We start from the raw sequence: 72089 nt of genomic DNA, 5'->3' as shown, positions 1-72089 counted from the left end.
AGTGAATGGTTTTGCTTACTAAAGACAGTTTTCAGATACACAGGTAAACAAGGCTATGATGGTTCTGTTGCAGTATCACCAAGGTCCAAAATACAGGATTTAGTTGCATTTCAATGTCATTTGAGGAGACAATGCTTGGCTGGTTTAACGTCCATTCTTCCCGCCGATCTGAGCCCCGTATAGATATTCAAAAGTTTATGGTAAGAGTGCAGTTATTTATTTATTTATTTTGTTGTGGTTGCAAATATACCTTATGAAATACGTTGAATTCCCCTTGAATATGTACAATAGTAAATGCATGTTTAGAAGCTTAATAGTCAGTATTAATAATTGGTTTAAATGGGTGTGAAGTGATGGAAATGGTGTTTGAAATTGGTGTAGGTACTGTAGGACTGCAGAGCAGGTTAAAAGACTTAAAGGTTTTAAAAAACAGTGCAGCTTGTTATCCTTACTGTTTTTCTAATTTGCTTAAATAGGCATAACATGTATTAACGTACAAGCTAGTGCTATGTTAAACTTCATTTATTTGGCCTCCTTATGTTGGAAAAAAAAAAACAATGTCAAATATATACGTAGCATCTCCGAGTGGTTTCGATGCTTGTTTTGTGCTATAAATTATTATACAAGTTCTCAAAAATTCGCAGGAGAATGAATCCGGTTTACAGCTTTTATTTGTGTCGATTAGTTCGAGTGTTTGTTTTTCACTGTTCTTAGTGTTCAGACTCGTTGGTAACGAGAGTAATTTAAAAAAAAAAAAACACGAGAATTACTATATATATTATTAGATATATATATATATATATATATATATATATATATATATATATATATGTGTGTGTGTGTGTGTGTGTGTGTGTTTCTGTGTGTCGTTGGGTTCACTGTACATCGATGGCTTATTAAGAAACCACTCTCCTCAAGTCATAATAAAAATAATTAAGTTGTAAACAGTGAAAAGGTTTTTTGATTTCTGGTTACTAACAAAGTTAGGCCAAATCCAAGATTAGAGCAGAGGGAGTTGATGGTAAAAACATGACCTAATCTCAGCCTGAAGTTTATGAATGGTGCATGTCTTCACCCCCTCAGCTAGTTCTAGACAAGGCCTTGTTGGGCAGTATGGATAATGTAACAGTAGAGCCTGCTATCTAACTCATCGTTTATATATGCGTGGGAGGTAAGAACAGCCTCTTCCCTGTATTCAGGGCAAGCCTAATTCCATGTGCCTGTTTCAACAGGAGCATCATAAAAACAGCAGCCGTGGGAAGCTTGTACATTTTCAGGTCCCAACAGTTTGTTTCAACACAAGGGATCAAAAATGCACTGCAGTTCACTTTAGTTTACATTATACTATTTACTGTAAATTATACTTAGACAGAAAAAAGAGGGAATTTGGAGCTAAATGACACAAACATGTTTCAGGGACATCAATATTAAGCAGTGCTGGAAATACGACTCCTGTTGCATAGCAGTTTCCCCCATTCTAGGTTTTAAAATGAGCCTGATTAGCCACAGTGTATATGTAACCAGCGCAGGTATGTCTCATTAAACACATAGTCAAACCATGAATGTATCAAGCTGCTATGCAATGGGAGGCCTATTTCCATCTGTTACGATAATATACTGTGTCAGAGAAGAAGCTCTGCACATGGGGCACAGGTGTGTGAGAGAGTTTGGTGGTTGGCTGCCATCTTGGTAAAGAAGTGGGAACCAAGATGGTCATCCTTGCACAGATGCATGGTTTAATTGTTTAATTGTTTTGTTAGTGGAATGTGGCCAGGTGACACCCCATAGAAAGGAACAAAGGAGTGTTGTTGGGAGAGAGTGCTGGAGAAAGGGAGCTGGAGCAGAGAAAAAGTAAGTGAGAAAGGAAAGCACCCTGATAGCTGTAGCTTGGGTATGGTGTTCTGTTTATTTTGAAGAGTCTTGTAGGTTTTTGTTTTGATTTGTTTTATTTGTAAATAAAAGTGCGCTATGGCGCTTTAAACTGAAGTTCTGTGTTTGGGGTTTGCCATTTCTGCCGCTGACCAGCCTTGACTACCCGCCACTATGCCATGTATACTAGAGTGGTTGATAAACACAGCCATCAACAGATGTAAGGTCAAAGTGTCACTTAACATTCTCTGGAATGAGGAAATGAAAGTCAGTAGTTTAACATTCTACAATTGACCTAATAAGAGACAGTCATAACGAGATATTTGTAAAACTGGAACCAGAACCACCTAGCATGACTCTGTGTACATGTATGTACATCTGTTAAAATGTATATAAGAAAAATATAATCATTTTTGGGGGTCAAGGTGGGTTTAATTCAGTCTTTCATGCCTTTCACCTCTGAGTTTGCCTGTGAAATTCAATTCTGTTTCAAGTTACATGTGAATTAAGTCTGGGGGTGTTCTCTTAGCCCCCAGTGATTAGTTCACAAAAGAAAACCACCAGAGCTTGCTGTCTCTACTTGAGAGAAGCCCAGGACTAATAGAGGGGTTCAGGTCAACTGAGTTGTGCTCACAGGGCTGGGATTAAATGCTACTGTGGTTCCTTATGGAACCATGCTTACTATAGTCAGTGCCATTCCTCTCACCATTTAATGAGCAATGAATTCACAAGCACCAGATTATATATATATTTTTTTTACTCTGAAGGAACTACTAAAAAGAAGAACCTGATTTGAATTTTTAAAAGATATCAGTCGTGCCAATTAACTTATGAAATAAGTGCTTAGTTAAAAAAAAAAAAAAAACACAAATATCCAAATCCTTGAAAAGTTCTTAATCCTCAATTAGGCCAGATCCGTTCGTCATTATATATTAGAATCTGATGTCTTTTCCTTCTGATTCCCATGCTTCCAACATGTCCAAACAAATGTATGCTTCATTCAGTCACATACAGACCCACAGTCATGGGAAAGGGTTGTGCTATTGTTATTCAGGATGCAAGAGAAAACGTGAACGCTCTCAGCAATCCTCCTGACAGGTTCTTATTTATTTTCTGTTTGTCTGCTTGCGTGTATATGCACAGTATAAGGGGTTTCTTTTTTTACCGTATTGACCTTTCAAATGCGTCTAGAATGGAGGCATTTCGATTCTACAGTCTACACTGATATACAGTAGAAATGTACTTTAAGTTACAAACACAATCAGGAATGGAGGGTGTTCATAACTTTGACATGTCTAACTCTGAAACTTGTGTTATTTTGAATGGTTTGATGTGTTTGCACTGTATTCATAAAAAGGTCTTTGACACAAGGAATAATAAGCAAACAACAAATAAGCTAGGAGAGCTGTGAGTAACTGGTAATATTCCCAGTCTGATCTTTATATATTTTACAGAAGCAAGGAGCCCTGCTTCCGGTTTCATCCGTTTTTTTTGGTCGACTGGTCAGTTTGTAAGTGTGCTGCCTGTCCATAGCTGGCAGGCTCTACCGTACATGACTGTTAAAAGCTAAAGATAATACACACCTGAAATTATTTTCTTAAATATATGAGCAGCTAAAGTCCAAGCTGATGTAATTATGAAGTGCCTCTGTTTACCCCATAACTTTTACGTAAATGAGTCAATGCAGATATACAGTAGGTCATTATGGAAATTACATTAAAGAGTGCACATATGCCTGGCCCACAACTATATTTTAAAAGTGCATGGATGTCTGAGTGTATGAACTGTATCGCATTCTCTACTCACATGAAATCAGGTGATTTTGCCCATCTTTATTATAATAGTTCATGGTCTCTGAAGCACTCATGGTTTTCGTTTCTCATTTTTTGATATAGGAATAGAATTTTGTCCGCCATACTCAAAAGTGCATAGAGCTAACACAGTAATTCCCCTTTATCTAATGTAAGAACATAAGAACATAAGAAAGTTTACAAACGAGAGGAGGCCATTCGGCCCATCTTGCTCGTTTGGTTGTTAGTAGCTTATTGATCCCAAAATCTCATCAAGCAGCTTCTTGAAGGATCCCAGGGTGTCAGCTTCAACAACATTACTGGGGAGTTGATTCCAGACCCTCACAATTCTCTGTGTAAAAAAGTGTCTCCTATTTTCTGTTCTGAATGCCCCTTTTTGTCTCCTATTTATATATATATATTTATTTATATATATGTAATGTGTATAACCATCATTTTGTAGGTCTAACATTTCCCTGTATAATATTATAGTAAACCTGTGTTTACATTTTAATGGTAGTTTCTTTCAAAGCAACTAATGATCTACATTTTCTGATTGCTCCTTCACAGTATTTCACTTCCACTGCATCTCCACATTCTACAGTGCTATTAGCAAGAGTAAACTTGACCTTTCTGAGTGCTTATTATGCAGTCCATTGAGACCAGAGTAAAAGCTAAGTGGTTGCAGGTTTGGTGAGTGTACAGTATCCGTTTTCTTGATGGGGTTTATATTTTAACCCTGTAGCAGATGGATAGTTTGGTAATGATACCGTATTGAACCTATTTGCTTTGCTCTCACGCCTTTCGTTCCTATCAGCAGTAATCCCTGGTGGCTGTCTTTCTGCTCTTTCCTCGCTCTCATAACCTCCCTTGGGAGATTCGTTTAATAAAAACAACCCCCTGCTTCTGAGCTCAGCTCGGTAGAATATGGATTTAGACTTCTTGACCCCCCTCACAAGATTTCAACTTTGTCCACTCACGTGCCTCAATGGTGTAGAGCTCTATCATGATTACACTGTCTCTCAGCACTGATCACCGCACTGTGCCGGGTCAAAATGGTGCTTTCAGACATCCCCAGAAAACACCCATCATGCTCTGAGGCAAATGGCGTTTTTTTTTTTTTTTTTTGTGTACATAGAGCAATGTACAGTGAAGCATTGTTTGCTTTATTGTTAAATAAATGATAAGGTATTAAAATCTACTTATTATTAGCAATTTCTTCTCTAACTGAATACACTGCTGAGCTGAGCAGTGAGTGAAAATTGACAGAGTTCTGGAATCACAGCTCAATTCTTCCATGCATACCGCTTTACATATAGTATACCCTCAATTAGAGAGCATGATTTATCTCCATAGTAATTGAACTGTTGTTTGTGCATGAAAAGACAGTTAGACAAAACCAGCTGTCAAGGAATGTTTATGATTGATGAATTAGGACTCTGAGGACTTGGTGAATATATAGTACAGCATACTGAATATAAATCATGAACACAGTAGTATACATTTATGAAAAAACAATCCACCTGTGCTCTTTCCTCAGCAGTAACTGCAAACTAATCCCAGACCAGCTGGTCACCAACCAGCAACAACAAATCCTCGAGGTCCACTTCCTGCCTCCCTCCCTCCTAGAGACCATACAGATTGTCAAGGAAGTTAGTCTGCCTGCTGGTACAATTGAGACAGGAAAGCTGTGGTATCAATGCCGCCGTTTTGTTTCCTATTCTGACAGCCAGTGTCAGGATGTGAACTCCTCACTCTCGCCTGCCAAGGCCCAGTGCTCGTCAACTGAGCATGAGTGCCAGATACAAAAGAAACATGTCCTTATAACTGCACTGCTTCCTCACCGCTTTACATGTGCTTATTCATTTATTGCCAGAATGGAAAGCTTCTCATACAAAGCATATTTCAATCAATTCAAGGCAACTAAATTATACCAGTCTAATGCAATTTGGTTTGCTAAATTATGTCACAAAAAAAAAAAAAAAAAACTTTACACACACTCCTTGCATATTTTTGTAGGATAAATAAACACATTTACATATCATTTCTTATAATAACTTGCAGCTGATTATGGAACCATGTTACTCCACTAATTCTTTATTGCTGGAAAGGCAGGAGAAAATACATTTTGCTAGGAACGGTTAGCAGACAGTACTGATACCATTGCACTCTGCAGCAGTAATAAAAATATAGTGATCAAGAAAACTAATGCCAATGTAGGCTTCTGCCCTTGGCTTCTCTTTTAGAGATGGTCACCATTTGAGCAGAATACAGTTTTGTAACTATGTTACTATAATTTCTCTTTTATCAGCACTGACAGGTAAATGTGAACTTTAAAAAAGTGCTAATCTTACTGTTTGACTCGTTGCTGGAATCCTATTTCATCTGAGTTTCCTGTCTTTCTGGCTGTTCTCACATTCAAGGTTGCAAGTCCCAGTGATTGAGAGCTTTAAAGCACCTATAGATTGTTAACATGAAACAAGTCATTGTAGCATGGTGAGGCGAAGCAGTCCCTGACCCCAACCTGCAGGAGCTACAGGATCAGTGATCCTCCCAGTGGGGTCACAAGCCAGGATCAGCAATTTGAAGCACATGAGCACTGCATGCACTCTTCTGACTACACCCTGAACATCATGTGGCCTTGCCTTTAGCAAGCGCAGGCATCCCAGCAAGAATATTTTAAGAAAACAAACGCCATTTGTTTTGTTTACCATGAGTGTGCTATAATATGGACCAGTGTACATTTATAAATCAATGTGTATGGCTATCAAGATATGTACTGCAAACCACATGGAATGGAAGCGTGAGGGAATTACAGTCTAATTCTTCTTGAGGGAGTGTCTAGTTCTGATCTCGTGGAGGTGTCTAGCTTCTCCCAGACAGGTTCTGACATGCACAACCCCTGTAATGAAGCTGCAGACAGGAACTGCTTCAGTCTGCAGGAAGGTTTCGTTACATTACAACAACAATATCAGTGAAAATGCAGGCTCCTTTGTTGTGTATTTTTTTGCTAAGGCAGACTTTTCCCTTTTCTTACTGAAACCCAAGGATCTGGGTTCATAAAAACATATCAATAAAACTGAATAGGCTGGGCTGGAAAATCATAACAAGCAAAGAGGAAATGGTATAGACTAACTATCCTTCTAAGACTGCATGTTGTACATTGATAAGCAACAAGTGTGATTTGTATAACATTTGGTCTGTATTAAAATAGTGCAGAGCAGACTATATGTCACAAGGCATTTAAAAGGTAATTCATGCTATGAATGTACAATACCTACGCACTGTGTACTTGGATTGTTCTATATTTTGACACGATTATTCCATTATCGTAATATACTTTTGAGCTTATATATTTTAAAATAATAACACACATAGCTTTTTTTTATTCCTGTTGAATATTCTCATAGTTTTCAAAGTGTACTTTATATTATATATATAATCGATTAATCACACCTGTGGGCTTTGATCGATTAAAAAAACAATTGATTGATTAATCTTGTCTACCTGAGGCAGTAGCAAAAAAGGTGCATGAAAAATAAATCTTGAAAAATGGCAGCAGGTACTTTTAAAGACCTTGGAAAGGGCAACTGGAAGGTATATCCCAATATTACAATGTACCAGAATGGAGAAACAAATGCATTTGCTCATCTGTGTTTTCCTTTACGGCAGTACTACACGTTTATCCTATCATCTTAGTCGCAAGTAAGCTGATTTCTCTTTTTATTCAATGTATTTCTTTCAAGTAGTATTACAAAATTAACAGCTATATGGTACTTTTTCTTCAGCTAATTAAAATAAAATTGCACATAATAAATTCAGTTTCTCTTCAGCTAATCTATTAATCTGAAACTTGAAAGTTTACAGTATAGCAAAAACTGATCTGTTAAATACAGAATTCTAGGTTGTAGTTTAACTGCTAATTTACAGTAATAACCTATATACGCACTTGGTGTATTTTTTTATTTTTATTTTAAACAGCGCATTTAGCTGAAGGAAATGCAAACGGGCAGTACAGTTAAAAAAAAAAAAAAGAGAGTCAGATTATGCCACTAAAAGTGATTACTTGTAATTGTCTTTCAATACAATTTCATATCAATAGGAAACAGGTGTGATTGTTTTGAGTGTTTTTGCAGTGGCGAAATCAGGCGACGAATTGCGTTAGGCCGTAGTGCGATGCTGAGCATGCACCAAATCTGGAAGAGCAAAGACATCAGCCTCACAACCAAATGCAAAATGGTCCATGCTATTGTGTTCCCCATATCAATGTATGGGTGTGAAAGCTGGACCCTTAAAAAAGCAGACCGAAAGAGGATTGATGCTTTCGAGCTATGGTGCTGGAGAAGACTGTTACGGATACCATGGACAGCAAGGGTCACCAATAAAGAGGTTCTGGAGCGCATCAAGCCAGAAATTTCGCTTGAGGGAAAGATCACCAGACCCAGGCTCACTTATTTTGGTAACATGGTGCGATCAGATTCATTGGAGAAAGCAATGATGCTTGGAATAGTCAGTGGAACAAGAAGACGAGGCCGCCAAAGAACGCGGTGGCTTGACGCAATCAAAACGGACACTGGATTAGGCATAGAACAGCTGAAAGGGAAAGTCCAAGACCAGAAAGCGTGGCGAGAGATGGTCTATAGAATCGCCGAGAGTCGGATTCGACTGACCGGATAACATCATCATCAAGCATGTGTTGGAAAATCCTTTATTCAACAGGTGTACCACTGCTGCAGGGTAATGACGACTACCTTGGTAATAATAATATGTAATAATATGTATGTTTCATAATGCACATTCTTCATATTGAAAATTAATCCAGAAGGAGTTAGTGAATTGGACCAAAAATTTTCTTTTAATTGTATTTAGAATTCTGAATTCAGAAGTTACATTTCTTGCTGTTACTATTATGTAGTTGGAATTAATTGAGAATGCTGTGGCAAAAGAAAAGAACATGTCAAGATTTCAGGACTTTTATTTCTGACAAACAGCCTTTGCTGCAAATAATAATAAGCACTTTGGTAGTACAATGTAAAGTGATTATACATTAAACATACACTGAGTGTACAAAACATTAGGAACAACTGCTCTTTCCATGAAATAGACTGACAAGGTGAATCCAGGTGAAAGCTATGATCCCTTATTGATGTAAAATCCATTTCAATCAGTGTAGATGAAGGGGAGACAGGTTAAAGAAGGATTTTTAAGCCTTGACACAGTTGAGACATGGATTGTGTATGTGTGCCATTCAGAGGGTAAATGGGCAAGACAAAAGATTTAAGTGCCTTTGAATGGGGTATGGTAGTAGGTGCCAGGCGCGCTTGTTTGAGTGTGTCAAGAACTGCAACGCTGCTGTTTTTTTTTACGCTCAACAGTTTCCCGTGTGTATCAAGGATGGTCCAGCACCCAAAGGACATCCAGCCTGTGGTCAAAAACTGCTCATTGATGAAAGAGGCCAAAGGAGGCTGACATGAATTGTGCAGAACAACAGACGGGCTACAGTTAGTCAACTGACAGTCCAGTACAACATTGGTGCCAAAAGACACATAAAAGAAATCACAACTCGTCGTACCTTGACACAGATGGGGTATGGCAGCCGACGACCTAACAGAGTTACATTTCTTTCAGCAAAACACAAGAAACTGCGGTTGCAGTGGGCTAGGGAATGAAAACACTGGACACTGGAAGATTGGAAAAACATTGCCTGGTCTGACGAATCCTGGTTCTTGCTGTTTCACGCTGATGAGAGCACTAGGGTATGGTGAAAACCACATGAGTACATGCATCCATCATGCCACGTGTCAACATTGCAGGCTGGTAGTGGTGGTGTGATCCCTTCATGGCAGCAGTGTATCCATCTGCTAATGGATTTTTTCAGCAGGATAATGCCCCATGCCACAAGGCTAGGATTGTCCAGGAATGGTTCCACGAACATGACAGTGAATTCATCTCAATCCAATTGAGCATCTGTGGGATGAGATGGAACGAGCTATTCGGAGTAGAGATTCACTACCAGCCAACTTGATACAACTGTGGGAAGCACTGGAGTCAACATGGGCCTTCATCCCTGTGGAACGCTTTCAACACCTTGTAGAGCCATGCCCAGACGAATTTAGGCTATTCTGAGGGCAAAAGCGGGTGTAACTCAATATTAGGAAGGTGTTCCTAATGTTTTGTACAATCATTGTAAATAGTATGCAACAGATTATAAACAGTATTTAATATCTAAATAATTTACACTGTAATATTTATTTTGTAAGCACTTTTTTGTGCATCTAAAGTATAGTTTAGAAAGCAGTAGAATGTGATTCTCATCTGTTCAATTACGTTTGTTTTGTTTTTACAGTTTACTTTTGCAGTCTCTAGACAAATGTTTTTGCTTTGAAGGTTCAAATCAAGTCCCTTTTATGCAGTTCATCCTTTTCACCTCTGTTGAGGGTTTATCTATAAGTAAGAAGTTGTTTTGGGGTTATTAAAGCAAAGCAGACCTGTGTAAGACACTTTGTACATTTAATTCCATCAAAGATTTAAACCCATATATGAGTGGCTGAGAACATAGCTTTGGAAACAGAATTGAACTATGATAAGAGTTAAAGATGACGGCTTTTGCTTTCTGGTCAGCAAACTATCAGGGGTGATAGTTGTTTTCTGTTCCTTAAAAGATTCTAATCTTTTTAAAACAAGAAGGAGCCACTATTATTCCAACAGAAAAAAGTGCCTGTTAAGGATTGCCTAAGCCTGATGACAACACAGTTCATAAACTGTCAATCTAGTTTTGCCCTGATAGGGCTCTAATAGGACTCCACTGTCTTGTACACTTGAAAACATAGCAGGCTAGCACTAAACCACATCCCTGAAGAAACTGTCTCTAATTCTATGTAAACCTGTGTGAAACCAGCCTAGAGGCTTTGAAGCTGTGCAGTTTTGCATTGTTTATAAATCCTCTAGTACAAGGGGCCTAAATTATACCTAAGAAAGAACTGTGTTAAAAAAAAAAAAAGTCATTCTCACTAACCTCACAATCACTCATATGTAGCTATGATATGCCAAACAGACAACCGTGTCGATTTTATGTGAGTAGACCTTTGTTAATGATATTTGAAAAAATGCCCAGCAGGTATGGTGCATTCATCTATTAGATTTTGAACTGAGGTATCTACAGTAAACACCCCAGGGTACTGATCTTATCTAGTCTGGCAGTAACTAAACTCAGTATGAAGTCTCTTGGCACTTCTTAAATCCCTTTTGTAGTGGTGCCAAAGGTTTGATGGTTGGCTTCAGGTGTATTGAAAACAGTGAAATATTTTAAGCCTTTGTCTTGGTGAACATTTGGACTCTCAGATTCAAAAACAAAACCAAAAAAAAAAACATTTTATATCTGTATTATGCTAGAAATACTGTGTCCAGTCTTGATTAGTTGCTCTTACACAAATAACTGTCCAGTTTTACAGCCAAGAAGTTATGAAGCACGCAACGGCAGTTAAACATGTTGTATTAGTCATGATAAAGACTGTCAGTGTTAACGTTCATTTTCATAAAGATCAACACTTAGATAGTATACATGTCAGTGCTGTGAGAGGTCAAACAGTGCTGCTCTTTCATGATCTGTGAGAGAGAAGAAACAACATGCCTTCCAATGACAGGAAGTAAATCCATCCGTTTGGATTTTACATGTCTTAGAGGGTTACAATAAAATGCTGCTGATAATAGGGAAGACAAAGAGATTAAGCGAATCCATTATAACGTATAATATCGACTCTATTTGCTATAAAAATTGCTCTTCGAAAAGGTTGATGGTTATAAATTTCAAAGGGAAAGTTATCATTTGCTAAGTAAATCTTTCAGTTATAAAATAGGCATAGTCATGCCACTTTATTCGTACCCATCACCCACCAACTCTGGTATGTGGGTTCACCCTCTGTACAGCTCCCCGGCAAAATGTACTTCTCGGATACGTCTTCAGTATCTTTGTGTTTTACAAATTCTGTGGATGCATTTCTTAGCAATAAAAAAGGAAACTGGTCACGTATTACTGGGGGAGGTAGTGGGGACAGGGACATACTGCCATATGTATGTTACATGTTATAATTTTGCATCTATCTAGAGAACAGTTTGTCCTATTTTGAAGAAACTTGGTAAGGACTTTATTATTACTTTTATTATTATTATTTATTTCTTAGCAGACAGCCTTATCCAGGGTGACTTAGAATTACAATTTATTTAGCCAAGAATTATAATTTATTTAACTTTACTTAGCTATTTATTGATTGTATCATAATCAGGTCACATCTAAGCTGTCTGTGTGCCACACTTATATTTATTTATACTATATACACTGTGTACAAAACATTAGGAACACCTTCCTAATATTGAGTTGCACCCCCTTTTGTCCTCAGAACAGCCTCAATTCGTCAGGACATGGACTCTACAAGGTGTCGAAAGCGTTCCACAGGGATGCTGGCCCATGTTGACTCCAATGCTTCCCACAGTTGTGTCAAGTTGCCTGGTAGTGGATCTCTACTCCGAATAGCTTGTTCCATTTCATCCTACAGATGCTCAATTGGATTGAGATTAATCCACTTTCATGTTCGTGGAACCATTCCTGGACAATCCTAGCCTTGTGGCATGAGGCATTATCCTGCTGAAAAAATCCATTAGCAGATGGATACACTGCTGCCATGAAGGGATGCATCTGATTGGCAATTATGTTCAGATATCCTGTGGCATTCAAAAGTTGCTCCACTTTTATCAAGGGGCCCAATGTGTGCCATGAAAACAGACCCCACACCATCATACCACCACCACCAGCCTACAATGTTGACACGCGGCATGATGGATGCATGTACTCATGTGGTTTTCTCCATACCCTAGTCCTCCCATCAGCGTGAAACAGCAGGAACCGGGATTCATCAGACCAGACAATGTCTTTCCAATCCTCCAGTGTCCAGTGTTTTTGTTCCTTAGCCCACTGCAACCGCAGTTTCTTGTGTTTTGCTGAAAGAAGTGGAACTCTTGTGTCAAGGTATGACGAGTTGTGCATTCTTTTATGGGTCTTTTTGGCACCAATTTTGTACTGGATTATTAGTTGACTAACTGTAGCCCGTCTGTTGCTCTGCACAATTCGTGTCAGTCTCCTTTGGCCTCTTTCATCAATGAGCCGTTTTCGACCACTGGCCTGCTGTTGGCTGGATATCCTTTGGGTGCTGGACCATGCTTGATACACACGGGAAACTGCTGAGCATGAAAAACCCAGCAGCGTTGCAGTTTTTGACATACTCAAACCGGCACGCCTGGCACCTACTACCATACCCCGTTCAAAGGCACTTAAATCTTTTGTCTTGCCCATTTACCCTCTGAATGGCATATATATATATATATATATATATATATATATATATATATATATATATATATATATATATATATATATATAACCAATAAATGTCTTGGAACCAAATAATACGTGCAATAAATACAATATAACACAGGTTATTCATGGTACTAGAATGTGGTGAATACAGTCTGTCTTGTCAATATGCATTATTATAAGCTATTGTGATGAAAATTTCTAAGAACTCTCTCTGGTTATTTATAGTATCACAATATGGGTGTGTATGGTATGAAGGTTGTCCATTCTATGTATCATACATATATGAGGGCCAGTTGCCTTTTTTCCAGGCCACCAGCTTAAGTAAATAGTTGTGTCTCCCACTTGCAGTAAAATAAATATGCAACATCTTAGGTTTGTTTCAGATACATTCAGACATTATACAGTTGAATCTGCCAATTATGACGTTGGTAAATAAAAAAATCAAAGAAACCAGCAATCAAATTCCAATAATGATAGTATTAAACCATTGTAAACAATTATATATTTTTGGAACCAAGTTTAAAATAGAAAAAAACAATGTCCCCAGGTTTGTAAATGCTTATTTTCACTTGGAGAAGGCTAGACAACATTCCATTGCTTTCCTTGCTTCTTCAGATAGTTCAGTTTGGTCTGGTACTTCATAGGCCCCAAAGGGATCATGATTAAAGACAGATGTTTTAGAAGACAAGCAGTTTGTGGTGACACAAAATCGAGCTAATACAAGCTGTCCAGTATAAGAGATGTCTAGTCTTTTCTAATTGTGTTACCTCATATTGTGTGGTGGTAAATAAGCACTTCCCTAGCCAGGCAGTCTGTAGTGATCCAGTCTGGTAGGTGAAATTGTTTCATTATTGTGTGTGAGTCACCAATGCTGAATGAATTAGTAATTTTTGACTTGGATACATTTTAAATAAATTAATAGAGAATTGTAAAAAGGCTTTAATTGGCGATTGGACAGAGGTTGCCTATTGTAAGTGAGTGTCTTTTGTAAAGCTGACATTCAAAATTCACAGAAAGAACTTCATACTACAACCAAACAACGGCCCACTGTACAGCCTCTTTCCATGGTTGCCTGTTAATGGGTCACTTGAGTTCACTGTAACAGTGATAGTGAATTCACTGTAAATTTGGGGTTTCAGCCCAAGTGTGCCCAGTGGATTCAGGCCTTGGCACAACAGGAATTTGAAAGCACTACTTTCTTAAGTTGGTTAAAATGCTCATGCCAGGCGCATGTAATCAGAAACTATGCGTGCCTGTTAAGGAGACCATCTCTGGCACACATCCTCTTTTGAAGTCACAGGGGTGCCTTTAACGTCTGAGTTATAAAGTCATAATGAGTGAAACAGACAGTACAAAGTGAATCTAAGCAACAAGAACAATACCTTAGTTAAGATAACGTAATATTTCATACCCACACCAAGTTGCTCTTTTAAATAATTCTTATTATAAAACAGATTGTAAAATTCCTGTTGTACTTTTATTTGAATGAAAAACACATTCTTCCAAGTTTTTTAAAAATGTAGTATGTATGCACTTGTGAAGAAAATGGCATTTTGAGAAACTCTAATTTAACTCTTTCAAAAGCATTGGGAAAAGGCATCATAATCTATACAATATGAGTACATTATCCCTGAACAAATTTATCTCAGCAGCTGAAGAAAAGTACCGTTAAACTAAAAAATATGCTAAACATCAATATAAATTCACACACAGTACTGCCATTGATATCTTAAAATGGGATTCTTGAGAATAACTAGGAGAGCCTTGTGTTGAGTTAATATTTTATTATGTAGGCATTAGTCTCGTAGCTGTGTTATTCAGTGTTTGCCTGAAGGTTAATCATTTTGGCTAGGCTGATGTGGGAAGATTTAAGCAATAGCATGAAGGTAACAAGTCCTTCTTGCTTTCTAATCCTTTTACCTGTCCAGCGGGGAAACATACCATCTATGAAAAATGAACTTCTGTTTTGCCTGAAGGTAATGGAAGATAATCTCACATTTCAAGATCTAACAAGTGTGAAAGTGTACAGTGCTTCAACAGCAGTTAAATTATGTATGTTATTTCAAGCTATTTTTTTTTTTTTGTATTTGCAAGCAGAAACCAGACTTGCTTTGGGGCTAGTGTTTTGTGGAGAGAAGTAAGGCTCAAAAAGGTTTCAAAGTTTACTTGCTATCTAGAGGGGTGAAGGCTTTATAAAAAAGAAAGTTGTACATGAAAGAGGTGGGATTTGGGATTTACAGTGAACACATTTTTCATTTAGCAGAACAGTGATAGGAGTTTGCTTGGGTGCACAAGGGGATATGGTTTTATAACCGCCAAGTGAAAATTACTGTTATTGATGGTTTAAATATGAGCTGATTTGTGAACTGCAAAAATGACTGGAGGTTGTATATACTAGAAGGCCAGACACACAGCATTGGAAATTGTCTCTCAAAACACTTGTCTGCTGTTGATTGTCTTAAGTTGAGGTGTTAATGTAATTAAGCTTGTTTAACTGGAAACTCCAGTTAAATCGCATATCAAGGCCAACAATGGCAGTTAACTGTACATGTTGGGCTTTTCAAAAAGAGATCTTTTACATTATTGCAGTGTATTCTCATAATCTAGTCTCAACCACAGGGAAATATGTACACTATTCATGCTTTTTGCACTCGTGTGTGCACATGCAGGAGCACACTGGTTTGGGAGAGGGGGCTAATGTGTATAGAAAGGTCAGCAAGTCTCAAGCAGAATGTATTCAGTCTGTGTTTTGGTTTTGCTCTGTTGGTTAGCACTACATAAATATATTTCACATGTAGGCACTGCATCTTTTAAAAAATATATTTTTTAAATATTACTTTAAAGGAGATTAGTGAACGGGTAGTCCTGTCAAACATGTCAACAGCCAATCCTGTCCCAGAACATTGGAAAGCATCATAGTGTCTTCCTATAGGCTTTGTTCTCTAGTGGTATCAGTTTGCCATCTTAAATAATAAAATATTAAATCTACTAAACACCAAATGATAAAATACATAGTTTTCAAAAATTAATAAATGTGTCCGTGGAACTAATCATACACTGATGTCTGAGAAACTGAAAGAGACACAAAGGAAAATAACAAGAAAGTTTCCATGCCAACAGCAAGAGAAAACAATATTGTATTTGGCTAAAAGACTGCACTGTTTTAACAGTTGGGTCTAACTGTCTAACAGTTGATAGTCTAGTTTTATCTCGGCCATCAGGTTACAGGTTAAATCCCGCCTTGAGACAACCTAGGCATAATGTGTTTACCAGCAGCAGCAAAACCTGATATGTGTGTGTTGGGGAGGGGGTGGTAGTGTTTGAAGTGTGCATTGTAGATGTTAAAGGAGTAAGTGACCCTGCCAATGCGTTTCACAAATGCTCCTAACAATCTCAAACAAACCCAGCAAGCTCCTAAGCATCACCTTTTTTTTTTTTTTTTTATAAACGAATGTTCATTCTTCAAATAAACCAAGAAAAATAAACAACAGCCTTAATGTAATTTCTTCCTTTGACACAGCAGAAGGCTTAATTATGTTGAGAAGGTGTGTCTGTCTGATGATAGCATAGACTTTTTAATGTGGAGTGAGGTGTAAATGTGACCCATTAGTGACGCAGATGTGTTAACAGCATAAACCTGAAAAACGGGAGTGGGAAACAGTCCCAATTTGAGTGTTTGGTATCAAGTCCTGTTTCAGCTGTTCCTAATCAAGATGGCAAGGTAGTGTCATATGTAAACTTTAGAGATTTATTGTAATTTGGAGAAGGTTGTCGTTTAGGATCCTAGCTTAGTCATGCGCAGGATGTGGTGGTTTTATTATACCAATGTCCTTAGATGTTGAAAAAGAGGTTGGCTGTAGGGGTGACGTCAGGCCAGGAAATTAAATCAAAACACACAGACGCTGCAGCTCAGTGTTGTATTTACACAACTAGAATAAAAGGTTTGAACAAAACGAAACACTTTTCACCAAAACAGACAGACACGGTGAGAAACTCAAAACAAGTATAGTGCTGCTTTAATTCAGCGCATATAGCAATTGTAATTCTTTAATTCTTTTTCTCCTCTCTCTACTCACCGAATACCCAACCCAGAGTGAGTGACTCGTGCATCTATATATACTGTTGTGCCGTGATTCAATTACGAATTAATTATTCACTTGAATCCCAGCATGTGAACTAATTTGTGCAATCCCCGTGCTCACATACTATTAAATACTTTATCTGCACGTGAAGTGATTGTGCAATCCCTGTGCCTAAATACAGCTATATATTTTAAATCACTTGTGCTACACAGACCCATTTATATCCTGTGCACCACTAATATAACACCACATATAACAGACAACATGAAACACAAAGATACACACAGGGGTGGGGCACACTGCCACAATAATCTATAGTTCATTAAGAGTGTACTATAAGGTTAAATGCATACACTGTTTGCACAACACAATCACAGCCATTCTTTAGGAGGTTTGTAAAGAGATGGGCATGATCAAATTGTTTTCGCTCTTTCTCCAGGACACTACAACCTAAAAGGCCCATTGGTTATTATACATGCCTATAGGCCAAGCTTTTTGCTGCAGTGTGAAATGTGCACATCAAACTCTATCAACACTGCACATCTGGTCTGCCCACATATAAGGTTAGACCCAAGTTGCACAAGCAGGACCCTATGTTAGAATCCTATGATTCTAATTGTCACAGACATGCCGCAGAGTGTCTGTGGTAATGTGGGCTGGGATATTGGATTTCAATTGTTCACGGGTTCATTACTTTGGGTAACTTCTGAACAATGCACTGAACTTGCTTAGTTTCTTGTCAAAGAGTTATGGTAAATAAAAAAATAAAACATACAACTCAATATAAGGACTATTAAGTGCACCTATGAATTGTAAGATGAGTATATTTTCAGAAACCATATGCAATTTTTGAAAAAGTGTTGAAAATCAACCTGCTAATGTGTTATTTACTCAGGAGTATCTATTTAACAACTGGCAAAAATGTCTTTTTTAAACAGAAAGACAATAAACACAAAATATAATATCTTGACACCAGGAGAAGAGCTCTAATTAGCTCCCATTGACCACTTAAATATACATATCTTTCTTTTATGGAGACCCGAGTTCACACCACTAAGGTATTTTCATGCTAAGTGTGCAGCTAATGAACCTGTGTCTGAGTGCGTGTAGGTGTGATGAGGGCCAGAGGAAGTTGTAACTTCTAATGAAGTGGCTGTACTGTCCCTCGAGAGCTCTGAGGACAAAACAGTGCTTCACGTTTAATGCAATATCAGCTCTTGTAAACCTGGTGTTACTCTTGGTTCCCTGCAGTGAGCCAGCATGCTGTATAGTTGGGGGACTGTAAAGAATTTATAGTAGACCAATGTTAGGTTTGTGTTGAACTGGGTCCTACTAGATTCTAATCCTTTTAATTGTTGATTGAGGCAGTGTTAGTTCACCGCTCATCAGTTAATGGCTTGCCTGCATTTGTCAGCTTTCAATCTTTTTGATTGTGATCTAGCTTTTAACACCTGAAAATATTTTTTTTCTCAAAGTGTTGGTCTACTTGTCTACATGTTGTACACAAGTTGGTTTTACCTCATGGTTTATGATCTAGGAATACAATGATTATAAAAGTATAAAACAAGTTAGTTGCAGTAGCTTCTAGGTTATACATGTGGAGGCACACATTTTTGAGTGAATTAACCCATCATGTAAATATTGAAGACATTTGGGGCATCCTCTGCCTTTTTGTGTAATGACAGTTTGAATTGTGGACTTAAATGGAACAGTTTAATATTATGATTTCCAGACTGGTTTTATGGTGCCAATGGAAAGATTAACAAAAATATGTGGAGGAGGTATATCAACACTACAAGTATTGAAGAGCATCATGGTACAAAGTATGTACCTGTGCTGGCCCTACCGGCACAAAGTGAATAAGCTAAACCTAAACATGTCTTCTGTCCCTGGACAGTGGGGTACAACCATTAACTTGGAGATGGCCACATGTATACAGTATATAAAGAGCAGATCAGCTGCTTATCAGGCATAGATGTTCTGAGAGGATCATAAGATATAAAAAATACAATTGCTACTCATGCTGAATTTCAACCAGCACTGTACTTGTTTTGTTTGAAACATTGTGTCTGTTTATTTTGTAAAGTGTTTTGTTTTGTAAATAAAGAGTGCATTTGCGACTCACCCTGTAGTACCTTGCCTGTGTCTTTACTTCCTTGTCTGTGATGTCACCAATCGACCATCTTGTTGCACTGTTGTAGATGTTTTGTGGTATAGGCCTATATATAAACTGGAATTTGTTGTTGTCAAGCAACAAACTTAGATCTATATATGTCCAAATGCCAGTGTAACCTTATAGGTTTTACGGAACACTTTTGGGTGTGTGCCATCAATAAGATTGAAGTGAACCAAATTCCTCATCCCTCTGTCACCAGTTTATATGTTTAATGTGTGTCCAGTGGTAACTCTTCTAGATTTTAGTCTAATTTAGCTGGAGTGATGGTGCTTGTGTCCCTGGGGTCCCTCCTGCTGAGAGATATCTCGTAAAAACTGCTCTTGACTGAACAATTTTCTTGATGGAGACGTCCACAGCGAGGCTCAATAAGGCTCATTCAGCCATGCTGTCCACCAAGCCGTGGCTGTGCGCTCCTGTTCACCTGGGCTAGTTGATAATCTACTCTAGACTGGCCTGGGCTTCTATACAAATAGTTCAAGGTCATTCACTTTTGTAAAACAGTGTCCAGCTGTACATTTTATAACAGATTGTTCTAAAAAGCTTATAAAAGCTTATAAAAAGCATTTGATTTTAAATGGCACAGCAGTATACCACTGCGGACAAACATATACTATGGAATTACCTTTACATGCTTTCATGTAGGTTGTTTGTTGGTTTGTTTGTACGGATTTGTTTTAAACACCACTAAACATTTAATTGAGTTTAAAAAAAGGTTGCATGATTGTTTTTCACACATTTTATTTTGACATATGCATTCTTCAATTTACAAAGGATATTTGAAATGCTCAATGAGGGTTCAGGAATAGAATATTGGCACGTTATCTCTGCATTCCAAACTACGCCTACAGATTCGAGCACTGACATTCCAGCAGGAAGGCAACAATTGAGTGGAAAATAGGCTTACACTAATGCATTCCTTCCTCCTAATGCCAGACGCCAGGTTTCTTTTTTAATTCTAGTTTGTTACCTAACTGCGTGTGTCATTAAAGAGCACTTAAAGCAGTTATTATAAAAATGACAGTTTATTCTAGAACAATGCAGATAAATGTGTACAGTAATTTAGGAAGTTTAATACCTTCTATGTTTTTATGCATCTCATGTAAATGTCATTCTGTATATTGCATCCATCATCCAACTTCAAAGAAAATGAACATCCAGTTTAACTGGTCAGTTATAAATAAAAATGAATAAAAACTATTATTCTTATTCTTACTAACTTGGGTGCATGGTTTTAATGACAATTCACTGTGCTGAATATGTACAATTACACAGCTGTTAGAAATTACAAATACAGCAAATGTATGGCTTGAGATTATTTGTTTCAGGCATTTCAAATTCCTAGCCTAATAAGAAAATGTTTTTATGACAGTCAGTTACTCAGCTCAGTATTTCAGTGCTGAGAAATTAATCTATAGGATTACCTGAAGAGAAGCTGGGGTCTCATAAATGATCATTCAAAATGTTTGTGAGTATTAATGCAACACTCCTGCATCAAAGCCATGTTATATAACAACATTTTGAATGTGTTCAGCTTGGTGATTGGTATTCCTGGGTAGACTGGTACCAGGCAGACACATTCTGTCTGGAAGGGCTTAATGTTCTGCTTTGCTGGGATTGAAAGCTGGAACCCACTGGCCTGATTCTGTACCCCCCTCCTGTGCGAAAGCTTGCCAACAAACAGCCTGAAAGACTGTTTTGTTTTCTCAACAGCCACTGTGGTCTTCAGGGCAGAGAGCGAGAGAAACAGGGTGAGCAAAGAGGGAGTGGGTGCATGTGTGAAATGAAGAAACGGCAGCCCCGGCTGGTGTTGTTCATGGGACAGATCCAACCATTTGAATCTGTGATAGAGATTTTCACACAAGCCAGAAAGCTTCAGAAAGCCTGAGCCTTGGTAAGGCCTGGCTAGTTCCAAGGCATGCAATTAGTTATTACTTTTTGAGCTGATTAAGCAGAACAGTATAACTGTGTCAGGAAGTGACCTGCTGAAAAAGGGAAAACTAATCAAGGTAGTTTAAATGGTCAAGGGAATTTCTAATGTGGAGAGCCTGTAGTCTAGGACCTCCACCATAGGTCATAGCTCACTGTTGCTGTATGCCTATTTTCCTATATATTGTTTTGCATTTCTGCTTAATACGGACAACAGTCTTGGAGAAGACAACAGTACGCAACTTTTCACAGGGATACCCACACCATTTGACACATGGCTGATCAGTTAGGAATGTTTTTTTTTTGTTTTCACATCAGCATTGCAAAGTGGACTTCTCACTTTACAACAACTCTGGCATCTGGTGGTTTGATTAATTCGCACCACAGAGTAGGGAACAACAACTTGCAATCTTGTGCTATACTTACAGCTTACTGCATCTGCTCTCAACTGTAAAAATGATTAGTAAATAGAAAAAAATATTCAATTAAACAAGCATATATAACAATGTAGGCTGGTTGCTACTCACCTCAGTATGGATGTTTTAAATGTATTACATGTTTTCAACATTCCTGTGACCTATAAAGCAGCTTCTGGCAATCAATCAGAGCAACTTCTGCTGGAAAACATGCCTGGGATTGGAATGTCTGAGTGCATATCCAGAAATGTAGGCTATTTTTTCAATTCTGAAATTTTCACTTTAACTGCAGTACAGTCAAGATCTAAAGGTTATCTAAGTGCAGCTGCCACCATTTTGGATCCACTTGAAAGCCAGCAGTGTATGGTCAACTACACAGCAACTGGAGCCAGTGATGCAATTTCATTACCTTTTAACTCTACACAGTAAACTTTGGTCTGAGCCATCTTTTTCATTAGATTAGTCTCATTTTAGCCTCAGGGCTTGAATCTTCCCTCCACAATTACATGCTAATGTATTCATTTGAGGGACTGGTTGCCTGTACCTGGCCTGAAGGTATTCCCTTCGGCTTTGTAATGGAAGTCAATACCTTGACCGCCAATCTCCTCCATTTGAACTGGAAATTCACACTATTGGATTAGTTTCATCAAAACAGCCCCCTTTTTTCCGGGTTAGGAAAACATCACTGTCAATACGTATATTATGCATTTTAATGAGCCAGTTGGCGTAATGGTGATTTACATAGGTTTAGCTCAAATTGCAGATTGCCAAGCTCTATTGTGGTTCAAAGGGTTCAAGGGGTGAAACTATTGACAGTGGCTCTGCACCAATAAAAGGAGGTCCCAGAGAGAGCACATTTTAAAATATTCCAAAGTTGTCATTTATAATTACATCCACGATGGATGATTGCCTCGGTTCAATGCTATCATTTGATAATGAATTGCCTGTATCTGTTTATAAATTGGCTGCATTAGCAAAATGTATATCTCAATTGGCCAATAAATGAAAGTACATTACTAGTTATTAAACCATTTACCATTGCATTTAATTGCTGAACGGTTGACTACTTTAACAGTAAATTAATTTTAAAAAATGATAATATGCAAAAATGGTCTGAACCTTCAAGGGAATGACATTTAGTAACTATAAGTAAAACAAATCATTCTAAAGCTCTGTTGTCCAGTTTGGGGATATACGTTTAGTGCTAATTTATAAACAGATGGAAAGTTGGGACAATGGGCTTATTTTTTACTTTGCTCTAATGATAAGGAATGACCAATTTAAATTAGTAAGGTGAACAAAATGTGCTATAATGACACTTTGTGTATCTGTTTGATATTTTCCTTTTACTCTTAAAATTTGTTTATTTTCATGCAACATGTCACTTAACTTAAGAGAGCATTTTCGACAAGACTGAAGAAGCCCAAAAGTGTCATCAAATGTTAGCACATATCAAGGCAATTATCACAGGGTTAAACTTTCTTTGCACTTTACTTTTTTCTATTTAAAATTATTTAAGACATTTTGTTTTTTTCATTGCGCTTTTAATATTTCATAGTGGTATATTTTGAAAGCATGTGTGAATTAGTGTAAGGCAATCACAGTGTAATTAACCAATTAGTCCAAAGTTTGATTAAGAAGACAGAGGGAGAGCTGGGAGGGTGTTTAAGATAACAAGCAGCATGGATGCTGGGCTGAGAAATAAGACCAGCAGTAGAGGTTTTGACAAACTGCTACTTTGTCTGTAAAACAATGTGAGATGTAGGTGAAGTTTTTAAACTGTAGCATATACTGGGCAGAGTGGTTGATATCCACATATAGTAATTATAGCTCTACATGTGTTACCGCTTCTGTTACATGCAGTAAGGGGGGGTGGAGAAATCTAGAATTTCTCCTATGCAATTGTTTTACCTGTAAATTGGAAAGTTATTTTTCTTTCTTAGCTGTGAGATTGGGGTTCTTTAGCCAATAGAATATGTGCCTGATGCTCGATATCTGAAGTCCATTGCAGGTAAGACTGAGGACTCAGTAGGTTTTGTTCTGTTTAGTTGGAGCTCCGATTTACTTTGATTTGAATACTTTTCATTGACAGAGTCCTCAACCACATCTTCAGTTCACTAATGTAACTACGTCTGGGTTGCTTTTATTCTGCTTTAGATTCCCTTTAGAGCTTTACAGCCTGTGATACTGAATTGTGAACAAAGCTGCCTATAATTTGTGTAGCTGGTTTATATGCCTCTGTCTTTAAAAAGCCCTGGAATATGATCAATTTGATATAATCTTTAACCACACCAACCATATTTGATCTTATAAATAAAAACATTGAAGTTCAGATTTTCTTGTCCTCTACTTTCTTGCAGTTCCTGTATTGCTCTTTCCCAATAAAATAACCTGGGATGGTAAACTAGGGAAAAGTTTGGAAACTCAAAATTGGAGTTGCTTTTTATAAAGCTGGCATAGTCAGATTACTGCACGGCATAGTGTCTTAGTCTGGCCGTAGTTGCCCCCGCTGATGCTCTGTCCCCCCTTCCTTATTTGTGGAATTACCCACAATATAAACTGAGTTATAACATTATGAGGTATATATTGGAATTGATTTCCACAGTAAAGTGGTTATTTCATAATGAACAATTAAAACAGATGCTGCCTTTATAGGATAGGTTCCCCTGGGAAACAAAGTGGTGCTTTTCCATCATACAACAAGAGAATCAATTGTTTAAAAAGTACAGCATGATGATTCACAGTGCAGCATGTTCGTATATCTGTACCAAACAAAGAGACCTCTTTCCTCTGGGTTCTGAAAGCCCTGCCGCCTTGTGTGTTACACATATCAGAGTTGCTGTGTAACAGCACTTTGTGAAACATGATTGTTTGGCGGATTTAGGATTTTGCTTTTTACGCTTAGATGCAAGTTCAGTAATGATTTTAAGGTTCTGCTGCTGTACAGTTATGATAAGTACAGGCAATTCAAATAATAATATAATGAGTACTATTGTGATTACTTATTTTATAAAACTATTATTTTCTATACAGAAACCATCCATTGCTGATATATTACGCTTTTCACATAAAATCCTAAACCTAATGTTACTTATGATCAGAAAAAAAAATAGACAAAAGGTGTTCTCGTGTAAAGCATGAGATAGGATTTCAACTGAAGACACCGTAGGCATGGATTACATGATCTAGACTAAAAGGGTATCTGTGGCCATCAATTAGGGAGGTTCACAATTGCTTGTTATCCCATATTTCATAAGCAGCGTGTTTTTCTTGTTCCATTATGAGATAGAGGGGGCATCTCTCAATCAAATTGTACAGATAAATCTATAACAAGTGTAAGATTACAATATGGTACTTCTCTATTTGTTTGAGTTGGAAGATTACAGTTACTTTGGAATGGTTTGTCATGTTTCAGTGAAAACAAAATTCATAATTCTAAGCTGTATTACTCAAGAATCGCAAAAGAGGCAGACTTGAACACACTGTTTCTTTTCTTTGGAGTTGGTTTGCTAAATGATGTGGAGGTGGAATGAAAATTAAAGTTAGAGCAATGTAGGGGAAAACAATACTGGCTGTGGTGCTGTACTGTCCTGAAAATCATCTGCTGCTAATAATAATCCACCAATGCTACTTTAAGAGCTTGACGCCAGTTGTCTGCAGGTATGCTGTGTTTTTATTTGTTTTCTGCAGCCATCTCTTTGTAGGAATAAACCACTTTAAGCTACACAGCCCTGTTATGTTTTCTTAGTAATCAGTAAAGGTGGTGTTTCTTAGAAACTAAAGTATTTAACCCTTTACATTCCGAGCAATTTACAAGTAAATCCTAAGCCTTCTGAAAAAACATATGTTGCCGAGGTCACAATATTAATAAAGGGTTTTATAAACCTTTTTAAACATACTTACGTGTTTTAAAGCAGCTGAGGAATATTTCAGTCTGTGGCTTTTATATCTTAATACAATCTACAGTACAATTAATAAATCTTTTGTAAGAAAAACTCACTCAATTATGACCTGCTGCACTCCACTTAATAAGCCTGCAGGCATTCTTCTATGAACTGGATACAATAAGTTTGGATATTTGATATAACAAGCCGGCCTGGAAGGGTGAAACCTGGCTTTCCCCTAATGATAAACTTGTTTAGGTTGGAATTGTTAATGAAATTCAGCTGCAACAAGAAAGAGGAAATGTATAAAGCCAGTTTAATTGCAGTGTCTGAAGCTTTTTTGTTATTGTCCTGTAATGGAAAGGTGTCAGCCGTAACGTTGATTAAGATAATGAGGTGACGATGGTGGGCCTTGCATGTTCAGGCTAATGAATACCTCTGGAACTACAGTAACAATTAAATTGAACTGGGCAGGGCACTGCAGGGAGGGTATGGTTTGTTTAGCTGAACTGCTGTGTAACATTTGAAATTGTTTCCGCGGTCAGTGCTTTCAGGGGACAGGGGAGCGTATTGTAAATCAGCACAATAGATTCCATTGAAACATAACAGTACCACAGGTGAACTGTGGTTTATACAATGTGACAAGATGTAAATTACGTGCTGTAAAACCAGGCCTGTTTGACCCAATTTCCTTGGGAAAGGCCCAGGATTGAACTGCTTGGTGCACTGGGAGACTAGGTGACAAAGCCGGCTAATTCACTAGCCTTTCATGTCTTTAATCTCTGGTTGCCTGGGTTTTCATCTCATGTCACTTTTTAGGTGGCATCAACATGGCCCCCAGTCCACATCACAAAAACACCACATAGTTCAACCTGGTTGGCAGTCTCTGCTTGAGAGAGGCCCAGGGCCAAGGTATGCTTATAAAACTAGCTGAGGGAGCTTTCCCATCCCCTTCCATAGGCACTACTTTCACCAGCACCAAAATTAAAAAGATTAACCAACATTGAGGGCACTCATACCATGCCTAAATGTAGCTCCAGCTATTGATGAAAGACCTTAATCTTTCATTAGAAATAAATGAACATATAAAGGAGAAAAAAAAAAGAAAAACTTGGGATACATCTTAAACCTGTAATTACCATAAATTGCATTCACTCTTTATCTGTTCACTGTCCCTTTTGGTTGTCACTGACTAACATGTGGATTGCCCCTTTTGTACTTTACACATCCCGACTGATTGTACTGTGCTGCTCCCAGTGATTCACACCCTCTTCACCCCAACCCCCACCCCATCACCAAGTGCAGATTTGGACTGGCTCAGGCTTGGGCATATCAGTTCTCACACTGGGCTCCACCCCTCCTTCCTGTAGGTCCCGGCTTAGATTCCCTGTCAGTGAGAGCGTGCTGTTCAAACACAGTCTCCACGGTGAAAGGTCTAGACCACTTGCTCAAAACAGCATGTCTACCTGTAAGCTGCTGCGGGACATTATATCACTGGCAGATTCTCTTCAGAAGCGACCTTGGCTGTTGCCCAGCAGGGAAGGCAAAACAGGTAAACTGAAATTAAATGTTTAAACTGTCTTGATTGAATCATTAAGCTGTCACCCGCATAGGTACTAGGTTTTAGGGCATCAGCCCAGACTTGCAAACAGTGAAGGGAAGATCACAGCGGTGAACAGGAAGTGCATGTATGGCATATGTAGTACATTTCCTGTTTAAAAAACTGAGTTTAGCATAATTAGTGTGTGTGTGCGTGTGTGATGGTGGTGGTGGTGGTGGTGGTGGTGGTGGTGGTGGTGGGGGGGGGGGGGGGGGTAGGGTTAGGGTTAGGATTCTTTTTTTAAATGTAATGTTTCTGCTTGATAGAAAATAGTACGTTTACACTGTGTATTCTTTTTTTTTTTTTCTGTGAACTAATCGTTAGGTAAAAGTGACAGAATCCTCTATATAATGTTTTCCCAAACAACTAAGCAATATTAAGGAATTATCAATTATCATTATGTCAGCTGAAAATAAAATAAAATAAAATAATAAATTGATGATGTTTTGAAAAACAATGTCATAGAAAAGTTTCAAACTGGGGAGCCGGGGTGATGGAGGTGGGGCGGGGGCTAAAACCATTCGCCTTTGTTAGTGCAGAAGTGAAAAGGGAGTGTCTTCATGCAGATTCTAGAGGTGCTGCCTTGCCTGATTCATTCAGCGGAGTGTAAAGATTAGCAGGCAAGACTTCTAGCAACATCCTGTGTTCAGCAGCAGGCAGTTAAGAACTGCACATACTTCTTGAGTTTTGCAGTTTGTCAGGGGCCTGAAAATTACTTTCTTTCAAACTGTTTCCAAGCTGAAGGCCAAACCCTTTGACAGGTTAGTTAAAAAATTACCTCTTTTTTACTCCAGAAATGGTTCTTTTTTTGCTGTAGAGATTTGTTTAGATTGTGGCAGCTAGTTTGTCAGGCTTTTCAAACTATCTGCTGTGGGTATTTAGATTCTGGTGTTGACTGCTGTGTGTGTGTGTGTGTGTGTGTGTGTGTGTGTGTGTTTGGAACACATTTAGCCTAGCCTAGTTAAACCAGCTTAATATTCATTATAGTATCAGTTTGTATTGTAAAAATACAGTAAACAATGGTAGTGTAAAGCTTTTTTGTTTGTTTGTTTAATTAGGAATGGTTACTGGTGTGGTATTATTTTGTGGTACGCGTTAAAACGTGGTACACCATGTACTGCGCTTGCCCGGGCATGTGCAAATGATTTTAGCTCAGAAAACAAGGAAACTCCCATCTGAATGGGGTATGATGTACTGTGTTTGGCTCTTAAAAGTTATTTTTAATATAATTTTTCTTTCACAATTCAGCAAATTTGTGACTAACTAATGAGCAACGAATTGAGTTATCTAAAATTGTAAACACATGCAATGTCATGGGTGAACTATAGTTGGTCTTGTTCGTAGTGATTTGTGCAGCAGTCAATCACAGCATTGACAGCGTAACATTTTCTGGCGTTAAACAGGTACGCGTACCACATTCTGACAATGTGCCACTTTCTGGCCCTACACCGGAAGTTAAATTTTACTGGAATAAATTTGGTGGTTTGTGTCTTTTAGTGTGTATGTGCATATGTGTGTATCAAAGCTGTGTTTTCATTCTAGTGACAGAGAAATTACACTGTATGCAATGGATGTGTGCTCACCTTTTAAATTCTATTTGAAGATTTTTCTACCACTCCCACTACTATGATTTTCTTTGTGTTAAATAATATAAAAATAGCACATGGTGTATTATGAATGTAAACAGGGAATACACAAATAAACAAAATGTATTAATTATATTGCCATTTGATTTCACTGAAGGCTAAATTAAAGGAAAGGTTACAGTAGCGTACATGCAGCAGGGGAAGTGTGTCTTTAGTGCATCTAACAGTGCTCTGTCTGCTTGAAATCAGTAGACAGCCCAGGCTTGGGATTATTTTTTACTGTAAATCAGTAAGATTCTTAGGGATTCGTGGTGGTTGCTGGTATTTAGTTCTTTTTAAGTTTGTCACCATTGTGTAAATCACTTTTTAATAATGTTTAGGAAATAAAAGGTGAATCCCATTTGTGGATAATTATGTTTAATTATCGTTTTACAAAGCTAAACGGAATTACAAGGAAAAACAGAACATTAAACAGAAGAATTATGCTTTTAAAGAATACAAAGAGAGTAACTTTACTCAAAACCCACTTTAAAATTACCACCACTCTTTGTGTAATAGTGTGGTTTCATAATATGTCGTTTTCTTTTTTATTTTTGGGATCTAAAATATAAATATGTGTGTGCTATTTATTTATTTATTTATTTATTTTAAGATAGTGGTAACAATAACAGCTGCAACCCTGTGTGTCCAGGTCTGTGTGCACCCTGCCATTAACAGTTTGGGTCTTGCTGTGTTTTTTTCATCCCAGGCAGTAAATCTCACCTAAGCTTAGGCAAGATTCCCCCCCGAAACAGCATGACAGAGAGCAGGAAATTCTCCACAACCTCGTCATTCATGACTTTACACTCTCCTGCTGGGACTCTCTCTCTCTTTCTCTGTCATGGCATTTTTCTTCACCATGCTGCCTTGGGAAACCTAAATCCAGGGCTGGGTCGCTCAATGCTCCCTAATTTAATATTGTACAGAGCTGCTGAAGACCCTGTTCTTGTAACATCAGCTTTCTGTGTAGTAGACCCACCCAAGGCAAACAAAATAATTAGGGCTGCAAAGTGACTTGTTTGCAGGTGGTGTTTGCTGAACACATGTGAGCTTAACATTTTGAGTAGCAGGTGTTAAAGTCCAATGTCAGGGTGTTGTAATGGTCCAAGTTGAAAACTTGTATTTTTTTCAATGAAAACAGGAATGTCCGATTGGTCAGGGAGACTCATATCACAAGTTATTAAGTGAAACAACAGGCTGGATTTAACCTACCGGCACGTGTCTGTATTAACGGTTTAAAAGGGTTTTGAAATGGAGATCAGTTTGGTGCTGCTGTGTTGAGTCTTTCTACTGGAAAGGGGCTCACGTTTGGATGTCCTTGCTATTTAATACAACCGCCTGTTTTTTTCTTTTCTTGTAAGAACAACTTGGCTTTTTTAAATAAATCATAAGAGTCGCTAACTATAATCATAATAAAATATGATCAGATAACTAAATGCTCTTATGGCTTATCTACTACTTTTTTGTTTGTTTAGGGAGTATCCTAGATACCAAGAATGTGGCCATTTTTTTGTAGGATAGCCTAGTTTTGAACTATAAGGCGTAGAAAGTCACAAGTGTAGGAAGTATTAGCTGCTAAGACTGCCATTAAAGGAAGAGAGATTTTTTTAAACAAAGGCAAACCACATAATAGCGTGTGCTGTTCAACAACCACATGGTCTTTTTTCATAGAACAAGCTACCTCGCTAGTGACAAGGCGACCAAACTATTTTTAACAGCCATACACGTGAATGCAGTAGTGTTTACTTAGCAACACATATAACATTACTTCCAGTTTACAACCACAAGTGCACATTCCAAATGTGAATTAAGTCTTTTGGCAACAGAATAAATAGTAGAATATAAAGCGTAAGCTTTTCAACAGTCACACATTTGGGGAACATAGTAGTGCATTGTGCTCTTCAAGTGTAACACACAAATACTGCAAATACTGCAATACACACAAATACTGTTACATTGTTCTGCAATGTAACAGCATTGCAGAACAATATAGAACAAGTCCTACTGAAGCATATCCGTTTACCTGGTTGTTCTAACCACAGCATGTTCGATTTTGTTTATTCTTGGTGTGCAGTTAAGCTTTCAGTATTATGGTTGTGAAAATGTGTCAAAGAATGATTTTGCACTGTGACAAATTACCGGAAGCAGCTATATCCATGGTCATATGATACATCTAGTGGTATCACTTCCAAGAAAATGATTTTGTTTGTTTGTAAAACATACATTTAAGGGGAATTGGCCAAGTGTCGTTGAGCCATTTGGTCGGCATTGTTTTAATTTTGGACACTTCCTGCAAGGCTGCAGAATGATCTCGTCCACGTGTAGGAAGGATTCGGTCATGTGTCGAAGATTACCCTGCCCCCTCCCCCACAAACTTTTCATTTTTCACAGAGGCAATACCACCCCCTAAAAAAAAACCTGTTGTTATTGGGCTCATATAATTTGATTCTGGACTGCCAATCAAACACATTAATGCACACTTGCACTTGAATTATCATGCTCTATTTGGGGTGTATTTACATAAATAAGATAAATCACAATGTCATTTTTTACCCTGAATGCCATGTGCTCGCAAACAACACGTGACCACAGTAATACAGTATACCGCATCAGTGATAATTACAAGCTTTTTGCTATTTTTTTCCATTTCTTTTCATTCAGATTTTGTCAATTTCCATTTTTATTATTAAAATGCCACCTCCAAGTCATCAGAGGATGAAATGTGATTATTGTAAAACAGAAATGGGATGAGCTGAGCTTACTCATCACACAAATGTTAAGGAAACGCTCTGTCACAGATGGCTGGGTGGTGAAGTTCCAGACCAGAAAATAAACAGAAGCACAGCACTGTGGTTGAAGCGCTGGACACATATTTATTAAATAACTCAAATAAACAGGAACAAAGACACGACACAAAAGGCACGTTGGCCAAAGCAAATACACATGTACAGACAACACAAGTACCATGCTGGTTTTGATCCAGTATGCATAGCAATTGTTTACCTTCATGATAGCTATAGCTGGCTCGCTCGCTTGCTCTCTGTCTGTCTGTCTGTCTGTCTGTCTCTCTCTCTCTCTCTCTCTCTCTCACTCCTCTCCCATCTTATGAGCGGCTGATGCACTTTCATATACGTGGCCATCTCCAAATTATTAATAATTTAATCAATTTGGAGATGGCCACATTCTGCATGAGGTTAGATGAATGGGAATTTAACCCCATGCAAGCTGGCAAATAGCATCTAGGTCATAAACACACAGTTTAATACCGTTCAGTTTGCATTGCCCATATAGTATGTTGAATGGAATGAATGCTTTTGTTGAATAAATTGAAACCCCCGTTATTGTAAATATATATAATATTTTTTTTGTTGTTTCTTACGCAGGTACAGGCATCCCAGTCAATTAAAAAACTCTGAACCCAGGATCCTCTACTGACACTGACACACCATGATAGAGGCTGCACTGCTCTTTGGATCTGGGCGAGTTTTGCAATAATGCCAGAGGGCTTGAAGATGTCTGTGTGCAGTGACTTTGCGGAACACGTGTGGAAGCCTGGCTTTTGCAAAATCTGCTTCTATCCCAAAAGTTCACACAGGGTACAGAAACCCTTTGAGATCGCTGCTAACAACAGTGTCCCTTCACAGAGTGTCAAGGAGGTTTGGAACAAGACTTACACAGTTCAGACTGAAGACGACTATGTAATTACTTCAGTCTCGTATTCAAAGCCCACCATTGCAGTCAAGCCAACTATGATGAGCTCTGATCTGTCCGACACGTGGACAGATGTGAATGACAACGCTACTGATGTACCACAGGTAACACTGATACCATACAATGATTGGTTGAAATGATTTGTGCTGAGTATTGGTATCTACATATTCAAATGGTAATTATTTATAGAAGTCAAGAGTTACTAGTGACTTCTTCTATAAAGAATAGTTATACAGTCTTGTGTATGTTTGCCTGCAGTATTATTCTATAGAATAGTTAACAATACTTTACATTATCTATATTTTGCCACAAACTAGCTTTCTACTACAGTAAAACCTGTACAATCTGGCATCACTTGGGACTGGAAAACTGTGTTAGTTTAGACCGTGTACTGGATTATAAAGTTACTGTAAATAATCTAACTGTACCTAAAAAAAATGTAAAATAACAAAAATATTTGAACAATTTAAAACACAACTTTATTACCGTACAGACAGAGTATAATAAACACAACAACATCTTGACCTGTTATTATCACGAGCCTGTTTAAAGCACTTCCTCAGAAAGACGTTCATGTGTTTGTATTGTACCTGCATGCAGGGTTCAGGTGCTTTCTGCTTTTCTTCATTCAGATTTTTTTTTTATCTGTGTTGCTTTTACTGTGGGCATCTATTCAGAATGAATATGAAATGGTTTGCCTTGCAGTTTTGAGTTTTTCAGTTAGATCTTTTTGTGTTGGTTTTGGTAAATGTTCAGCTTTTTTGATAAGTACACATTTCCTTTCAAGAGAGAGCTTGTTGTTTGGATGTTCAGACATTTATCTGCTGTTCAGCAACTGCACAATTCAGAATGCACTGGTGGGACTTGTGAGTGTATACACAGCGCCTTGTTTTTGTTTAGTTTTTTATACTAGGTTTAAATTTAGAAAAGAAAATCACGTGACCAGCTGCAGGACTACACAGTCAGATTTACATTGATTCCTGAATAGACAAGTTTGTAGAGGATATCACACCTTTCATTTCAGTAGGGATTTGGTCAGGACCCACAATTCATGCCAAATTATACAGAATGCTGTTATGTGGAGGGGCTGGATTAGATACATTTTACTGTACAAATGGGTATTCAATGACTGTAACAGTATGTGTATGTTTGATAAAGAAATGCAGAGGTTTACTTAGGTTTTACTCAGACATATAACTAGGTGGTGGCCTTGTGGAAGACTTTAACCTTGAAACATATTGCAGCAGTGGGTTCAAAGTAATGTCCAGGGGTGACATATTTATTAAAATAGGCATATTAGTATATTTACATTATCAGAAGTTGTCAGCAGAAGGTAAAAGGGGGCTTCAGTGAAATAAGTTTCAAAGCCACTGGGGAAATGCGCAGTCTATACACTCTTAAGTGCAATTCTTCATAAAAGAATTACCTTCTGCACTGTCATTTGTTACAGCACAACCAGAAGAGTCCAACAGAGAAACACAACATGATGCAGATGCTGGATCTCTCGAAGCAGTACATTGACAACAACACCACCAACAAAAGCCTAAAAGATGCGATATACCAGAAAGCAACAGGCGATACACTGGGATGTCCCAAAGGCTACTCCTCTGGAGCTTTGCCTCTATTGGACCACAAAGTAGAAGCCCTTGGGCACCCTTCAATGATCAGCAACATCTTTATGAGTCAGGAGGAAGGAAGGGGGCCCCAGACCTTTAAGGAAAATGGCACCACCCCTTGCAAAACTCTTAGACAGGAGAGCAACAGATCCATAAACAGCACTTATTTCAATGGAGACTTAAGGGGCAATTGCTCTGTAGAGACACTGGACATCAGAACACTTTCCTCTGGGAGCTGTGATAGCCACAGGGAAACCAGTTCTTGTTGCTCGACAGGGCACAGTTGGGATCAGCATGCACCCTTGGAGATAGCAATCAACGTTGTTACAACTGCTGCCGGTCATGGTGAAGAATCAAGCACTTCCTTTCAGACCAGGTTTTCGCAAGAGCCAGGTGTGCAGAACCCTTTAGAGAGTCATGAGTGTTCAGACAAGAGGGTTTTGTCCTTGGTGTCTGAAGCTGCCAGCTTGTCGGACTCATGCTCCTGCCAGAGCAGCAGTGACTGTCTAAGCTGCTCTCAAGAGCTGGAGTACATCAGTCAACAGAGATGTGAGACCAGCGAACCCTGCGAGACCTACACAAAGGAGATCGGCAGACCTCAGAAGTTGGGACCCTTTCTTAATCAGCCTTTAGAACAGTTGTCGGTGCAAGTGCCGCGCGAACCCATTTACGCTGAGAGCACCAAAAAAAAAAGGCCCACAAATGAGATCCCTAGAAGCCCTGACCAGGACCAGATACCAAAACTGTTCCATAAAAAGCCAGATGGCTTTGATAATGCAGTGAACCTCATAGACTGTTCATCTGGTGACTCCAGCCAGCGAGCTAAAATAACAGTTATGGCTGCCCACACAGAGGAGGGCAATAGAACTTTCTATCTAAGCAGCCCAGATTCGGCTGTGAGTACACAATGGCAGCACTTTAGCCCAAACTCAACCCAGGAGCTTTCTTTCCTGTGGCCTCAGAGTAACTCTCAACAACCCTCTGAAGCCGGGCTAACCGACAAGAGTGGCACACTCCTACATCCTAGAGCAAACACTCAGCCCAGCCCAGCTATCCCTCCAAAACAGTCCAGAGGCTCATGCTCCCTGAAGTTGGGATTACCCTCCCTCTCTGAGGGAGGGAAAGAGGAAAATGAACCATCGTTTCAAGCTGAGGTACACAGGAGTTCTTTCCCTTTCCAGTCCCAGAACAGAAATTTTGGGGACATGCCTGTGTCAGCTACTGAAAAAAGGCACAAGTACTACAACACATGTTGGAGCCGGGAGTGTAAAATAGTAGAGGAGGAGGAAGGTGGTGAAGAGACAGCACACCAGCAGTCGAGGGTGGCCGATATAGTTAATGGTGCTGTTGTGTCAGAACTGGACTTGAAGCTGGAGAACGCTGCTGCTGTTTCTTTTAGCAAGGAATATAATAACCCAGGGACGGCTTACAATAGTGCCAGTCATTACCATGCAGGGAGTGCATCTGAACAGGACAAATATAACACAAACATGCTATCCAAGGCAACATCTTTCACTTCAGAGTTTGCAGAAGAGACTAATGACCTGGCACCTCCTCCCCCGCCTCCAAAGAAACACCACAGGTACTTTTTGTTCTTTAACATTTTATTTAATTTATTTACTGTTTTAAATCTGAAGTTTTTAATAAATTAACTGAGGTAAGGAATGTAGTTATTCAAAGCACTGACACAAAGTACCTATTTAGACTGGTAGTTTTAACAGGACTAGTTTCACCCAGACTTGAGAGTCCAGTTCTTTTGTGACCGGTGGGTGGTTTAGAAGGAATTTCAGATATACCACCACTGTGTGCTGTTAAGTCAGGTACTCGACTGGACTGCAGCCGCTTTCCCTGTTTTATTCCCCATAAAAGGGAATAAAAGCCAATATAGTTATGAGAATTAAGTAATAAGAACAGGGCACAATGATTGTATGTGGAAATAGCAATGGATAAAATCTGAGATTGAGTCGATGATTTAATACCAGCCAGGGAGACTGTTGTCTCCTAGGATGCTAGAAACGCCCTGGAAGTATAGTTATGACAATTATGCTGATTCCGGTCTGAGTAATTTCATTTAGCAACAGGCTGGTGTTGATAGCATTGGCCCTTTGTGGTGTCTGGTTATCTAAACTGTCATGTTATCACAGGACAAGAGGAATTGGAATCACAATGCAATGAATGGCTGAGAGATTCCAATTGATTGATAATATCTTACCGTTAACATGAATAATGCCGTTTCCACATATGAATGAGTGCAATTTTGGGACAAGTTTTAGTAAAATGTCCTGAATCGTGGTTGGTTTCTGCTGCAAGTGATAATCTTTAACAGATATGTAGGCAAAAAGTAAAGCTTTCTATTGTCATTTGACTATGATAGCTGCTAAGTCCTAAAGTGATTAGTTGTTTAGATACAAGAGACTTAGAAGTTACCCCTGGTTTTGGGGAATTGGGGAAAATATTATCTGGGTGCAGCATACATAGACATAGCCTCTTCATGGTTTGCTTCTGTTTGTAAATTGTAACTAAAGCAGCTGACAGTTTTGTAACTCGTTTGTGTAATGTTGTCCCATAAGTGATGCCCTGTTTGTTTATGCCAATTCACAATAGAGAGCTATACTTAACAAGTGATAGGCTTGTTACCAGTAAAAAGTAAATCTGAACAAAGGAAACAATTATTCTATTGTAGTTGTTGAAATAAAAGCCCTCCATTGAGTTTTTTCTCCAACATTTTGTGGTTTCAACTAAAATAAAGGGTTTTTGCAGGTATTTGGTTTTGCCTAGAATTTGGTCCAACCGACACAAAAATAAACAGACAACTGTAACCTATTATTTCTTATTTGCACACAAGGAGGAATACTTGAAAACCAGGCAGTGCTTAACATAAGCTTACTAATCACAACATTTGGTTTCAGTAATGCTGTTTTTTTTTTTTGTTTGTTTTTTCCTCAGGCCCAAGCACTTTACAAGCACAATTATTGAGTCATGACTGGCTTTGGTGAAGTGGTAGAATCCTGTTAACATAGATTACTATGAAACTCCTTACCTGGTTCATCCTGGCATTTCAGTCAGCAAAGTGTGGCACTGCACAGTGCAAGTGTCAACAACTATGTCTACATCCATATAAGTATAACTACAGCAACCACACAATCCCAGTAATTTCACCAAAATACACACAGTATCAGTTGGTTCCTAAGCGTATTATTATACATTTTCGATAAATATAGATGGTTTTTTTAGAGTCACCAATTATTATTTGTATTTATTTTCCCCCAATTTGGAATGTCGAGTTATGTTTTTTCTCCTCTCCGCACCACACAGGGACCCCCTAGTTCTGAGTCCTGAGGTCCCTTGTTTGTACCACACAAGTTAATACAGTTACTTACAAAACTAGCAATTCTTTTAATAGCTTACTATGCTATACCATGGTGAAAGCAAAGCACAGTGCAGCACAGTGAAATTGTACTGAGAGTATGGTAAAGCACAGACCAGCATTGTAAAATCACAACTGATGTAGAGTGAAGTCTGGTAACCATGTGAATTCAGTTTTGCTTTTGGGACCAGTGTTTGCTTCTCCTAGTCACAGCCACCACTCCAGATAGGTGACAACAGCCCCTTAGCAACATAATCTTTTGTCACCAAGCATGCAAAAACCTGCCAAGTCCCTTCTCGACCAAGCAGCAGGGGAATAGATTGAATAGATCGCACAGTACAAACACAAAAAGAAATGAATTTGGGTTATGTTAATGCCAAGGGATATGTTTTCTCTGCTTAGTTTAATGTGTGGGTTTATTTTAAGGCATATTTTAAAGAATGTGACTTTAAATACTCCTCAATACTCCAGACACTTGTTCAGGAAGTATTGCATTACAGCAAGCTGGTTTCTGAATGTAAATATAGCACCATAGTGATAAGTTTCGATGTCCTGTTTACTGAGTGCCAGATTAAGCATTTTGTATTTCATGTGCAGCCAAGATGGGAACTGTCTAAAACCAATGGACAAAGAGCCTTTCTGCCTTTGCTTGTTACATACAGTAGTACTGTGTTCGTTTGTGTACATGGCTTGTAAGAGTTAACTTTGGAAAGCCCCCAGAAGAACTAAAAAAGGGAAGTTCAGAATCTTCAAGGCATTGCTTTATAGATGTATATATCATTTGGTACTGAATTACTTTGTGATGTATTTTAACATGAGTTCTAAAACGCAGTTAGCAATCTTGACAGTTATTTAAATTGAAACCAGCATGCTCAGCCTTCTTAGTTTAATTACACAATTCTGTGACATAAAAACAATGGGAAAGTTTCTTACTTTTATCACAATGGACATGTATGGACATCTTCCCCAATTATGGTTTTAAATGTCATGCTACAGGGCCCTCAATGCTGGAATCTGAATCTCAGGAAAGTATTTACACTACACGCAACATAGAGGAGTCTTGCCGCAAACCTTTTGTCAGGGATATTTATGTATAGATAGAACCATAGCCACATATCTCACTTCAATAGCAGTAGCACACATCTTATAATGTGGGAAATTACAGTTTACATTTTTTGCTTAAAAGAACATGTAAACCTCATTAAATCCACTAGAAACAAACTATCTAACGATTTCAGATATGTCAGGTAGCAAGAGAAGGGTTTATGACACAGTACACAGTTGTAATTATAGATTATAACAAAAAATGAAAAGTTAACAATAGTGCCATTACAGAACTAGAATCACAACCCATGCTAGAGAAGAAGTGTTTGCATATATTAACCAGATTATGGTAACCCCACACTTGATAAACAGTAGGTGAAATTCACATAGATTTCCCCTATAACCATCACCCGCCCAAAACAACACATTCTTATGCAAACTGCTTGTTTTCTTTTCAGGCACATAAAACGTCCAGACATGCTGACATTTTATTTAGATGTACACCCCGTCCTTTATCAGACTCTATCTGGGCTGGGCAGTAGTTTTAAAAATACTTTACTCGTCAAATCCTTTTATTATCTTTAACTTCAAATATTGTATATTAATAATGCTAAGTTGCCCTTTCTGTTTACACAAAGGCTTCGCTCCCCCTTTCAGTGGACAGCGGAAAATTCTGTGCCACCGCATTGTCCTTCTTATATACCACCTTGTAAGACAGGTTCCTTACAAGCTAACAGTAGTTTTATATATATATCGCTGTTACTGCACAAGATGTTCTTGTTGCAAAGTATCTAATCAAATGTGTATTTGTTCAAGTGAATGTGCACTCTATGAGGATACAGTGTACATAATTGTGTATGGAACTGATGTCTTAATAATTTTTTTAATGGTGGTGATGCTCACAAAGGATGGACGCTTATATCTTCAGAAAATATATCTTCTGTAGTTTTGTAAGCTCTGAATGGATGTCTCTGTAAGGTATGCCACACAGGAAGTGAGGTACAGGCCGTTTGTTTTCTAAATACACACCCATCACAGTCTAGAAGGCAGTAGAAAGCTTGAAAATCAACCTGTTTTCATTAGTACAGTCTATGGAAGCCCTGCTGACCAGTAAGTACAACTTTTCATGCAGCTGTCTTTACTTGGTTTGGCTATGCAGACCCAGTGGTTATATTAAGCTCAATAAAAGGCCCGTCTTTTAGTGCCTAACTGCAGAGCAAGTGTGTCTTCTGACTACAGCTGTTACAGTCTATTTTAAAAAAAGTATGTAGAAATCAGTGTTGCTATATGATCGAGTAGACCAAGAACTGTAAGTAAATAAGGCAAACAAAACTACAAGCTTGTCTAAAATTGTAAAAACATTTTCATAGTACAAAATAGGTATAGTTTAATTATTAATAAAGAAACAGTAGAAACTGCCTAATTACAGACTTGATAACAGGACAGCTTAAAAAAAAAATACAAAATATCCACATTGTTCTACACCTACAGCCGGTCCAGCTTTTGTTTAGTGCTATTTTTGTGTGTCTTAACTTTGGTCACTGCAGTGTTGTTTATAACGACGAGATCATCATCTCATTTTATAAACTATTCTGCTTCTGCCGACTGACTCATTTGCTGAGAGATTTTTCAAAGTGATTGCAATTGAATATATTAACACGTTGAGACATTATGGAGAGGCTCAGTTTTTATATGCAAATTCAGGTCTGGCCCATGGGGTGCACAATTGTCTACTAAATATGCTGCGTTTCTGAGATTTAGGAAAGTTGTATGCAAGCAGACTTTTACATGGAAGTGCAGCAGAGGTAGGTTTAACTGCTGTTTACAAATGAAAACAGGAAGCCTGAAGTTCTGCTTTCAAATCCCAGCTCAGCCAATCACTTTCACTGTTGCCCTGGAGATAACTGACTTAACTATGACCGCATTTGGAACTAGATGTGGCTAGCCACCACTTTCTTGGCCAGATCAGCCTTTTTTGTAAAATTTGCAGTTTTCTTTTTACTAAAAAGGTGAAGATGGACCCGTGACTTTACAATTGAACTATGGCACATGGTCTCAGTGTTAATAATTTCCAGTTGATCAATATGTTCTCTTTGTAATTTATCAGTATAAATTATACAGAAGTGATTGACAGATTAAGATGTTTAGGCTCAACCAGCAAAGATCTCTGTGATTAATAGTGGTTGTAGGAAACTTTTGTGGGTTTGTTTGACTTTGATGAATTCTTCACTAGCAAGGTACACCTTTGTTCTATGACCTGGTGTTTTGTGTTTAATAATGATTGCTGGGGGCTGTGAAAAAGAGCAAGCAGCTTATTATCTTCCTAACTGGAGAAATGTGTAAAATGAATGCAGTTTCTTACAAACAAGACATTTAAGTATAGACTATATTCAAACATAACACATTAATTTTAGTACTAGTCCTTCAAATAAGTTTGTTGGATGGAATTTAACTGAATATTGGTATATTTACTGTGAATGGAATGGAAAGAATGATTTTTTAGATTATCTAAAATGAATATTTTATCCTTCATACAAGGAGAAGTTTATTTTAGAATCAGTACGGTCTAATGTCATTGCACATCACAGAAACGTGATTCGAGCAAAATTGTAAAACCTTAACTGAGATCAGAGAAATAGGAAGTGGTGAGAAAGAAATATCTTACAAAAGGAAGGCTAGTCTGTGTCATTTGCTGTGTCAAAGAAGACCAATGTGGATTATACAATTAGACAATCAGACCTCATACCACCTTCTGCAAAAGAGGTCAAAACAGAGAGATGTAAGTTTCTGAGAAAACATGTATATGCAGCATTGTCATTGTGTGCATACAAAAAATTAGCAGTAAAGATATTTCACATTTTAAATACAGTTTAAGTAAGTAACATAACAAGAATTAGAATGAGGGGGGCAACCAGTTAGAGCTAATGGATAGAAGCATAAATACTAGTCTTACCTTAGCGGCATATAACTCAACTATTTGTGTTATTTGTAAAAATCCCCTAACCCTCCTGTTGCAATGTGTTCCTTGTACATGCTGATGCATCAAAACGAAGAATCTAAATGCATAACAAATAAAAGCAGGCTTGTTTATGCAAAAGTGATGTGAAAGGTTGCTATTAATAAAGGATTCAGGTTACTTATGCTAATTATTTTTGCTTTCCTGCAGGGAGTCTAGGAAATTGAGCCAGAGCAACTTTGACCTGGAGAAAGCCAGCCATGGGTCTGTTGAGAGTCTGACACAATCCTTAAGGGGACTGAACACCAGCCTTGCGACTGCCTCTACCGACAGCCTGCACTCTGAATCCAGAATGTTCAGCGATGGGAGTAAGTCAGTTATACTCACTAACTCAGCTCTTGAGTTAGGTACTTGAAAAGCATTGTATTTTTTTCTGTTTCACAATAGCATTTGAATGCCATTTAAATAACATTGTGCTAAACAACTGTGATTGTTGAACATAAAGGCATCTGCTTATTGTCTGTTCTGATAAAGGAGACACTTTGTGGGTTTATCACTAATGCTTCTCCTTACCTGCAAGGGTAATGCAAGTTTAAACACTGAGCTTTTTCATTATCCCTGCTTATTATGTTATTCTCTGTGACATTCTGGAGCTGGTAAACTAAACTTACATTGACATGAGCATTCTTAGTGAGAACCGAAGGCCTATCTTTATTTAATATGGTCATTAACACTTGGTTTGCCAAGTGGAGTACAATACTATTGATATGTGTATGTACCAGTATTTTTTATTTTTTTTACCTTAAACAAACACAACACACATATATGTTAGGAAATACTGACTGGCCTATCTTATAGTGAATTTTATGCAATGTTTGAACTAATGTCAAACACTGATACTAACAAGCTTTGATCTGAAACATTGTCTTTCTCTACATCAAGACCTATCTCTGCATCATTGACTAGATTCCCCATTGCTCAGTATCACTTCCTCCTGACTTCAAAAGTACTAAAGGAAGGAGTATTTTATACTGGAATTGTGCAGACATTACAGTACCGTGGTTTAATAAACCATGAAAGCAAAAGTCAGCATTACCAGACCAAACACAATGTTGGAACCCAAACAAAAAAGAACAGTTTTTCGAAGCACTTTACAGTACAAGCAAACATACACCAGTAGTTACATCCTCACTCCTGTACAATGCAGTTTTATGTACAACAGCAAAGACTTTAATTATAATCTAATAACAGGTTGTCAGAAGTTGTTTTTGGCAGCTACTCCTTTGTATAACTGCAAATAACTTTTGCAAAAAAAAAAAAAGAAAAAGAAAATGGGGCGTCCTCTTTGAATTATTGGATAAAAATGTCCAGGGATATTAATAACCCACTGTATAAACAGCAGAAATATTTTTCATTTTAAAGTGTCTTTAGTGAAAGTCATTGCAAAACAGTGGTCAAGTAAAAAAAAAAAAAAAAAAAAAATCATAATAATCTTACAAGCTAGGCCAAATGTGTTCCCCACAATATGAATTAGGCAAAATGAGTTTGAATCCCTAAAGGCACCACAACTGTTCAAAGTATCAAAAAGTATTCAAAGTCTGGATGGTTACCTGTATTAGCAGACCACAGAACTTTGCAAGGAAGATACACAGATGGCATCATTGAGATATGTAGACATGTGGCGAATCCTAAAACACTAGTTTTATGAAAAGATCTTCTTAAGAAATGTAGTTGCTAATATTGTTGCTTTACCGTTGACTCTGGCCCTATTTCCTATATGTCTCGATGTAGTATAGTTTTGCTGTAGAATGAGCATCTCACACAGAAACCATTTAATTACAGTGGTTTCATAATGCTAGTTTCTGTGTACCTCAGGGCAATAATAATCCCATCCAAAACGTTAAAGGCAGTTGCAACATTCTCCTGCTTTTCCATGATATAGTATAGTTCATACCACTCCCTAAACTGTGTATGTGCAAGTCAGTTATGATGGACACCACACTGAGCTTGTGGAAATACAAAAGAACGTGTGTAGCCAGTAACTTACCCTGCATTTGTTTAAATGAAACAGTTTTGTGTTGATTCAGTCTCATTGTTATCACTGTGATCCTGAGATTAATTGTGGCACATTCTTTAAAATTAGAAGCATTTTTTTCATATTTTTAATTCTGACAAAGAACTCACAGACTGTGGTACGTCTGCAAAAAACTAAAATATATGTAAAAAAAAAGGTAATCCTTGAATAGTCATACAAGGAAATCAGCAGTAAACTGGAATGTGTGAACTAACTCCCTGAAGAATGGATAAGTTATACAGTAACCTATAGTTCACAACTAAGTGAACAGAGTCCTTCTGAGAAGTTTCTTGTTTACATTGCTCATTTTATAGTTGCGGTATTAGCCTAGGTATTTGTCTACTTTGGTTGATTTTGTATAGCTTTACATCCAAATTTATGAGTTTGATTTATGAATAGGTCAGTACATTTGTATTTCATTTTTAGACTCCTAGTTTCAAAATCTGGCCTGGATCACACATCACCAGATGAGCTTAGTTGGGCTGAATGGCCTCCTCTACTTCATGAATTTTTGTATGTTGTTACATTAGTTTGGTACCCTCTACCTAGTATACCACCAACTAATTTGTCTCAATATTGTAGTGTTACTTTTTTCATTGGTTCTCTCGCTTTTCCCTTTCTAGGTCATGAAGGTGCTCTTTCACCAAGTCCATCCCATTTTGGCAAGAATAGGCTCACCTCCTCCCCTGTTTCCCCACAGTCTGACAACTCCACAATCAGCTATGGCAACTCCCTCCTGCCTCCCCCTCTCCCACAGAAGAAGATGGTGAACAGGGCCATGTCAGCTCCAGATCAGTCGGGAGGCAGGAGTGCCACTCATCCCAGGAGCAGCCCCCGTCTGAACTTTAGTAACTCAGAAGGCAACGTCTATGGGCAGGACAGGTCACAGTTCAGCTCCCCCTCTAGCCCTGTGGATCAGCGGCACTTGTATTCTTCTAACGAGTCCCTTGAGAGGTGCCATCCATCGCTTGGCCAACAGCTGCGCTCTCGGACTATGGAAGAGGTGGCTGGCAGAAACAAGAGCAGGTTGGGTCTGAGGAACAAGAGTGGGGCATCTTCCTCCTCCTCCCCCCAGCTCAGCATGCCCAGCTCCGGCTCCGGCTCCAACCTCCAGCTCCACACCCTCCTGAGCAACATAGACAGCAGGGAAGGTGTCTATGCTAAGCTGAGCAGTTTGTACGCAGAGTCCCTACGGCGTCTGGCTCAGAAGTGTGAGGGCCACTTCACCCACGAACAGAAGAACCCCCTTCACTTCGACGAGAGCAACTGGTCGCTCTTTAAATTGACTTGTAATAAGCCCTGCTGTGATGCTGGCGATTCTGTCTATTACTCAGCCTCTTGCGCCAAAGACACAAAGAACACCTATGCTGTCAAGGTATGGGGTGTCATCTTGCTTTTACAGGATTCATGTTGCATTGTATTTATATGGTGACTATGGTTTAATTAATTATATATATTGTTATAATTACCTGGTAAGTACTTAGTAATTGGTCTGTAAATCCCAGATATTATAAAGCAGGTGTAGAAGTAAACTACATGTTCCATTTTTTTAATTTTTTTTTATTTAGTCATTGCCAGTGATTTTTATCACAGTTTTCTCCCCAGTTTGGAATCACCAATGTGTTGTTATTAATCCCTGTTAACCGGTGATTCAGGAAATTTGATGAATCCATCATTTTTTGCACTGCGGATCCACAGCGAAGCGATCAGACCTATAGTGCTGGAGGACAACACAGATCTGAATGGTTCCACTGCAGACCTGCAGGCGCCCTATCAGCCACAGGGGTCACTGATGCACAGTGAACCGTGGATTGCCCTGCCGAACTAAGCCCTCCCTACCCGGATGGCACTCAGCTAATTGTGCGCTGCCCACTGGGAACCCCCGGTTACAGTCAGCAATGACATAGCCTGGATTTGAACCTGAGCTCTCCAGGCTATAGGGCACATCCTGCACTCCCTGTGGAGTGCCTTTACTGGATATGCCACTCGAGAGCCCCATAAACCAGATGTTCCATGAGCTGTGGAGGTACACACAATATAAAAAGTCAGCACCCAGTTTTATATCATAAAGAAGAGGGAGACAGTAGAGCAAAATAAGGCTCTATTGATCCTAAGCCCAGGCAGGTGAAGTAGTTACCTAGTTAGACTAAGCTGGGTCAAAACTCACAGGATATTACACCACAATCTATTGCATACCCATTCTGGTAGTTCCAGTGACCTGAGCGTGTCTCCTCCAATCAGGAAGAATATCCAACCAAGCAGCTAATTCATGTCCTCATGGAATTTTTCTTAAATTCTGTAGAAAATCAAACCCTTGACTGCTTTATATTAAAGTACACTGTCACTTGAAACAGCTAATGTAACTAAGCAGCCACCCAAATCCCAACTCAAAATGTGTCAGTATTTTGTTGACATTAGGAAAATATTATAAATAACTGTATAATTAACATGATAATTTGGTCATTTGACATGAAACAGCCTGGCCCTCCAGCTAAATTGCACAGCCTAGACTTTGGCTGGTCAAACAGTGCTGTTTAGTCAACTGCTGGATAAAGTACAAATGTTCCATTCATATTTACCATGCCAAATTGTACTTTATTTTCCTTTATAAAAATATAAATCTTTGTATTTATTATGTGTTGCTATTTGATGAAATAAAAAAAAATTAATTCATAATTGTACATAAAAGTTTTTCAAGTATCAACTTCTAGCACCCTTAAGACAGGGCTTTAGTGTTGGTAGTAGTGTGTTCCCTTTGTGATGCTTCCAAGGATGCATGAGGGTTCCCTTCAAAGAAAATTTAAAAAAGGATCTCAAAATCAGTACATGGTTACCTGTGGGTCAAAGAATTATTGCCGAAATATCATTGTGTATTTTCTCTCTTTGCAGATTTGTAAAAACCAGAACACAGACTCTAAGCAGGGTCATTTGTATGGCCTGGCAGTGCAACAAGACCTGCCTCCCCATTTCAACCTGCAGCAGGACTGCGGCCACTTCATCGCCTGTGTCCCCCAGAGCATGCTACCCCCTGACGAGGCTGCTGGAACAGCCTCCTCCTCACAGCAGGGTGAGGCAGCTTCCACAGGCAGAGATACAGCCCTTCCCAACCACAACGAACAGGAGCGAGTGGTGGTCATCACAAGGGATGTGGCCTACCAGACCACAGCAGACTTTGTGAAGGAGTGGGACACCTTTCACAGGGTGCAGCCGGAAGTGTACGAGCGCCGAGTGTGCTTCCTACTGCTGCAGCTCTGCAACGGCTTGGAGCACTTGAAAGAGCATGGTGTGATCCACAGGGACCTCTGCCTGGAAAACCTGCTGCTTGTCCACAACAGCAAGCTCTCCACTTCTGACATCAAAGACCAGAGGCACCTGCCCAGGCTTGTGATCAGCAACTTTGCCAAAGCTAAGAAGAGGGCGGGCACCGTCGCTGCCTCAGATCCCAAGCTCAAGAAGGACCAGGCACGGCTGGCTCCGGAAATTGTCTCCGCTTCACAGTACAAGAAGTTTGACGAGTTCCAGACAGGCATCTTGATCTACGAACTCCTCCACCAGCCCAACCCTTTCGAGGTCAGCCCCAAGCTCAAGGAGCAGGAGTACTACTGCGAGGAACTTCCCAAAATACCTGATGTTTCCATCTACTCTGCAGGACTTCAGCAACTTGCCTGCCTTCTACTTGAGCCCGATCCCATCAAGCGCATCCACATTCAAGAAGCCAAGCGCATCCTGCAGTCCCTGCTGTGGGGTCCTCGCAAGGACCTGATGGAGCAGCAGTGGGATCATCAGCAAGGGGGTCCTGCTGAAGGGCTGCACAACTGGCTGAACCTCAAGAGGGCGTTGCTCATGATGAAGTTCGCAGAGAGGTCCCTTGAGCCCGAACAGAACATTGAGCTTGAGGACTGGCTTTGCTGCCAGTACTTTGCCTCCGCCAACACAATTTCTCTTTGTCACACTGCGGAACTGCTACATTTCTGTGAATAATAACTAAATGGCTTAATATTAATAAACACCTTTGTTCCGATGTGCCATTATTTCCTTTAACTAAATTCCTTTACTATTTCTATATGTTCAGTCTGTGATTCAGTAGATGTTGGAACTCTGAACTCCAAGCCAGGAGACATTGGTTTTGAATCAAAGATCTCCCTAAACTGCCTAATTTGCAACCTTGTAACCAAGCTGAACTAGGTATAATCTGGGCTTGACTGAAAGCAAGATCAATTCCACAGTATACAGACTGAAGGCCGGTTTCTGTTCCATGTTAGAAATTAACAGTACAGAAAATGTAAATAAGCTGTTGAACAAAATATAGATTAAAAAGGGTTTAAACTCTTCTGGAGTTTTATTTGCTAAAGTACATATACATATTTTATCCGTTGTATTTTTCATTGAGCACTGGAATATTGAAACAACTGCTGTCATTAGATTTTATGTTTACAAGGAATTTGTTTCATCAATGATATTTTTTTTTTGTTGTTGTTGTTATTCCACGGATGCCTAATTTCCAGTAAAACTGGAAGGGAAGACTACTTAAACATTTCACAAATATGAAGCTGTTAAGCAGTGCTTAATTTGTAAATACAGGTGCCGGGGTGCAAGCAAGGACAATAGAACCAGACATTCAAAATCATGCATGTTTATTTGAAAGAGTATTGCATGTACTAGTGTTAGATTTTTACAACCACGTATTCTACATCATTCATATATAAAGTAGTAGTACATGCAGAAAAAAAAATTCAAGGCAACTGCAGGACAATAAATAAATAAATAAATACTTCATACATAGTAGGGTTGCCATCTTTGAAATGCAAAAAATCTGCCACCGACAACACAACTGCCCCGTCCCTCACAGTGAATTACACAGAACTACATGTCTGATATGTATGTCAATAAACAATATTTACTTATTATGCCAATTATATGTAACAGCGACTTACAGTAGCACATACACCTGTATAGATAAACAGGTAGTTATATAAAGATACAGAAGAAAAATAGATACCGGTAGATAAGAGCTGACCTTTCTTACCTAGGTCGTGTTTTTGTTTGGTTTTCAACAGCACAGACAACTTGAATGTGAACCGATGTTTCTATGTGTCTATTTTTTGAATTTGTACTTTTTGCCACTTCCAACTATTTATTATTTTTAACGGTGACATCATAGAATTCCACAGGAATAGCTGAGGTTGCATCTAATGCAAATTTGCAGAGTTCTCTTTTAACAGGTCAAACAAATTTCACTTTCAAACCCAGTACTTCTCTTGCACATCTCCTCACGCGTGATTTTCAGACTCACACACGTGGTGCGCTTGCCTGTTGGTGGACAGACAGAAAGCTGCTGTATTTTCAGCAGTTTTAATCTGTTATCACTTAAACAGGGCAATTGGCAATACTGCAGCAATGATCTTAATGTTCATATTGAAGTAGGCTGCAAAAAACTTGTTTCATTAAAACTTGTTGTTGTTCTTTGTTGAAATTAATGTTCAGCTTTCATATTTTGTTGTATACTCATTTAAACAAACCAAGTAGTGTAAGAAGACATCGCAGTCCTTGTTGTGCTGCCAGTGTCATTAAAGACACTCAGCTAAAATCTGAAAGTACAAAAGTACAAACTTACAGCAGACTGTCTCTCTTTAGCACGGACTCAAGAACTGTGTTGAGAATTTTAAGAAAACGAATTTGAGAGCAATAATTTGTATGAGATTTTTAACTTACATAACTGAAGAGGGTTCCGTGGCTGTGCCCTAGCAAGTCCCGGCACAAATTAAGCACTGCTGTTAAACAATTCCTGATGATATCCAAAGGCTGAAAATATTGTCTTGCAAGTCCTCTTTTTTGTCTAAAACTATTTGTTTTTATTTAATTATTTTTTTGTAAATCATGCTTTGACTTAATCCATATTCAATATTATTTTAATGTGTGCAAGTGTCATATTCAGCTGCCAATAAAATGTAAATACTTTTTTGTTTTGTTTTCTGGTATTATTCCTCAGTTTATATATATAAAAACTATATTTTTAAAAAAGTAGATACCCTCACCACCAGAACTGGATAAGCTGTGGCTGGTTAATAAGAACCTGCTCTGTCTGTCAAAACTGAATAGGCAGGGTGTAGGCAGAAACCTGGCTGCGCTGGTAGCCGCCCGCTGGCAGCCACCTGCTGGCAGAAGCTCGCTGGCAGCTTTGGCTTTCCCAGGCACGAGTGCCTAACAGGGTCAAAGCACTGCTATTGGATGCCCCAATCACTCCAGGGCATATGTTTGGTCCCACAGTGGACGAGATGCCGCAGCGCTCTCACCTTCTTCCCAAACGACCACCTCCAGTGTACAAACCAGCAGCTAACTGGCACCCAAGGCCCCAGCAGTTTCAGAGACCAGCACAGCCGGCTGCGCCAGCTGCCAGAGGTGGTGTTCAGAACCAGCCCGCGGCTGCTCACCTTGGAGACTTTAATAGGTTCCATCACCCAGTGCAGAGACCCTAGGAGTTTGAGGCCACAGACCCAGGGCCTCTGCTCAGGGACCCATCTGGAGAAATAAATAATATTGGCATCGGTACACCACATATATCTGGGTGCTTAGTATCATTCAAACTGGCTACTCTCTGCAGTTCAAGCATGGCCCCCCTCCCTTTCAATGACTCCAGCATCAGTCACGGACCAGCCAGATGCCGTAGTGGTGTCTCAGGAGATATTTATTTATTTATTTCATTTATATAGTGCCTTTCATGCTGAAGAATCACAAGGCACTGTACATAAATACATAAAAAAATACAAAACATACAAATAATAATAATAATAATAATAATAATAATAATAATAATAATAATAATAATAATAATAATAATCATTAAAAGTTAGCAATTATGTTGCATTAAAACTGCTAAGATAAAAATGCCATTTTATAAAAATGCATTAAGTTTAGACTTAAAAAGACCCACAGACCCAGCTTCCCTAACACATGGAGGTACTGCATTCCATAGTTTAGGGGCTCTAAAGGAAAAAGCCCTCCTTCCGGTATTGATTTTATTGACCCCTGAACAACAAGCAGCCCTGCTTCCTGTGATCTAATTGTGCAATTTGGGAGATACACGGTCAGTAGCTTCTGCACATAGCTAGGTGCTGCTCCATTAAAAGCTTTATAGGTAGCAGCTTGTTGCAAATTGGTTATTTGCGTGATAGACCCCCTCCAGTTGGAGCAAGGGTTCTACTCCAGGTACTTCCTAGTGCCCAAGAGGGATGGTGGCCTCAGACCATTCCTCGACCTCAGACAGGTCAACCTGTATCTGAGCTGAAGGAGGTTAAAAATGTTGACGATGCAACAGCTGTTGCAGTCAATCCAGCCAGGCTACTGGTTCGCCATGGTGGACCTCAAAGACGCCTATTTCCACATCCCCATAAAAGCAGCACACTGGAAGTACCTGTGGTTTGCCTTTCAGGGAACAATGTACAAGTTCCGGGTCTTGTCATTTGGCCTCTTTGTAGCTCCCCATGCCTTTTCAAAGTGCAGGGATGCTATCCTGGCCCCATTGAGACTCAAAGCACTCAATTATCCGGACAACGGGCTTATTTGTGTCATCTCCAGGACAGACAGACGCCCAAACAGAACTTGTCACCGGCCACCTTCAATGGTTGGTCCTTACAGTGAATCATGAGAAGAGCCAGCTCACGCCTTCTCAGACAGCCCCTTATCTAAGAGTGTACTTGGACTCCAGCTCCATGCTGTCCCCTCTGCCGGATGGCAGAGTGCAGAGAATAGCTGCCTGTTTCAAGCTCTTTCAGCTCAACCGTGCGATTATTGCAGTGACGTTCCAGATACTTCTGGGCTTCTCAGACCCTCCATTTGGGTCTCCTGCATATGTGCCCTCTGCAGGACTGGTTCAACAGCATGATTTATCAGTCCGCATTGAACTGTGACCGTCTATTGACAGTGTTTCATCACTGTAAATTTGATATAGTGACGAAACACTGTGAAAGGCACGCTGTTGGTGTAAACAGCCTGTCCATCTATGCCTCGGCGTAGCACTGGACAGTGTCACCACAAGTGAGGTTGTCACCACCGACTCGTCCAGCTTGGGCTAGGGTGCTGTGAGGCACATGGGGTTTTGAACTGCCCTTGGCAGGGTCTCCATATCAATGTTTTGGAGCAGCAGGCAGTTAATCTGGCCTTGCAGAATTTTTTGCAGGTTCAAGAGAGACATGTGCTTGTACATACAGACAACACAACAGTGGTGGCATACATAAAGTCTCATTTGTGAGAGATTCAGGGGAGCAGAGATAGATCTCTTTGCCTCCCAGGAATCTACCCACTTTCCCCTTTGGTTCTCCATAACAGGAGGTGGGGACCTGCTGGCGATAGATGCTTTAGCAACCAGTGGCCAAGGCAACTGTTATGTGCCGTCCGACCGCTCACCATGCTCCCACTGTGTCTGGAGAAAATCAGGCAGGACCGGGCCAAGGTTCTCTTATTAGCCCATGTGACTGGTTTTCAGCCCTGATGCAGCTCCTGAGCGGCCAGCCGTGGAGACTGCTCAAGCACCACAACCTGCTCAGTCAGGCGCAGGGGACCTTATGGAATCCCAATACATTGAGCCTGCAGCTCTAGGTCTGGCCTGTGAACGGCTGCATTTGAGCCATCTGGGTCTGTCCAATAGGGTTATTGACACCCTGAAAAATGCCAAAGCAGTGTCCATGCATTTCCAGTATGGGTACAAGTGGGATATCTTTCAGACGTGGTGCCTGCCTTGGGGGTTCGACCACCCGACCTGTCCCATGGCAGTTATACTGCAATTTTTGTAGGACCTGTTTGATGAGGGGAAATCCCCCTATACATTAAATGTCACATGGCAGCTATTTCAGCTTCCCATGTGTGATAAAGAGAGAAAGGATGAATCTTGTAAATATCCCTCCAAACCAGAAAGGGAGCTGTGTAAGGATGATGGTATGCTGCCTCCTAGATGGGCCACCTTGATGATAGGTGGAAACCGGAAGGTGACCCTATTAGGAGGGGCGCGTAGTTGCAAGTGCCCGGAATGATTCCATTGCAAGCAGCTGTGGGACGGCCCTCTATTGGAGAAACCATGGCGACGGGTTGGTTGTACGGAGGAGGTTGCGCGTACAAAGGGGAAGCAGCTATGTCAGTACGCCACCTTGCGCTGAGAAATGTAACCACCAGCCAGAGCGGTTTGTTTATTTGTGTTATGTGCTGTTTTTGTGTTTGTGTTTTGTAGAGGAGTAAGGAGCCATGGGCTGCAGCCACAGAGACAGTCCACTTAACCAGAGCACTACCCTCACCTCACGACACCAGCACTCCCTTACGGATTGAAGAGCACACTCTCGTACATGGGTCTGTGGATTGGGGATTATTGAATATTGTGTGTTTTTTTGTTTTTTTGGTCTGCAAGCCAGCAGTGTTCCCCCCGATACCATTGCTGGTAGAGGGGTGGATATCTTTGTTTTTATTTAGTAAACATGGACATTTTTGGAAGAAATAACTGTCTGGACAATTCTTTTATTCACCACACCGCTCACTTCCTGGTGGGACAATTTTTAAAGGAGCTCGAGGGATTCGGCCACTTATGAAGGATATTGTACCTCACTGGACGCTTAATATGGTGCTTGATGCACCCATGAAGCCTCCATTTGAACACTTGCATTCAGCTCAGCTGAAATTTTTATCGCTCAAAGCGACTTTTTTGCTTGCACCTCCACAAAGCAGGTGAGTGAGCTACTGGCATTCTCAATTGCGAAAGCCTGCTTATTTTTTGCAGTAGCCAGGACTACGCTCTTTATCAATCCTGCTTTTTTGCTAATGACTGTCTCTGCATTTCATGTCAACCAGTCTGTGGAATTGGAGGCTTTCCATCCACCTCCTTTCCAGTCTGACAGAGCGGCAGCTCCATACTCTCTGTCCAGTGCGAGCCCTAGTGTATTATGTTGACAGGACGAAAAGTTGAAGGTATGATGCAGTATTTCATGGTTGCATTTTGTAATCCAAACGCCTGATGGCCAACAACAGTAAATAATGACAATGTCAATGAGAAGAAATGCAGGGGTGTGTATTGCTTATTCGGTTGGCCCCGAAATAATAACAGTTCACAAATAATAACAATTCACCCACACGTAACACATACACAAACACCCGTCCACAGTGCATGCATGCTTTACCATAGCTCAGTCCTCTTTCTAGATGGCTGACTTCCGCCTAACCCTTGGAATGAACTGTAGGGCCGTCCAGTCCAGGGTACTCTGTTCCCTTTGCACAGTGCCTTCACAGGTCGAGAAGGAGATCTAACACCAAGAATCGTTCGATCTCTGTCACAGTACTGTACAAGTATTAATGTAACAAAAGTACAGCTATGGCATAGTTAATGTATCTGTATTTTGAACCAAAATAAGATACAGGGGAAAAAAAACAATAGGTAAAATTTGGTTTGTGAACCCTGTTACCCCTTTAGAAAATACACACTCTGTGATTATATGGGGTTACTCAGGTCACAAACCTTGTATATTCGTATTTATCCCATTTTGAAAACCTTGTTGCAAATGGCAACAAATACATAGTAACTGCTGACATTAGTTTGTGGTTCACTCATTGCAGTCCTGCTAAAACAAAGAATTACAATATTTCTGATTTGTATCTACGTGATGATAATGAAGTTAGAGGAAATGTGGGCGAAGGCTTTTCAAAATGAAAAGATACAGGAAGGCCTGCATCTTCAAAGCACACTTCAAGAACATGTTTTCAGGGTCCATAATATTTGATTACAATTTCATATATACATGTATAAGACACTGTAGTATTGGTGTTAATTTGAGGAATGTTTCCATTTTGAAACACACAACACAATATTACATCAAAGGAATTCTTAAGGCATATAGCCTTAGGTTTCTTTTCATCCAGAGCTTTACATTCTAAGACAGATTTCATTGCTTTGCCTAATATTCTCTAATTGCTGCTTGTTAAAAGGAGAGTTGCTGAAGGATAGTACCAGGAATGTTATTCTCTTGAGATGGAGTTTTTACATTGCAGTCAGGTTAACACAGGAAGCATTATCCTTGTTGATGGAGATTTCAGATCCCTACCATAGGGAGGTGTTTTTTTTCATATATATGAAAGTGAATAAATTAATAGATCTTGCCAGTCAACACTTTTCATTCCTGACCTTATTCTGATTCTGGAAACAGTTACATTTCAATGCATTTTATATTAGTAATGCTATTTACTGTACAGCTGTAGACAAAAGTTTTGCATCACCCTTATAGAATTAACAAATTTTGCTTCATAAAGTTGAATGAAACCTGTTGAATAATGTTACGTTAACATAGTGAATTACATAACGCTTTGTAGGTTTCAATATACTAAACTTAAAAAAGGCAAATGTGACATTTTGAAATCTAATATGAAAAACTGTAGTACTATTATGGCTTCCGGTAGACTTTTGCAATATCATATAGTCGTTTCTTTCATTACATGTTGTTAAATAAAATATCTAAATGATGTTTTATATATATATATATATATATATATATATATATATATATATATATATATATATATATATATATATATATATATATATATATATCAATCCTAAAATTCTAGGTCATGCTAAACTTTTGGCCATAGCTGTAAATGTCAATAACATGGAAACTCACAACCAGATGTCAATATATGAGCCACATCACCACAAGTAAGATCTGTGCATCATGTAACCAGCACAGAAAGAGCTTACCCGGACAAGCTGTGTTATTATTTACACATAATCACAGTATATATTGTCACCCTTTTGGTTAGACCAAAGGTTTAACAGTCAGTTTAAATTAAGGCACAATTAGTGTTTGTACTCCCTGGTTGTGTGCTGTATATGACATTGAGGGAAGCAGGCTCTAAGACAGAAAGGATGTATTTATGCTTACAATTGTGTTATTATTATTATTATTATTATTATTATTATTTATTTATTATTATTATTATTATTATTATTCATAATTAGGCTTCCTCTATCATTTGCTGACAACTTAGTATAGATTCTTCATTACTTCACAAGATCGTTATTTTTTTTATTGCTTCAGTTTTCAAGAGCAATGTTTCATTTTGACCCTTGACGTTTCTTTCTGTTTGGAGTGCTGTGTATTCACTGTACCTGCTCTGTGAATGCTTTAACTGCCATTCTTGCTGACCTTAAAGAAGGGTGAGGGGAAGCGTGCTCATCAGGAATGACGTTCAGAAGATGGTTTGTGATTGTGGAAATGTAGCTTAATGGGGCTGTTCTAGAAGAGAACTTGACCATGTTTGCTCCCATAATTTTAATTAATTTTACAATGGGGGTGTCTGATATGCATAGTTACCGGTATGTACATTTTTTATATTAATCTATGAAACCAAACAATGTTGTACACATTTGTTTAGCATTAAAACAAAAGCCCCCTTATTTTTTGTTTGAAGATTGGGAAGACAGGTTGCTCTCATCAGACTATCTAATGGACCGATACACTTTTCCAGGATAGGCCACAGTTGGATTTTATAGCTCATTTTACAGCTTGCCCTAGATTGCTTCAACCACCTTGCCATGGTTATCCCAGGGTTGCTACAAACAAAAAGTGGTTGATGCAGTCCAAGAGGATTCCACAGTGCTGTCAAATAAAATCCAGCTGTGGTTTATCCGCTGTCCTTACAAAGGTACCACCAAATGTTCCTGTCAGGACACTGCACTGATTGGTTAATATATTATTGGTAATAAAACAATGAATAATCCTCTCCCAACACCAAAACCCTAAACCTAAGGTCAGTATCCTATACTGCAGCCATTACACATCTAAAGTAGTTCATGTTTGGCAGTGAATAATCGTTTTTGTTATTTACAAAAAAAGCGACCGGAGGTGCTGACTGACTTTTTCAGTTGTCCTGACAGGAAAGTTTCGTGGTATCTTTGTAGGCACTTCTGGTTGATGCTGGCATGGACTTAGTGATCAAGTGTATACTGCCATCTGCTGGCAAAATAACACAACTTAAGCACTACATCCACCTTCATTATGTTACATCTACTGCCTTTAAAAAGAAAATGTACTCGTACCCATCCTTGAAACATGATTTTTTTTTTCTTTTAGTGGCTGACAATTATTTGAATTGTTTTCTCCTCAATTTAGTCATGTCCAATTATTATTTTTTAGGCTCAGCCCACCACTAGCACCCCTGCGTTGACTCAGTTACTGACATTTGGACGTTCTTAAACAGTGCGTCTAGAGACTAATTTATATCAAAATAAACTGTATACCAAAGTCACTACAGCTCCTTTACTCGATGCATCGCTCGGGAGCCCCGAAACATGAGTTTTAAGATATGAATTGTTCATATAGAATGTGCAAGTATTGGAAATATGGGTGTGTAACATGCAGCTTTACTTTTACAGGTAAGGCCTTATCTCATTGAAACCTATGGCCACTCCCATTGATTCATGTTCAAAAAGGCTGATATTTTCATGCATAGTGACCTTATATGGGGATGGATTAAAAAATAAATAAATAAATAAATAACTCTTCTAGTCTTTATATGTGGCCATATGAAGGAAGTAACCATAGCCTCATATGAGGATGTCATTTTTCATATATATATATATATATATATATATATATATATATATATATATAATGTCTTTTAAAATTATATTTATTATGTAGCCAAAGCAACCTTGTGGGAGATCTTGCAAACCTTCTGTGCACTAGGAAACATAACAAGAACATACCTTGTAAAACTGGCCTAGGATCTAATTGGACCTGCTGCTGTGAGGTGCAACTTGGTGGTGAATACAAAACCTTGTCACCAAATGCAATCCCTACAGTGTGTTTGCTTGGATGCCAAATTCCTCTCTTTAGACGAAGCGCAGGGTTAGTGCAAGCAGTGGCAATGGCTGTTTCAAATTCAGCTTTTGGGGGATCAGGGAGTGGTTCTGTCCCTGTCCACTCCTTGGTCTCTCTTTTTGAAACTCTATGCCCGTCCTGAACCGTGTGTTGGTATTGTGATGTGATGTAGACTAACAGTACCCAAGTTGAGACCTGATTTAAACCCAGTCCTCCAGAGGCCAGTGCATAAAACCACTAGCATGACTTCTTTTGTAACCTTAGGCCTTTCAGATTTGTAAATAGACTTCAACTGTTTCCAGAATGCTTACTCACACTTGCTGTTTTCACTCATTGAGGCCTCCTGTGAGTTTTAGAATTGATTTGAAAATAATGCTTACCACCCATATGGCACTTAATGGTCTTGGGCTTTCTAATTCCCAGCCATTTTTCCAGGCACAGAATCCTGATCTAGTGATGATTCCAGAGTTAGCTCAAATTGACTAGGGCAAAGGTTTTCAGTTGCATACCCCTGAATCACTCAAGCGATCGATCTGTGATGCCTTGGCATGAAGAGCACTATATGTTGTATTGCATTGTAGCTGTTGTGTGTTGTTACTTTGAAATAGACCCAAGATAAAATAATAACACTTTAGTATAACCCTCACTAAGCTCTTGTGTCAGTGCAGGAGGCAGGAGTTTTTAACAAACAACAGTTGTAATTACTGTATTCCTCCAACTGGAATATTTGGTTTCAAATTATACTTTTCTTGTGCAAGTTTTTGTTCTGTTCAAGGACTATGTTAGAATGTGAATTGCACTGCTATTAAACAGTGTGGGATTGCCAGCACTGGAGACTGAAGGCCTCACTGCCAAGCCAATCCTTGACCCCTCTTTTTGAGACTGTGCAAAGTCTCAATTGTCCTACTTGTGGTACTTTAGGTCAAATTTGAAGCCAGCCAGAATTCCAGCTCTCTGAATGTAAGAACTCTTAAAGTGGCAAGTGACTTTGCATAAAGACAACCTTAGCATAACTAATTGAACAGTTTCAGTGCCTTAAACTTAAAAATAAAAAAATGACATTAATATTCTATACATTTAGTATATTAGATTGGTATTGGTCTGCTGCTATAAGTGGAGTTCTCTTTCCTATACCTGTATACAGTGTGAAATGAGTTCAGCTCTTCTGCTTTTACACTGTTCCACACTCCTTCCCCTAGGGTTCAACAAACCATTTATATAAAGGCAAAATACATAATAGTGTTTTTATTTATTCAAAAGTAACTGAGAGGTCCTTTTCAAGAGTACCCCCAGGGGGCAGCAGCAGTTACAAATAACCACACAAGCCATATTACAACATAATCTGAAGTGGTTATCATAAACAACAGAATTGCAGATTGGGGGTATAAATAAAACCCTATCATTCTGAAAGAAGGGAACTACTTATCTTTCATGCATATGCTAAACTGGATAAAAACTAAGAAACCATTATGCAAGGCAATTGGGCAGAATACTGCATTCTTTCAAAGAGGGTGGTTTAAAGGCAATGTTCAGATTGCCAGGGAGATACTGCTCATACATCAGTTTTCAGCTGTACCTGTTGTAGGAAGAGCCTTATTTAATTGTACAGAAACAACCAATGTGCATTCTACATACAGGACATACCTGCATATGGTTCTCCAGACCCTCTAGCACTTCATCATAAACCCTCAATAAGATCTGTGAGATACTTCTTGGTGCTACAAAATACATTTTTGTAAGGCTTGTCCATTGCTGTGGAAGGTAAAGGCCTAATTGTATGCAATCTATCACGTGTGTTCTGTAAATTTGCTACTGAAATAGCTCTGAAACAAGCAGAGCTTCTGTTTACAGTTTTATTTCTCTTGTCTGTTACACGTATTTTTTAAAAATAATAATCAGATATGTTTAGGGACCAGCTGTAATTCCAAAGGGGATTGATTTATTATCAATTAAAAAGTGCCAAGTGCCCCGAAAGGCAAAGTCTAGCATCAAAACCAAACAAGTAAAAAATGTTGGAAAATTGTATTTTTAAAGAACTGTCCTGTCTAAAAAATAAATAAAACACATATTGCACATATACTGTACGCTACCCTGAACTGACAAATAAAGTTGGTGTGTAGATTAAAATTGGCTCTGAAACATAGCTTCAAAAATGCAAAGCGATATACTGTCAACAAAGATAAGTCAAGTGACGTTCAGCATGCAGTGCAGCTTCACATTGTAGTTACTGTGGTTTTCTAGATAGAAAAACAAGCACCAAACAATACAGAAGAGGAAACAGACAGATATACGACTGGCAAATCATTCGCACAGAGGAAAGACTTCGCAGCTCCACAGTCAAGATACAGCATGCGATCACTAACTGCGTTTGCACCCATGTCAGGCTTTTATACAACAGCCTTGTCAGCCCGGTTCCCACGTAAGGCCTTAAGTAATGATGAACACGGTAATCAGCCTCTACTGTCGCAGCCCAGCATAAAAACCCAAATATCTGTCCAGGGTGCAGTCCGTGCCACCAGGCCGAAAAGGCAAAGGTTGCCAGTAAAGGATAGGCTTTGCATTTCTCAAACACTAGCCTTCTGAGCCAGTCTGCGGTGGTCTTATTCCAAGTTCGAGCAAACTGAGATATTTTATGAGTTGTCTCCAGTGTCCAGATATCTGTGTCCGAGAGGGCATTCCAGATTGGAAAGCCTTTGCTGTCATAGCCCCCAAACCCGAAGCCTGCTGCATTATTGAGCAACTCACTGAGGACCCAGCAGGAGTAATAGCTCATCTTGTACAACAAAGAAACGGACCAGATTAACAAAACACCTTCCAGATCTCTGGATTGCATGGGGTCCTCAGTGTGAATATCTATGCAAATTGTGAGGAGTGTTTTCACTCCTTCCAAACCAAGGACCAGCACACACTTTTTGGACACAGTCCACAGTGGGTTTGGTGGGGGGTTTACAGTGCAGAGTTTCACACAGGACGTGAAGGTTCTAAAAGAACACAGAGGCCCACCAAGAAGAGCAGGAAAATAGAGCATGTAGCTGAGGTAAGGCAGTAGTGAACTGAAGGAGACGCAGTTCCCTGTTCTTGTGTCTCCAGTTTTCAGCTTTCCTTCTTGAATGTCTAAGGACAGTGACGTGACTCTTTGGGTAAGCAGCATCAAGGAGGAGACTGCAACAAGTAGCCTAAAAAAAAAAGAAATATACACTTATTTTAAAATTCTGTTTCCAGGGTAGACCCCATAAGGTTGTCAGACACCTTCGCTTTCCATAAACGGTGCAGTAGCTTCAAAAGAAACTGCAAGTAGTAGTCTAAATAAATATATGGATCATGATGTATAATAAAATAACTTATATAGTTTAATTATTCATATCATACAGCACTCTGTACAATGTAGAATGACTTCCTTGACTGGGAAGCACATTTGTTCTTTATCTGTCTTCCTGAAATGAGTTTCTGCAACGGTGACTGGTAAAAGACTCCATGTGATACCAGTCTTAGATGTCACCATTGCAGAAATTAACAAAAAAGGACCGCTGTACCTGGGGTCGCCCTCTTGAAGCTGATATCCTCTGTACTGGAGGACAAGATGCCATGAGGTCTGCCAGCCCATCTGTGTGAGGAAAGCCCAGGTGTGAAGACGCTGGGAGCTGACAAAGTGGATAAGCAACACAGACGACACAGCAGGGATCAGCACAACTAGGCAATAGGGTCCCATGGTAATTACAGCTAGTAGAAACCCTCCAAGAATCAGGTAGATATACCTGAAAACACACAGCGAAGTGAGTATGTTAGTATGCATTTTTAAATTTAAAACAATATATTAACAAGGCAGTTCAGCTTTAATCGAAAACACACCGATGGATAATAATAAATGCACTTCTATATCTACAGTATATGTACATTAGAGTGGTTTTTAATCCTGGTCCTCCCAATGGACCAGGTTTTTGTATCAGCTAGGAGTTACCTATAAATGTTTGTTTTAAACATGCATTATTTTCCAATGCAATAATCCAATACTTACAGATTTTAAACAGCGTATAGCCGCACTAATTGTTCTAGAGTCTATGTTCAGCAATATACAGTACATTCTAAAAAGAGAACCAACTGAAACAAAAACGGGACCGTTGGCGGTACTTGAGGACTACGTATGACAAACACTGCAGTAAAACATTCAATCCATAAAAAAACAAACGAAAAACAGTAAAAACACGAGGACCTCTAGCTTTTTGTTTATTGTCTGAAACAATATTACTGTTGGAAATATCAACGCAAACAGTCTCACAGTACATCATTACATTTAGAACAGGAAGAAAACTTACCTTGAAATCAGGGAGAGGTATCCAGTTATGCACAGATAATAAAATAGGAAAGAAAATGGAATGGCAGCACACTGGTATAAAATGAGTGAATGAACGTCAAAGAGCAGAAACAGAAAATCCATATTAATATAATACTGGTCTTTTATGCGTATATATAACAAGACATAAATGTCAAACTCACTGGTTAAACTAATGTATATGTAATAATAGTATGACTATGTCACTCTGCAGTTTGTGGTAGCTTGTTACTTTTATACTTACATATGTAGACCTAATGTAAACACCTTCAGGTAACAAGCATGGTTGTTGCCAGGAAAAGCAAGAATTTGCTTCAAAATTGCTATGCTGCGCTGCAAGAATAGACTGTCCTATGTTTATTTAACAGCCCATTAGGTCCAAACAAGTAATAGTTATCTTTACATAAAGTATATTAACACTTTTAAAAGCAGATTATTTATTTTGACAATAGTGTGTGATGGTTGTATTGATACAAAGAACTAGACATTTTTTTGTTTCCTTTGAAAACATTTATCATAACTATCGGTGGCTATGCAAATATGCAACGGCATATTAACAGCGTTTGTGAAATATTGCTTAAAACTTAAAATACAAAATAATTAATGAATAATAGAGAAGGGTTTGGGTCAGTGCATTCAAGGGCATGCAACTGTATTGATATGATTAATGCTACCTAATATTTACAGTAATCACACTTGATCTATTTAAGGCTATATCTTGGTAACCACCTATGCAAATAGGCATGTTATTATGACATTATACTGCAAATGCTGTGGATGTAGGTCAGGGTGAGCTTTTAATTATGTAATCTGTTATTTGTACATACTTTGTTTATAAAAATGTCCATAAAAAGCTGCAACGCTTTCTTGTTACTGGTGCCTTTCTTTGTAATATGTGAAGGAAATTTAAATAGTTATAGCATCTGTAAATATTACTAGTATAACGATCCTTGTTCGCCACCTAGTGGCAATATTGAAAACTACAATCATTAAAAATATATTTCCTTACCTGCGTTTTTTTCTGTATGGTAACAAAATGTAAAACACTATAACGTGTCACATGGAACAAGACCATTCAAACCTAACTATTTTGCTTAAATATTTAATGAAGAATGGATTTTCTAAGTCAGAGAAATAAATAGTGAATATATTTCATTATTACCTTCTATTAATAACATAACAATATTTTGTTTTGTTACTTACATAAAAATAATAAACTATTGTCAGTTATCTGTACCCATATACGTAATAAAGATATTTAATTTAATATGAAATGCATATGCATGTTTGATAAGTTTTAACATCAAAGGTGCTTAGCAATAGCTAGTATATGTACATACGCGAGTCTTTTTCCTTGTCAGTAATTCAGTAATTCCGTATTAATCTGTAATTAATGTTGTAATTTTCCATTCCCTGGTCTCTCCCCTGTTGGTGATGGGGCCTCACTGCACTCTCTCAGATATTTAATTGCTTGTATTTTTTTTCTCCGAACTGCAGCACAGTGTTTTGAGAACGGTCTACAAATTCAGTGTTTCATTCCTAAACCGATCGTCGCCCGGTGTTGTACCTGCCGCCTGCCTGTCCTCTCACCGAGGCCGGATGGTAAAATCTAACCTCCAGCGAATCTTAAATAGTCATTGCTTTGCCCGAGAGAAAGAAGGAAAACAACAATATCATCACTCCATGGCTTCTTTAAGTAACAGTAGTATTTGTGACACGACGGACAAGTAAGTGAAAAGTGCTGGGGTCGGGTAGATTTTTTTTTTTTTTTTTTGGTAAAAGAAAATGTTTAGTAATTAACAACATTAAACGTAATCACTGCCTCAGATGTATGCATATTTTCATGTGTTCTGTAAGGGGTTGTTTGTGTTTTATTAAAATGTCATGTTCTGAACGAGAAGTTTTATGCATTTTAATTTTGTGGCCCTGTTTCTTACTCTTCCTTGTAGTATTTTTATAATACGACAGGTTTTAAATTACAAGAACGTCCATATAAAACCTTACACCAAATACACTCGTCTCGTATTTAAAACGTAATGTCATTGTAAAATAATCAGAATGGTTTTATACGCAAATAAGAATCGTAACTGAATGTTAACTACGTAATATAGTTTGGGAATTTGGGAATTGTGTTGAGTAAGGCCTTGCTATTACGTTTTTTTTGTTTTTGTTTTTTTAAATATGTGAAGCAGCAGTTGTTTTATTTAACGTTGTCATTTAGTGGGGACGGAAGTCTGCTTCGTGTTTTATATTGTAAATACGTGTATGTTCTTTTTCCTTTATCGCTGTATTTTAAAGGCCTTTTTCACGCATCTACGTCACAATAGTTGCTAGCGCAAAGCCAGCCAATTTGACTTCCTCCCCGTTTTGACGTCAGTTGTTTCTATGGCTAACAATATATTTGTATACAAGGCGCAGTGCATGCCTTTTATAAAATAATGTACATTTTACACAAGCAACTGGTAAACAAGTTACACATTCATGAATTATACAAGTCCAATTTATAAAGTGCCAAAACCTTGTCTGCAGACTAGCTGGTATACTGTTTATAGCTAGTAATTGAAAGGCAAGCATTTACTGAAACCATGAAATTATGATAATCACCTCGCGGAACCCCCTTTTAAATTCACAACAAGCTATGATATTAATATAAAATCTAGGTCTTCACTACATATATGGCAACAGTATGATGAAATTTCAGCCTTGGCCTTTAAAGATACTGTATATTTGGTACTTTTGACTAACCAATTAACTGGTTACATAACACATGCAACCTCTCTGGCAGGTGTCTCTTTTAAAGTTTATGCTATATTTTAGCTTTAAGTAATGCTATTTGAGTTTTTAGGTGCCTTCATTGTTTTGTGAGGAGTGCATTTTGAAAAATTGTTACAATAACTACAATATTCTATCAATCCAATTAAGTGTTCCAGCGCTATTTATATATTATCAAGGCATAGGAAAGTTCGAACGTTTCTGTAATCCAAATTGGTTATTCTGAAATAAGCAAAACAAGTTTTTTTTTTTTATTTAAAACTATGTTCTTTTACACAATTTAAACTTGATTAGTTATTTTAAATACATTGAACGCATACATATGAAATTACAGTTTCAATCCAAAAAATGAAATTGAACCTTTTTTAAAATCTAAAGAATGTTGATAGGTGCTGCGAGAGTGGAGGTGGGGTGGATTTATACAGTGGAACGTAATGCAGTTGCACTGAAATTCAGGGTTGTCTCAAAAAGGGAGTGTGTAGGTATTTATTTTGGTAACATTGCCCCATTCCCCCCAGCTTGTCTGTTCACTGTACTAGTACCTGCGGTTCGGGGCCTCTGTGGTGCTCCTGATGTCCCTCTCCCACCACTGAAGATCCCAGGTGGGCGAGGAAATGGTCAGAGGGATCACACTCTTTCAGCTCGACTGCTGTATTCGGTATGTATAGCCTCATATTCAAACACGCAGATTTACAAAAGCAGACATTTAGAAATGTACTGTGCTATAGTATAGGTTTGGTGGTGCCTCTTATGCTTTTTATAGGCCCTGTATCACGCATAGGGAACAAGTCAAATGACTTATTTTCTCCCAAGAATATAATGTGAATTTACAGGTAGGTATTTTAAAATGGCTGCAAAAATGTAATATTGTAATTTTATACATTTCAGCATTTATGTTTAAGAAAGGGTCCTTCTTACAATAAGCTACAGTGCTTTACTATAGCGAAGTATAGCTTGTAGTTATATAGGTCATCTGTCCCTTTCTAGTGAGAAAGCCACCTTCCTGCTTTACTCTGGCAGCTGATTTCTGACAGCATCATACCAAGTACCTGTATATCAATGTGATATAAATCATTTGACCAAAACACATTAAATTAATAGCAAATGTTTCCTTTTCTGAAACATTAGAATTTGAAAATATATCTTGTTGTGCCACACTGGAAGAATTATTGTTTAAAGATCTGATCTTGAGTAAACTACATCTTGTTTACTACATAAATACACAGATGTAGACGGTTGATTCTAATAGGTCATACTTAATTGCATTCTGTGAAGCAGAGCAGTAATTTTATTCAGCAGAAATCTAATTTAATTGTTTCCTTCAGCACAGCATGTTCAACTAGAAAAGCAAAAACGACATTTTACAGGGAAAGTAAGACATTATTTGGCTGATGGCTGGTTTGCCAGGGTAAATGAAGGTAGAACATGGCCTTTTCTCATAATGAGAGAAAGTGTAGGTTTAATCAGATAACAATTAGATTATAATGGATGTGGGGTTGAGTATCCTGTATACAAAGGAGAAGAAGTACAGTTTAAAGCATGATAATAGTTTCTAATGTGTGCCCTGTTCAATATGGTAGTGAGAGTGTACTTGAATTAGCAAGGAGTAGAGGTAGTTTCAATGTCAACTTAAATACTTAACAAAGAAAATCCAGACACGGTTGGTACCCCCTTTTAAATTTACTTAGGAGGAGGGCTGCTGAACACACTGATGCTTCCTTTCTATATGCTTTCAGTTTACTAACAAATTCCTGAAAAACATGATGCACACTGTCTGTCATCCTATATTTAATTGTAACAATTCTTCAAGTAGTACTCGGGCTAAGGTTGGGATACATACGAAGACATTTTTTTTTCTTCCAAAGAACAAACTATTTTTTTTCTTGTCTTGATTTTTATGTGATTTTGTACTATGAGTGAACTGTCACACTTTTGTTCCTCAAAAAAAGGATAACAAGCTGACTGTCACCGAGGAGTCTGATGTGAATGGAAGGCCCAGGGTACTCCGTTTCCAGACCAGACCAACCGATTCCAAGGTTATCAAGTGGGATGCGGTGCTGAACAACAATAATCTGTACATTGAAATCCCCTGCGCTGTGTTACCTGAAGGCAGCAAAGAAAGGTGACTCATTCTAAATCCAGTCTGATGCCGCCTACACTCCTCTGCATCAAATGTCTTTATGAGCAGTCCACTGTTAATGTGCACCCTTCGTTCTGGGGATGTTTTCATGGTAGTGTCTATCAATAGGGCATGTCACATGCAGCACAACCAGCTGTAGTGTGAGCTTTGCCTTTTTGTCACTTAATCTGACAGTAAAAAGGGATAATTTGGTATGTTTGTGATTGTTTTGTGTTTTCGGGGAAAAGGGCTATACAGAGATCTCAACCATTTATATACTGTAAGGTTTAATTATGTTGGATGAAAGGGCTGAATGAGGAATAAAATAAGTCGTCTGTCATGAATATTTTGTTCTTTTATAGTTGTCAAAAGTGTCTGAACTTTGAGGTTTTTTAGAATATGTAACTAAGAGCATTTAGTTAATTGCAGAATGAATAACTAGCTATTTTTTATCCCCAGTTTTGCAGCTCTCCTGGAGTGTGCCGAAGAACACCTAAACGTGCTCAATGTCTTTGTTTGTTTTTACAAGAACACAGATGCTCGAGGTGAGTAGATGCAGAAGAGGTGTGTGACTAAACAAATACAGTACCTGTTTTCTTATCTTGTTTGATACAGATTGGTACAGATTCCCTGCAGTATGGACAGGTCATGATACCGGCTACACCCAGTATCGAGTATGTTAGTGAGATAAACCCCATGATAAAAGTGTAAATTAAATTATTTTCTTAGCATCTTTTGGTGCTTCACTTGTTTTGTTTTTTCTAGCACTTTTAAATTATAATACTATAGATAAACTGCTACATTTTGGTTCCTTTTTGTAGGCCGCATAGTGTAGTTGTTGATGAATTAATTTGAACTGCATCACCACCAGATCACTGGGTACTAGGAAGCAGCTGCAACCTTTCATCAGTAGTGTTGTTTGAAACATGCATATTTCACATTTTAAACTACATGAGTCAAACAAAAAAAGGTAATACCATTTTGAAACATTGGTCAGAACTCCCTTTAAGCACCAAAAGTAAGAGACAGTGTGTAAATAACCAGTTGCCATTAATGAAGTATCCGTTTTCATTGTGTGTAGCAACACTACTTCGGACCTTCAGCTTTCTGGGCTTTGAAATTGTGAAACCAGGCCATTCCCTCGTCCCCCAATGGCCAGATGTGCTCTTTATGGCTTACACCATTGATGGCGACTCATCTGATGAAGAATGAAGAAAGTAATAATAGTAATAATGATAATAATAATAATAAATGGGTTCATTGACAGTTTATGATCCAAGTACTTATTGCCTTTTGTGCTTTTGTGTTTTATAGCGTCTTGTTTTTAGATTATAATGATACCAGTTTTGTTTTTTGATTTTTCTTTTCAGTTAAAATACAAGTAAATGAACATATCATATCATTTAAGTAATGAACATATCATCGAAGAAGATTGTGGATATCTTGCATCACAGTTACCACCACTGCATTAAAAGTTCCTAAAATATATTTAATTATTTTTAACTTGTTTGTGTAGTGGTAGATTGATATCAGTACTATGAAGATACAGGGATTGGAATAGAAGTTTGTGTCTGGTTATTCGTGTTCATCCAAATTATGAACCAGAAAACAACACAAACTAAGCTGGAATGCAAGTGTGTGTTGTGTATGCCAATTGAAGATCTTTGTCTGCTTAAGTTAAGGATTTATATTTTAAGGTATGGGATTTCCTAGGCGATATAATTGATTTTCTAGATCGATTTGATACATTCATAGTGGTAGCATTCTTAATGAATTGCTGTATTCAACAGATGAAAAATGGGATTGTCATTTCTTGTCTTTTTTTTTTTTTAAGTAATAGGATACACCTGCTTAGTGGCAACTTTATTCATGTGCTTCTGTGCTAAATACAAATAATAAAAATACAAGTAAAACTTGGGTTGTTTTCCACTTTTTATTAACTTAAAGCTACAGAGTCCCACAATCATTGGGTTTTATACTAAAATCTCATAACTGGGTGCCTTTCATTTTTGTGTTAATTTATCCACTGTTGTGTTCTTATGAATTATTTTAAGATCTGTTTATCTAATCTGAAACTTTACCTTGTGTGCTTTCCTTTTTTCTTTACATGCCTTCTGAAAGGCTTGTACACACTGCAATAACAGGGTGTCATGCATGTTAGCTGCACACTTTGTTGAACAAAACACAATATAAATGCTGTGTTAAACGAGATGTGTTTTACAGGAAATAAGTTACATTTCTGAAACAATATACTTAAAGCTTTAAGAATGTGGAAGTGGCTGTGCATGTAAAGGTTAAAACAGTTTTAGGCATAGAAAGAAACTTGTGTATTGATAGTTTAGATCAGCTGACCATCAACTGGACCTTACCTTCTCCAGAGCCTGCTGCCCATCCATCCTCTGTCACTACTCTGTCTCTCCTACTCCACTTTCCACCACTGTCACCTCCCACCGTAACTCTTCCACTCTGTCCTTCCCTCCACTGCTCTCTCACCTCCCTCCTATCGACTCCTTCCAACTCTCTGTAGACTCTGCTACCTCTTCCCTTGACTCCCTCTGTCCACTCACCTCCCTGTATCATCCACTGAAGAAAAGGGGGACCATTGCAAATATTGCTAGTGCCAAAAAGGGGAAATGGATTTTAAAGCCTTGGTTAGCTCTCTTAAAGGATCAAAAGTGAGGGTCAGAGCAGAGACCAGTAGTGTTGAGATTGAGATTGTGAAACCAGTTCAGTCCCTTATTAACCATAGAAATGTTAAACGTGCAGGACACAATAGGCACAAGATGGTAGTGCAATGCCAATAAATATATATGACCAGTGGGGATGCCACCAGTCATACAGTATTCTATAGCATTCCTTCTATTTCAATTGTAGCATTTCATTATCACAACTAACCCATTCCCTTTGCAGTTCACACAAAAAGCTGTGTGTAAAGCAAATGTTCACCAAGCTACCTGTTTGTTTATTCACATTTTAAACCATCTAACAGGGCCTTCCACCACTGCAGAATCTTTTCTGGGTTAAAGTTGTTCTGTAAACAAATAATGTGTATGCACTTATGGGACAGTTGCATGTTTTTAAAGATTGGATAAACTATTCAGAATATAACAAGGTATCTTGTGAGCAAAGGGTCATGAAATAGGCAATTGATGACCTCACAGTCATTCTGCATTCTAGAAAATTATAACTCAGCCAATCACTCAGCAGAACAGGTTGCTCTTTCAATTTTTGCATCTATTTTAAGAAGAGACTAATTTCCATTCAAGGGTATCAACATATTTTGCAAGCATGGCAGAGTGAAAAACATCAACAAATGTCTTTCAATCCCAATACTTGCTGTAAAGTACTGTTATATATATATATATATATATATATATATATATATATATATATATATATATATATATATATATATATTTTTCCCGGTAAAAGGTCAATATGTGCACTTTCAACCATACCACAAGAGGGCAGTACTTTCCTGCATTTTGTAAGAAATGAACACATTGCAACCATTTTGTTTAACCTGCTTTGTATGTTTGGTCATGGGACAAGTTTTGTTAGTTTTGTAGCATATGTTAATTAACAGCACATTGCTAGCTGAAAAAAAGCACTGTAAAGCCTTTACTGGCAAAAAGCCTCCTCTAACTGGAACACCATAATTAATTCTTAACCTTTGTTTGAACACTACCTTGCTTCCTTAAATTGGGTTTTTAAATTAAGTTTTCCATGAGCAGAATTACATATAATCAACATTGTCATAGGTTTCAAAGCTTCCGCCTTGTGTGTAGAAACCAGTTTGCTTGCAAAAGCTTTTTTTTTTTTTTCTGAAGTACACAATACAGAGCATTATAAAACAGATTCCTTTCCTAACAGACTTCATGCTGAAATTAATCAGTCTCTGTTGATATGTAATGCAGCCCATTGTGTATTTACACCATTAATTAACTTATTTTATTTTTAAAGAAAAAACAAAATGTTTATTTTACAACAAAATTAAGAAATATTATTGAGGCTGGTTGCTGTTTTCTTTCAGTTTTCTAAAAAGTTGGAATTTTTCTTCTAAAAATGTAGTGCATTGACTAGAATTAACACTCTAAAATATGCTCATAATAGCATACAGCAATATCTATTCCACACTACTAGTATGTACAGTGGCTCTCAAAAGTATTCACCCCCCTTGGACTTTTCCACATTTTATTGTGTTACAACATGGAATCAAAATGAATTTAATTAGGAGTTTTAGCCACTGATCAACACAAAAAAAGTCCATAATGTCAAAGTGAAAAATCTACAAATTGTTCTAAATTAATTACAAATATAAAACAGAAAATAATTGATTGCATAAGTATTCACCCTCTTTGCTATAACACACCCAAATAAGCTTTGGTGCAACAAATTGTCTTTAGAAGTCACGTAATTAGTTGAATGGAGTCCACCTGTGTGCAGTTAAGGTGTTTCACATGGTTTCAGGTTAAATGCACCTGTCTCTGGGAGGTCCAACAGTTGGTTAGTGCATTTCCTAACAAAATCTACATCATGAAGATGAAGGAACATTCAAAGCAAATCCGTTTCTTCAAAAGCATCAATCAGGTAGGATACAAATTTTTTTCCAAGGCATTGAAATTCCCCCAGAGCACAATAAAATCCATTGTTAAGAAATGGAGAGAATATGGCACAACTGTGAATCTGTCTAGAACAGGGTGAGAAGGGCACTAGTCAGAGAGGCCACCAAGAGACCTATGGCAACTCTGAAGGAGTTACAGTCTTCCTCGGCTGAGCTGGGAGACACTGTTCATATGGCAACAATAGCCCGGGTGCTTCACAAAACTGGCCTTTATGGGAGAGTGGCAAAAAGAAAGCCATTGTTGAAAAAAACTCACATCAAATCTCAGCTAGAGTTTGCCAGAAGGCATGTGGGAGACTCTGAGACCAAGTGGAAGAAGATTCTATGGTTTGACGAGACCAAAATAGAGCTTTTTAGCCTCAACACTAAGCCCTATGTTAGGCGCAAGCCTAACACCGCACATCATCCTGAGAACACCCTCCCTACCATGAAGCAGGGTGGTGGCAGCATCATGCTATGGGGATGCTTCTCTACGTCAGGGCCAGGAAAGCTTGTGAAGATAGAGGGCAAAATGGATGCAGCAAAGAACAAAGAAATCCTGGAGGAAAACTGGCTGAAGTCTAAAAGAGACCTGGGACTTGGGAGAAGATTTATCTTCCAGCAGGACAATGACCCCAAACATACAGCCAAAGCCACACTGGAGTGGCTTAAAAACAAAAAGATCAATGTCCTGGAGTGACCCAGGCAAAGCCTGGACCTCAATCCAATTGAGAATGTGAAATGTGGAAAGAGTTGAAAATTGCTGTTCACCAAAGGTCCCCATCCAACTTGACGGAGCTTGAGCAATTTTGCAAAGAAGAATAGGCAAAAATTGCAGTGTCCAGATGTGCAAAGCTGGTAGAGACTTATCTAAATAGACTCATGGCTGTAATTACTGCCAAAGGTGCC

At 38.5% G+C, this 72089-nt stretch overlaps 2 protein-coding genes and 1 pseudogene across 3 annotated transcripts; 2 read left to right on the top strand and 1 right to left on the bottom strand.

The window, feature by feature from the left end:
* Positions 1 to 26901: 26901 nt before the first annotated feature.
* LOC121303257 (inactive tyrosine-protein kinase PRAG1-like) lies at positions 26902 to 49461 on the top strand. 2 transcript variants are annotated; one of them, XM_041233841.1, is made up of 6 exons: positions 26902 to 27065; positions 32122 to 32553; positions 33900 to 35647; positions 41643 to 41800; positions 44130 to 44881; positions 46396 to 49461. In XM_041233841.1, the coding sequence occupies exons 2-6, from the start codon at positions 32233 to 32235 to the stop codon at positions 47485 to 47487; spliced, it is 4071 nt and encodes a 1356-aa protein (XP_041089775.1). In that variant the 5' UTR covers positions 26902 to 27065; positions 32122 to 32232; the 3' UTR covers positions 47488 to 49461. The 2 variants fall into 2 exon arrangements, with proteins under 2 accessions (XP_041089775.1, XP_041089784.1); XM_041233850.1 differs by lacking the exon at positions 26902 to 27065 and adding an exon at positions 27704 to 27874.
* A 9171-nt stretch (positions 49462 to 58632) lies between these two features.
* LOC121328530 (ghrelin O-acyltransferase-like) lies at positions 58633 to 61811 on the bottom strand. The gene is made up of 3 exons (XM_041273236.1): positions 61670 to 61811; positions 60890 to 61111; positions 58633 to 60532 (listed from the first exon to the last, which is right to left on the bottom strand). Exons 1-3 carry the CDS (start codon positions 61789 to 61791, stop codon positions 59581 to 59583), a joined length of 1296 nt encoding a protein of 431 aa, XP_041129170.1. The 5' UTR covers positions 61792 to 61811; the 3' UTR covers positions 58633 to 59580.
* Positions 61812 to 63135: 1324 nt separating this feature from the next.
* On the top strand, positions 63136 to 68490 carry LOC121303251 (annotated as a pseudogene).
* The last annotated feature ends 3599 nt before the right edge of the window (positions 68491 to 72089 follow it).

The sequence above is a fragment of the Polyodon spathula genome, chromosome 2 (genome assembly GCF_017654505.1).
Source record: "Polyodon spathula isolate WHYD16114869_AA chromosome 2, ASM1765450v1, whole genome shotgun sequence".
NCBI classification, from domain to species: domain Eukaryota; kingdom Metazoa; phylum Chordata; class Actinopteri; order Acipenseriformes; family Polyodontidae; genus Polyodon; species Polyodon spathula.
The sequence above is the reverse complement of the archived record's forward strand: the minus strand, read 5'-3'. Positions and strand labels throughout refer to the sequence as shown.

Coding starts and splice junctions, on each gene's coding strand:
- LOC121328530 (XM_041273236.1), bottom strand. CDS start 61,791: ATGGATTTTCTGTTTCTGCTCTTTGACGTTCATTCACTCATTTTATAC. Junction 61,112..61,669: donor TACCTCTCCCTGATTTCAAG/GTAAGTTTTCTT, acceptor GTGTGTTTTCAG/GTATATCTACCTGATTCTTG. Junction 60,533..60,889: donor CTTCAAGAGGGCGACCCCAG/GTACAGCGGTCC, acceptor TTTTTTTTTTAG/GCTACTTGTTGCAGTCTCCT.
- LOC121303257 (XM_041233841.1), top strand. CDS start 32,233: ATGCCAGAGGGCTTGAAGATGTCTGTGTGCAGTGACTTTGCGGAACAC. Junction 32,554..33,899: donor ACGCTACTGATGTACCACAG/GTAACACTGATA, acceptor CATTTGTTACAG/CACAACCAGAAGAGTCCAAC. Junction 35,648..41,642: donor CCTCCAAAGAAACACCACAG/GTACTTTTTGTT, acceptor GCTTTCCTGCAG/GGAGTCTAGGAAATTGAGCC.